Source organism: Sceloporus occidentalis, unplaced genomic scaffold (assembly GCF_023333645.1).
Source record: "Sceloporus occidentalis isolate IW3139 unplaced genomic scaffold, rSceOcc1.0.p SCAF_101, whole genome shotgun sequence".
In the NCBI taxonomy this organism is placed as follows: Eukaryota; Metazoa; Chordata; class Lepidosauria; order Squamata; family Phrynosomatidae; genus Sceloporus; species Sceloporus occidentalis.
Window position 1 is genome coordinate 169,637 of NW_028317081.1, and position 71,357 is coordinate 240,993.

Below are 71,357 nucleotides of genomic sequence, written 5' to 3' on the forward strand. Positions count from 1 at the left end.
CAAGGACACGTAAAAGAATCAATGTTGGAACTAGGCAATTAATATAGAAACTATAGTGTATGATAGTGTTTATACTGTCACATACCTGGCTGCCGGTGCCTCTGGGTCCTCAGACCGGCAGCCGCCGAGGAGAAGAGGGAGACCTCCCACCGTGCCGCGGCAGCCGCAACCACCGCGGAGAAGAGGGAGACCCCCGTCTTACCGCAGCAGCTGCAACCGCCGCGGAAAAGAGGAAGTCCAGGCATCAATTAACGAATTCCCGCCAAAAATTCAAAGTGCTGTTACGTCACTCCCGGTTCGCGGCCATCTTGGGATTGGCGAGATAGTAAAATCCTAAAAGGAGCAGTAGTACCGGCTGGCGCCACTAGGTGGCTTGCAGAGGACCGCGTGCACGCAGCAGGACCGGACCTGGCTCCAGCAGTGGACGGCTGACGTGTGGAGTTGCGAGGTCTTCTCCTTCCTCGCGGCGGAGGCTGTCTCGCAGAGGCGGGAGGTCTCCCTCTCCTCCTCGGCGGTTGCGGCTGCTGCGGTAAGGCGGGGGGTCTCCCTCTTCTGTGCAGTGGTTGCGGCTGCCGCGGCAAGGTGGGAGGTCTCCCTCTTCTCGGCGGCTGCCGGTCCGAGGACCCGGAGGCACCGGCCGCCAGGTATGTGACATATACCTAGGAAAAACATTTGTGCTGCATGAGACGTTTCTATCCATTCAGAATGTGGAGTCGTGTCTATAATTTCTGAAACTTGTTGCTCAAGAGGTGAAACATTTTACATCTTAATATTCACTTTGCATTAGGAAGGGTTAAACCTTACAGCTGCTACATTAAACTTAGTGAAACGCTCTATAGATTGTGCTTCTTTGTCATGTGTAATGTTATTGGAGATATTCAGTGTAAAAGTTCACCTGGCGGAAGCTGTGACAGGACAGGGATTATGCGATTCATTTCCAGTCCTGAAGTTCTATTCCAAGAAAAAGGTCGCCTGAACCAATAAAAACTCCATAGAGGAAAGGTAACGATATGGAGAGGAACAATAAATATAACACGCCTCGTAGCACCTGCGACTTTGAGGGCCCGATACCAGAAACATCAGTGTTCCTCGTCTAAGTAAACAAACGCTCCTAAGCAGCTTCTATTTAAAATACTAATCCTGTTTAACTCTCAGAGATGGTCCAGCCTTTTGGTTGCCATCATCTCCCCTTGAAGACTTTGACGATTCCTCTCTTCAGAGGACAAGATCCGGCCCTCGTTCAGGCCTTCTGACCAAGAAGGAAAGGAAAAGGCGTCTAGGAACTTATTATCCATCGCTGTTTGCCAAACGTAGACGCCAAGCACCGGACCGGAAGTAGAGTTTATCTTAAAGCTGGACTTTCATTAATCCATAAATACTGAATAGCTTCTGTACAGGCGCAAGACTTGATCTGAATAAATTATCTGCCACCTAGTTTTAGACGTATTGTTACAATAACCTTGTTCTTCCCCTGCTAGCCATCTCATGATACCGCAGAGACATCAACATGTTTGAATAAACAGTAAAATTCACATCTTACATGAAAATCCCAGAAGAGACACATTTGGTTTATTATATAAAAGACTTTCTGTATAATGAAATATCTAAAGCAAGGCGGAGCGCAGAGCCCTCCAGCAGTTGTTAAACCATCAATTTACAGGTGTGAGGGAAGGTTCAGGGTCGGGTGGTCTTGCACTAAATAAATCACCCCCCTCGCAGAGTTCATGCGCGTTTTTTGGCCAATCTCTGACGTTTGAATTTCTTGTCTTTCCTCTTAACGCTCGGTTTTGGCAGCGGTTGCTGCTCCTCTAGTATCTGAGGCTTCTCCTCGGCTGGCGTGCGAAAGACTTCCTCCGTGGGGTCCGTTGGTAAAACCGCTCGATCTTCTTCCTTTCTGGACTTCTGCAAAGCCTTCATTTGCTGCTTCTCTCGGACCTTGGCAGCCGTAGCCAGACGGATAATGCGTCGATGCTTCAACCAAACACAGAACTTATTAATAAAGAGACCGGACGACGTAAACAGAGCAGCAAAGTCATACACATAGTAACTCCGGGGCATCCAGTCACATCAGCGACATCTTCAAACCAATCACAGCCAATTAAAGCAACTTTGCAATCTACCTCCATCTCTTTTCTCTATACACATAGAATATATAATTTATATATAATATATAGTCTATACGTTACCATGTTAGGAGACTGATAATGAGGGTTCTCGTATAGCGTTGGTCCACCAAAGCTTCCCTGGAATATCTTTATGAGATTTAGGACAAATCGAGGTCCAATTTCCACGAGGGAGGCGTCTTCTTCTACAATCTTAAGAAAAAGAGGAAAAAATACATTTATATAAAAATAAAAAAGGGATTTTATATTTACACTGTAATTATGTTCCAAAAACAATGAAAAGCCTAAAAAAAAACTAATATATAATTTCACTAGGGTTGCCTGTTGTACATCTAGAAGCCAGGATCATTTATAAGAAAACCACAATGGATGGAGAAAAAACCCCCAAAAACGAATATTTATTTTAAATAGTCTGGCAGCGCAAGCATCCTTGGTTCTAAAAAAAGGTTAGCAAGCCAACGAAACGTAACCAACCTGATAATTTCTAAACCAAATCCTGTTGTCAGCTATGGAGAAGCTAAACACGTGATCAACGAAAGGCTGGCTCTTCGGGTGATATCTTGGGGTTCCAAAAATCTGAATCAAAAGGATAGTCGACAGACGTGTAAGAATTAAATGTAAACAAAACACACAAAAAAAATAAAGAAAAACTACTTGGAAATACCTGTATAAAGAGTTCTTTCAGCAAACTATAGTGCGCGTTCTGATCAAACACCTGGAATGAAGCACATGGGAAGACCTAAAATCAGCTTATATTCCATTACACAAGGAAAGCAGCGCAAGAGTCATACATTGACCGGCACTCCGGTAACGTCTCAAGAGCCAAAACAGCGAAGGTTCTTGTTGAATACAAACCGGGTCGAATGACAGAACGGGACGGGACCCCTTCAGACAGTTTCCAGTCATCTTCAGCTCTGCCAGCGTGTGAACTGCGAAAACAGGTAGATCTCAGAGCGCGATTCCGGGGTAACCGACCCGCACCGCTCTGTGACGTTCATATAACGAAATAAAAACTTACTGTTCTGGACAAGAAACTTTGCAGACGGACCTTGGGGAGAATTAGATAACCTAAAATAAAGAGCCTCATTAGAGCACAGATGGTATTTACACACAGCATTATCATCATTATTACTATGAGCAGTGCTAGGGCAAATAGTGAGAAGTGCAATCACCATAGTAACCAATGGAATGTTCCTGTTTGCACAATTTTTATATATTCATAATTTGTCTTTAGCCACAACCACGATCTTGTTACTTTTCACGGTCAATTCAGCCCACGATATGCCAAAACTGGACACTTATGGAACTAATCTAGTGAACAGCACTCTAAACGTCATAAACGGTGCAAATCAGGGCAGTAAAGGGGGATAGATCGGGAGATTTACTTGCCCCAGGAGCAGTATTTGCGTTGCGTATTAACTTGAACATCTGTCACCGTACGGTGCGGATAAGATCGAGAATAAGGTCTAATCGATTAAACATTTTCTTTTAACTGCCATCCAGTCCCGTGTTCTATAACACCGGCAGATGCCGTCACATATTTACTCACCACATATACAGATCCTGCTTCTTTTTGGCCTCGAAATAGATGCATTTGTTGCAGTTTTTCATTTCACAGACCTGGATAGCAAGAGAGGGTTCATTAGAACAAAGGGGTCTTATTACCCGACACCGACCGCATAATTACTGGGGGGTGACCAAATAAATGTTATTTCTCACACTTTCACGACTACCAACACACCAAGTCCTTCTGCTCCACGGACTCGGAGGCAGAAAACAGAGCTTACGTCACACTTTGCATTCTCTGCCAACACCTGGGTTCATCTACAGTCAGTAAGCAACACTGGCACCCCGACCTACTAAGAGGAGCAATTCTCCCAGCTACGTATAACGCAGGGCACAAGGAGACTGCGTGTAGGGAAAATCAAACGGCTTTAAACAGGATCATACAAGACACACCTGAACGCTGTCTGTAATGATATTTCTCCTGAACCGTCTCAACCTAAGCCATGTAATACAATGCCGGGGGTCTCGACAGTTTTCACCAGGATCAGAGAGGGAAGCGACAGTTAACTTTCTCTAAAAGAGAAATGGATATGCCCCCCCCCCCCGAGATGCCTAAAAACCCACCACATTCTGTTACACAGCTATCTTAAGACATCGGCCCTCCGCATTACAAAAGATAGACACAAGTATCCACTTACCTCATTTATAACAAACAGCTTGTCTTTACGATCCATTTTGGTATCTGTAAACAGGAAATAAACTTAAGTCTTAAAAAATAAAAAATAAAAACACCAAAATTTAGTTAACTAAAAGGAGCTGAAAAAGCAGCCATTAATCCAGTCTTAATTAAGTCTACTTGACCCGATTATCATTATTTATTTATTTTTATTTTTTTTTTAAAGGGCCATCCCAGCCATCAGATGACGTTAATGTGTCACCCTTTACATCTTCCCTTTGCAAATTCATGAAGGTATTCTGCGGACCCTCTGATATCCATCGTCCCCTCTCCCTGCCGCGCACAAGATGTAGTTTGCGACAGACCGCTTCAGCGCCCACTTGCGAACATTGCGGGCATGCGCGGCAAGCACTCCCATTTACTTCACACAGAGTACATTAATGTCCCGACACCAGAGACGTTAAATACATGTTAAACTCTTCTAAAAGACTAACAGATTTAGCTGGGAGAGGAGCAGCCGGGTAACTGCAGCATCTGAAACGTTACTTCATTTAAAATGTTACATCTAGAATGCTGATCTCACTTATAGTTTAATAAAGATATATAAAATATATATATTTTTTTTAACATCTGTCACAAAAATTACAAGTTTAAACATCATCTATTTCAGCTCCCAGCCGTTCCTACAATCCGTGTGGCAGGGCAGCAGCACCGTCAGCGTCTCCCTTGGCGAAGATCTCTCAGGGTGTTGAGGAACGTAAGCCAGTCAGACAGATCTCGCTGAACCAAAACGAGCCGATGGATACATTTATTTAAAAGAGGTACATTTATTCACGGTTAACCCCGTGAAGTCCTACCTGCTTTAGCGTGCGGCATCAACGTCCTCAAGTCTTGCATCAAATGTCTGGTGCGAAAATTGATGCCGCGGGAAGAAAAAATAAGCACCCTTTCCTTGTTCTTCCATTTCCCCTAAAAAACAAACGGCGGATATACGATGGATCGTTGTTTATCAGAACGGCTTTAATTAGGTTCAGTTGTGAGCATCATGGATGTAAAATATTGGCAAAGCCCAGCATAACATTTATATAGCGCTAGCCTATACCACAGCGCTGCTCGACATCCAAGCACAGCAAAACCGGCAGCAGGTTTCTCAAACAGGAATGTTGGTAGCTTTAAGAAAACAGCATTTTAATAAATAAAAAAAGTGACACCAAGACCGCTGTATGTTTCTTATTACAGTAATTGCCCCATAACAAGGCCCAGGGACTTCTCTCATAACTTGTAATGACAATCTACATTCTGTTCCCACAAGCATTCAATGGAAACGCTGCAGTAATCTTCACAACACCATAAGTTGGAAAGACCATAGTAAGTATAGTCAAAAACGTTGGTAGAGAAACGGAACAGCCTCCCATCAGAGGTGGTAGAGGATAATGTAGTGAGGGATTTTAAACATGCATGGGATAGACATATGGCTCCTGGACCACGGACACTCCCGCCATCCTACTCGTCACGTTATCCAAAGTTGGCATTAAATGGGAATATACTCGGCGCCCTGCATCTTTACGCATTTAACTTAATCGCAAAGCATGCTGCTCTCCAATAGACTGCCGTTTCCTGCCACCGCTGCGGCTCCCTTCAGAGTAGCTGCCGCACTCGCCCCTCGTACGGCCCTTTCCCCCACCGCTTACCTCAGACACGGGCGGCGGGATGGCAAACTCCTCGGGCTCTCGCTCCTGGCTGCTCTCTTTTGACTGAAGTTTCGGTTTTTTATTATTTATGCCGGTCTCAGGAGCTGAGCCACGTTTCCTACGGTAGGCCGCCATGTTGGTTTCCCAGCGGAAGTTACTAAAGAGACTTTCTATACTAGCCACCTCTATGGTAGCCGCGCAGTGTTACTTGGAGCAGGCGCCCTCTAGCGGACTACTTGGCGAACACCTAAAGCAAGTTCATAATACTCGGTGCTGCTTAATTACTTTCCCCCATGGGAGGGACAGGCGTTTGATTTTTTCCGATGTCTCAGGAGAGGGATAGACTTTAAAGAAACAGTCATGTCAGAGTTTATTGTTAAAATAAATAAAGGCTCCAGGCACTCAAGGGTTCCAGCTGAGGCAGATTTATTAAAGAAGACAGAAACAACGTTTCGACCTCACAATGAGGTCTTTAAAAAGTTTATTGTTAAGACTTTTTAGTAGTTGTTGGCGCTACCTTTTGGGCAGGGTAGGCATCCATGTTTAAAGTGAAAGGAACTGAAATGCAGTTATTATATAGGATGCAAAGAGTTGAAGGAGGAGGGTATCGTTTAACCCTCTATGTAGCAGAGACGAGAAACCCATCTCGATGCAGTAGTGTCGGGAACAACATTGCGGAACCTTTAGATTTTTTACCCTTTTAACATTAAATTTACAGATACAGATCGTCAGTCTGACATTGGGGTCTATTTACTAAAGAGTCCTGGGGCTGTAGCCCATTACTGTGCATCAAGGTAAAACACCAGTGAACTCGTCCCTCCAGCGAGAGGGGTAGAGCTGGATCCGTATAATGTATAGCTAAATCAGCGAGCAAAGATTTACAAAATCTCCTGTATTACCTATGCATTATGCAGGGCCAACTCAGACATTCTTGTCGGAAAAAGCCACAGGGACTGGTCTTTCATAAAGCACAATGACATCATTCTCCCTGATAGTGATCCCATTATATGACATGGTGGAGCCAGGGACACAACAGTACATATTTTTGGTTTCTTTTTATTTTACCCAAACAAACATACAAAAATGCTTTATTCATAACAGAGCTCAAAAAGGTCAGGCACTTTTTCAACCTTATTAAAGTCATTTAGGAACAGTTTCCCTGAATATCAGGAATATAAGATATTTATAAAAGGGTTAATCTCTTCTCCGGCGTAAGGAATAGAATTGATGGAATCACATTGAAAAATACTCTTCAATAATCAGAAATGGATCAGAGGCACCTTAGTTGAAATCTGCAATTTGGCTGTTGGAACCCGTCTCTACTGGCATCAGGTGAGCCTGGGGTGCCCACGAGACCCTCTGAGCTGCACCTGGGTCCATTCCACAGGAGGGAAAGAAGTGCCCCCCGATCAGAGAGGACATGAAGAACTGAAAATGAGATGTCCGACTAGAGCCTAGGATTCTGCTTCATCCATGTCTTCATCTGGGCAGCAGTAATATTCTACAAAGCAGATCTGTCCGTCTTCATTCCTGATCATGTACTGAAGGGATAGAAAGCCTCTGTTGTCTGTTCGGATGGATACTTTACAGGATAAAGCGAGAGCCTTTGTAGATGGCTTTAGCAGCGAGATTTTATACCTAAAAGGGGAAAAAAAGACAAGAACTGAAGTTACTCGCGTGAAGTAATACACTTGGGATGGGACAAGGAAGGCAGCCTAGTACTGAAATTACACACACAGCTTGCGAGCAGGTCCTTCTCTATCTAATGTATCCGTTTGTTTTAATCTGTCAATTCTAGTTGTCAGACCCCTTGAATATTTGTATTGTAAGAAGCACTGAGTAAATTATTGCAGCTATATAAATAAAAGATTTATATAAATCATGTTCTTTTGCCATAAACTGATGAGGGTAGATGCAGGGATGTCAGGATTGGTTCCACCATATCCCCAGATCTTTCATTTGTCCAGGCTCCTTCTACACTCTCACAATGCTCTGGTACGTGAAGCACATCACTGTTACCATAATGCTTAGACAGACAATAGATGCAATGAGCCAAAAGTGCTACATGATAAAACACAAATATGCAAATACGGTCTCTTTAAATTAAATGTTAGATGAACTTGTTTTTAAAATGAAGACAGTGACGAGTTTACACTCTTTGCTTTCTTTATTACCTGTTTGTCTGAGTCTGACTGCACTGGAAAGCCTCTATCAGATCTGAATCTTTGGGGTAGTCGAGATGAGCGCTGCCTGCGCTCCCAAACGTAGACAATCTATATGACGAAAACAGCGAGAGTTTAATTTACAACACGAAACTTTCCAGAAAGAAAACGAGCCACTGAAACTACTTAACAGAGATCAATATTCATCTGGTAGAACTTGAACATATAAAGCAAACCAAACAATAGTAGAATGTGTTTACTCTTGTTGGAGAGCCCTTTTTCTAGCATCATAATCCCACCACATGTTAAGGAACTTCTACAATGGTGAATAATTCCTTTGCATATTGGAACCGCATAGCAATATCTCCAAGAGAATACAATTATCTCCTTCCAGCAAATTACATCTGACGACTTTACGCAAAGCCGTAATTTCAATGAGTGGAGTTTCTAAGTGACGGAGGGGTTGTTTTTTCTAAGTGATATCACTTAAGCGAATTTTAATTACGGCCACCTATAGAAAAAGGTATAAGCTGCCTCTTTACATCTTTAAGAATCAATATTACTAATGAAATTGCAATAGTGGTATTTTTAACACTGTCTCCATATGCTGGTTAAGAGCAGTAAAGCACAATAACAACATAGTAAAACACACCTAAAGTACGGCTTGTCTGGTGACATAGTGATTTGTAGAAAGTCACTGGTCATGTCCAGTTCGGAAAATGCTTCTCTCAGCCCTTCTGACTGCAGAATGATTTTATTGACGACGTTCGTGCTGGAGAAGTCGAAATCCAGCGTCTCCTCGGGCTCCTGGGTCTGGATTTTACATACTGTTACCACTCCTCCTTCTTCTAGAAATAGGGTGAGCGGGTAGCCGTACCCCTTGTAGCACATCTTCAAGGCAGTTGAAATAGCTGCAAAAATTTTATTAAAAAAACAAAAAGAGCCAAAATGTTAATCCAAATCCCCCACGTTTCCCAGAGTCTTGAGGCAGCTGAGGGTCAGCTTTGTCAAGAAACTCTGTAAACCGAGTACAAATTGTTCAGGTCAGAAAATGTAACTACGCTTGCGCTTTCATCTAACAATATCTGCATATTCACACTGTGGCCAAGTCATACAAGCCCAGACTTCTCCCTGTTTGTGATTTTTAGTCGCTCTTTGTCTGTTTCCCATTACTCTCGGCTTCCTCCATTCTTGTACCGATAACTATGAGGTTAAGTCACTAAAGTATGCATTACCAAGAGCCAACACTGGTGAAGATCTCCAGCAAGATGAACTCAGTTGACCCCACATAATGAACAGTTAACATTGTGAGATTTATATAGGTTATGCATTATGCCTGGCCACCTCAGCCCTTCTTCCGGAGATGCTCACTGGAGGTAGTCCTTCATAATGCATAGTGAAGTCAATCAGTGGAGATGTCTGTCAAACCCATAAACTCCTGCTTTAGAGAATAAACCCCTTGTTCTTAGCTTCTTCCAATCTGTAGGTTATACGCATAACCCACAAGGTTTAACATGGTGGAAGTTATCGTTCAAGAACGACAAGAGTCACAACAACAATTCCCATGATGGTCAATCCAATTAAAAGGCACAAAATATTAAAATGACAAACACAAACCTTAACCTGCATACCTGGACCAGAGCTGGCGCCAAAAATGGTCAAACAGTCCAAGAGGACAGTGAGATTTATCCGAAACACTACAGACTCCTCATTTACGTTGAATTCTTGAAAGATCCCAGCCTGTTGTACAAAAAATAAACCACATAGTAATAAAGAACAATTTACTGTTTATCAGAGGCTATAGCCCCTTGTTTACGCTGGAATTTTGTGAACATGAGCTATGTTGTTTTTTTTTTGTTTGTTTGTTTTTTGTTTTTTTTAACATGCTTGCAGGGAGTTTACAGATGAGCTGCAGTTTCTCACTGACATTACGAAGGGCCAACCCTGGCGAGCTTCTGCACCAAAAATGGATGATGCTCTAATAAAACATTGAAGTCAGCTGGATTTTTCGAAAAGTTACTTCACTGACTCAACCATGCGTTAAACAGGGACGGCTCAGCCTGCCATCTCATTCAGTTAGCCAGGGCTGGCTCTTATAATGTGTGTGAATCCACAACTCTAGCATTAGTGAATAGACCCTCTTACACAAGGTAATGCATGTTGATGATCAAGTTGGACAACAATGCCACAAATCAACCCACTGCATAATAAACTGCAAGTCTTCTCATAATCTGCATAAACCAACTGAAAATACCTGAATAAAAGCATTGGCTTGAAGACACTTTGAATTTTCAACGGTGACCTTGAGTCCATTGCTGGTAGCAAAGCAGGCAGCATGGTCCTTGAAGTGAACGGCTTTCAGGATATTGGAGAGGTTGCGGACGTTGTCCAAGCTGCAGGTTAATATATACTGTTCATCGTCTGCATCTGGCTGACTCAGGAACGACATATTATGGACCTGCGCAGAAATAAAATATAAAACCGGTGCTTAGCTGTTTGGGATATTTTGAATATACACCGGCATTGACATCGGTGGATCGGCATCCTACGGCTATTCTCTGGCTAAGGATCACAGACGTCGTGCTTCATGGCAGATAGATCAGGACCGTTTTCAGAAAGGTATTGAAAAGACGCGATGATCCTCCCAACCCCTGGAAATGCCTTTGTCTTATAAGTACTTATATCGACTTATACAATGAGGTGTGTTAAAGGGACAACGCGTTTTATTACTACATAATATACGTTTCATGTGTTTTTCACCAAACGCCATTCCAAGGTTTTAAACGTACCGTTGCCCGAATATTTGTGAATATCTGTACACCTGTACCGAAGCAGCCGTGTATGTAAAGTAACACACAGATATTCCTAATTGGATCCAGGCCTTTAGTTTTTTTTATAGCAAACGCACTCAATTGCAGACTCGGTACCCAAAAAGAAACACTTCGTATTGAAGTAGATACATGAGGATTATCCACAAGGCCCCTCGAGGCGCTAGGATGACGTTATTACCGTATTTGCTTGAAAAATACCCCTCGTCTTCTAATCAGGGTCATCTTATAATCAGACCTCAAATAGAGGTCTGACTATGAGACTAAGATCCAGATCCCCCGCACCACTGGATCCTTCTGTCCCCCCCCCCACACACACACACACTTACCGGTGCTTCCAATTTCCTGCTGTATTGCCGGGGCAGCGGGTTGACGTCCACGCGATCCGCGTAGACAACTGACGCTGCAGCCGGAAGGAGGTGTGGCTAGCAGCGGGGGTTGTCTGCGTCCATCGCGCAGACCTTCCCCGACTGTCAGAGATCAGAGTTCCCCGCACCGGTGTGGGGTGGAGTGTTAAATGGGGGGGGAGACGGAAGGAAGACTGCTGCACCGGTATACAGCAGGAAATTGGAAGCCCCGGTAAGGGGGGGGGGGGAAGAGGAGGAGTGTTAAATAGGGGCATAGGGCATTTCTGGAGGCAGAGTGCTCTATGAAATGCCTTTTAACCCCCTGAACGCCACTCTGCCTCCTGAAATGCCTTATACCTCCCTATATGCCACTCTGCCCCATAATATGCCTTTTAACCCCCTAAATGCCAGAGTGGCATATAGGGGTATAAGGCATTTCTGGAGGCAGAGTGGCACATAGGGGGTTAAAAGGCATATCATGGGGCACAGTGGCATATAGAGGGTTAAAAGGTATATCATGGGCCACAGTGCCATATTGGAGTGGCAAGCCTGGGGGCAGATTGAAAAATACAAGGAAATAAAAACAAAAAAATATTTTACTCAATCATAGCTTTTATTAAAAAATGTAATAGTTTACATGAATTAACATTTACTGGTAAAACTTTTTTTCCTATAGGGTCATCTTATATTCAGGCTTTTTGATGTTTTTTTTCCTAAATTAATATTCAGATTTTGGGGGGTCGTCTTATAACCACGGTCGTCTTATAATCGAGCAAATACGGTATTATTATTAATATTCTCATCATCATCATCATATCAGTGCACTGCGACATCTGTATAGTGAAGTGCATGCCACATGCCAAGCACTGGGGTGGGGGACCTGGGACATTGAACCAACTTTATTTGGTTCTGCTTGGAGAGACAATGGTTATCTGAAGTTTGTCATAGGAACAGAGTGTGTAAAAGCTGTATTACCGTAGCAGACATTTGAAAGGGTCACTCCAGCCGTCATATGCCATTTAATGGATGTGATAACTTAGTGTCCCAATACATTTACATTATCACCCTCACACATGCATAGAGGGATTAACCATGTATTTGCCGCTCCCGCCCTACAGCGTCTCTGCCTGCATGGGGTGTGTTTGATGCTGGCCCATGTATCCCCCATGCTTATGAGGTAATATAATTATATATATATATATATATATATATATATATATATATATATATATATGGAACTGCCCCTTTAAGAAGACCGAGACACGCTACAGTGCTAAAAATGTCACAATGTTCCGAAACGAATACATAGTAAAACAATATTCCACAACATCTATTATATCACACGGCAACTAGAAAAGCTCCCAGAATAGCAATGGCTCCAAAAAACGTGTAACGCTTAATACGGACGGAGTTAAACTCCTCATCGCGCATTCACCAACCTGACACTTACTAGTTACTGCCTCTTCCAGTAACAACCGTAAAGCAAGCCCCACAACGATTTCATACAGCAGCTACGCGCGTCGTCTGCCCTGCACGACAGCGGAAGTGGCTCGCGGTGCGCTCTGGGAAATGTTGTGCCAGTTACATGAGGCCGAAGTCGGTGCTGGAACGCGCTGTAGTTTCCTAGGCAACCATGAGTCAGTGTGGGCAGGTGGGGGAGCTACGTCACTCCGAGCTCGCCTCCTGACGGCACTTCCGGCTCCGAGTCGCACGTGTGGTGGGTGATACCGGCTTCTGGGGATCTGCGATGAAGTGTCATTACGAAGTGCTCGGGGTCCGCAGGGACTGCACCGATGAGGACCTCAAGAAGGCCTACAGGAAGCTGGCCCTGAAATGGCACCCGGGTGAGACGTAGGGCCGGATTGAGTCTTTATGCGTGTGCATGCACCTCTGCGACTCCCATTGTGCTCGGCCAGCTGTGGCTTCCGCTCACGTCATACTAATTCATAGGTGTACTAGTTAACGTTAATTCTAATGTTTAATATTGGTGATAAAGAGCTGTCAGCCGAGCTTTGGGGGTAACAAGAACAATATAATTCGGGGTCTTTATGCACTGGGCTTTCCAATACAAAACCAGCCACTTGATTACCTTTATGGACGGATCTGCCAGAGCATCATGGGGGTTGTAGTCCCACTCACCTGGAGTAGCAGGGATATAAATTGACATAACCATCTTGTAGGCTCCATTAATGTAACCATGTCCTGTGGGTGCTGTATATGCTGCCTGTGCCGGGCTATCTGTTTATATTGTACATAAACATGTATGTTATAATACATGTTTCCAGGTATGTTTCATGTCCCGGTACAAACCAAGAGTATATGAAATGGAATTGCAGGGCATGTAAACGTGGGGGACATCCATGTTAACTGCCCCTGGAACCAAAATCAATGTCATAACCAAATGATGAAAATAATGGCGGACTCCTCTGCCGGCTGCCGGATCTATTCTTCTGAACAGCTTGCAGAGTGTGCCATCTTTTTATTACCGACCGTTATGGAAACTGATTGCCAATTAACTCTGGATTACTTTCCATAACAGCACCGTTAGAAATAAGATGTATTTTCACTTACTAAGCGCCAGATGGATACATCATTCTTTTTATATAGAGTAGTTTATATTGATTATTATTACTCTTTGGCTTCGCTATACGTTAAGGTCCAACCCAAGTGATCCTCCTCTGCGGGAAGAGCCTGGCCTGCCTTGTATTATACGCTGTTAAATGAGTGAGTCGCTTCCACCCGCCGAGTTATACATTATACAGGGTCAGCTTTGCCCCTCGCGCAGGAGAAGCTTTACTTTCTGCAGAACCCCACTTTATTGAATACTTCCTGATGGGTCAGTAAAGATCAGTAAGGATTCCAAGATTATACGAGGCCCAGGATGGTCTTTAACCGTACAGTTTAATATTTTAATGATAAATATTTATTTCTGTAAAAGAACCGTATAACCAGGTAACCGGTAAAGAATTATGATGTCATTCAATGAACGTTGGAATACCAATTCATGGCTTCCTTGGGATGTGCCGTTCTTTGTAAGCTTGCGAGCAGGGCCATGTCTACCTAACGGCCATTCTAGTTTTGTCAGACCCCTTGAATATATTATGAATAATCATGATATTGATATAATTGTCTCTATATAAATAAAATTATAATATTATTTCAGGTTGTTAGCATAGGTGCCGTGTGTAATACTGTGCAATGATTGCATGCCCTCGCCTGGATATAATACCAAGTAAACTATGATTTAAAGTGAACCCGGGGAAAATCAGGCCGGTGGCACGTGGAGCGCGTTACTACATAAAGGCTGGAGTTGTCGGTCGCTGCTGAGATACTGGAGAGCACAAGAATACTAATCTGTTACCAAATACATGTGTTTTCTGTGCGCTGCTATGGTTGGTTTCCTTAATAATGTGGCTTCATGGTATTTATTTTACAGATAAGAACCTGGATAATTCAGAAGAAGCCGCCGAGCAGTTTAAGTTAATCCAAGCAGCCTATGATGTAATCAGTGACCCCCAAGAAAGAGCCTGGTGGGTACCAGCTGTTACCTTGTTGGTTCGTTTGGGATAGATCTAATTAGTCTGTGTTCTCCGAGACTTGCAGTTCTCGGTTCTGAGATCTTTTCACATAAGAACAGATGGATTGAGGAACGCTCTGACAGATCCGTCTGCGCGGATGCAATTACTCTCCTAAAACAACCCCGTGAATTAGTCATAAACGGTTCCATGGACAGGGTGACGATACTTCATTGAATATATAATGGACGATCCAGTATGGGGGAGAGAATGGTTTAAAAGAAGGGAAAGTGTCACACTATTGGAATAATATGTGTCACCTCCATTTAACCACAAAAAAGCAAGCAATCCAGAAAATGCAATTTAAAGGCACTAATTTAAGGCGTAAATATTGGCGATTCCGTCACACTATATGGCCATATACAGCCCGACCACTACGGCAAAGTCCCCCAGTTCCGGCAAGTCCTACCTCGTTTTAAATGGTTGTATTTCTCAGCGTGGAGCTGAATCAGTGGCGCGGCGTTTTAACCCCCTAAGTCTGAAACGAATTTTTATGCTACTGATATTCTCAATGCCACACGCTTAAAACCCTTAAATGGTTTACCCGCTTTAATCGTTCTTTGCATGCCTATAGGTGACACTTATGCACCCGGCTGAGCTTGGCTGCGTATTCGTGTTATTTTGTAGCGATCGTCATGATAAGTGCCATCGTTTCTTAAAAAAATATCTTAGTTTTTGCCCAACTAAAATTAAATCTGTTCTTTGTCACTGGCATCTTACTTACATCAGTGTGTTGGGAATATTTCTGTGTAGAGTATCACTGATGTGTGTCTGCGCAGGTATGATAACCACAGGGATGCCCTGCTAAAAGGAGGGGTGGATGGGGAGTACCAGGATGACAGCCTGGATCTGGTGCAGTACTTCACCGTCACCTGCTACTCGGGCTATGGGGATGATGAGAAGGTAACAGCTGGCTTTTCTTCTTATACTTTCATTGTAGTGCATTATGTTTCGCGTTTAGCGTTATTGTAATTATTCATTACTTTGCCCATCTATAAATGGGAAATGTGGTGGGAGAGCGTGCACACGTTCTCTGTGTATTAAACCAACGCTAGACGGGCACCTACTGAACAGCATTTCACGGTAAATCACACCGAAAAAGGTAAAAGGGGAAAATGATTGGCGTCGCTACCCCTTTAGGGCATTGGTTCTGAACATTGGGCAGGAGAGAAACTCCACAAGGGTGCAAAAAAAACCCCTAGTGCCCTTCCTTGCATGTTCACGTGTGAAGAGCCGGTGGAAGGTGGGCTGCGATGCTCCTTGTTCTTGAGTGGGTTCACTTCCTGCGGCGATGCGGAATTATATGGGTATCCCCAGTATAATAACTGATACAACGGAAAAGTAACTGGTTAGGCTATATGCCTTGACGTGGCGGGTGAGCTTAATTATGCTTTGGCCAATTCATATAACCAAAACCTCTCATTTATATTATGTTTATATATTTGTTGCCAACTTTATTAGGGTGAGAAGCGCAGACAGTATTTTGTTTTTTGTATACATTGTGCAGCCAGCACACTGTATTTGCAGCATGCTCACACTGTTTGGTAGGCCTCATATTATACATTTGTATTATTTGAGCCTGAGACTAGCTTAGCGCACCGACATTTTTTCTTTTCCCTGTTAGGCTATATTAAGGGCAAGGCTCGTTTTTTTTGGAGTGCGGTTTTTAGCGTGGTAGAATGTCAATATATGTATATATATTTTCTTCTAGAAATACATGTAACGATTGTAATTGTGTTACAGGGGTTTTACGCTGTGTACAGACACGTCTTTGAACTGATTGTGAAAGAAGAAATGGAGAGTAAAGTTGACGGCACTTCCGAGGAATACCCATCTTTTGGAGACTTGCAGAGCAACTATGACACGGTACTCTAAACGACCCAGTGTATCGCTTTTAATATATGGATTGTATGAGTGCTGCATACGTTTACGTAAACTACATCATTTTATTTCCTCTCGTTTTCTCTTCTCCAAAATGATAACATTATTTGCATAAATTCTTTTTCATGGAAAGCTCGTCATGCGTAGTAGAAGCAAATAGAAACTGCCACAGAAACAAAGTATCTTATTTTATTTTGACACTGCCCCATGACCAATTGTGTCCAACCTGTGGCCCTCCGGCTGCTGCAGGACTACATCTCCTATACTCCATAATGCTGAATGAGCATCATGGGAGATGTAGTCCTACAGCAGCTGAAAGGCCACAGGTTGGACACCCCTCCCATAGACTTTATAACTGACTTCTTTTAAAGAGTTAAAGAAGTTCTTCTTGCACTGCCTCCTAAGCATTGCAAAACCAACTTTTACTTTAGAAGATAGCTGCTACCTTCCCGGGGTAGAAGGCACTGTTTGCCCGCAGGCAATGATCTGGTCGCTGACTAACTGGCTCCTGCAGTGGTGATGCAGCTTTCCAAAGATCGATAGAAGGTATCTTAACAAAGGTAGCAAAGGTCTCTAGATGATTGGGATGTACAGTATGTGCGGTTATATTATATGCATGCATCTGCCGCCTGTCAGCTGGTCATTGCAGGAAGCGAGGTGTAGATAGATACTCCTTGGGGTTTATTCCCTTCACAAAGGGAGAGTTGTGGTCTGAACTCTCTCACTTCACTCTTCATCATGAAGGACAGGCACTCCTGGGAAAAAAAAAAACTTTTCATAAGAATTCAGCTGGCCCTGTATAATGCATAACTTAATGGGTGAGGAGACTTTGAAGACACCTCACTGTTTTAACTATACATTATACAGGGTCATTCCTACAGCAGAAGACCCATGGGGCTGGGCCTTCATAATGTATTACTCTCCCTTTAGTGAGTACCAGCAATGAAAATCATGCAGGGAAGCTTAAGTTGCCTAAAATATGAGAATGATGACTTTTTTGCAAGCAGAACGGCACCTTTTAACACAGGTTTTTGTTTTCCTCTTTTGTCCTTCTTACAGGTGGTCCATCCCTTCTACGCTTACTGGCAGAGCTTCTGTACTTCAAAGAACTTTGCGTGGAAAGAAGAGTACGACACCAGGCAGGCATCTAACCGATGGGAAAAGCGAGCTATGGAGAAGGAGAATAAGAAAACCCGTGAAAAAGCACGCAAGGAAAGAAATGAACTTGTCCGCCAGCTGGTGGCCTTCATCAGGAAGAGAGACAAGCGTGTGCAAGCCCATCGGAAACTGGTGGAAGAGCAGAACGCAGAGAAAGCCAAGAAGGTGGAAGAACTTCGCAGACAACAGAAGTTACAGCAGGCTAAGTATGTGTTGGCGGAACATGTATGATGATTGCCTAGTCCTGCTTCTTTCTGCTGTATACCATGGCATTGTGATTTGTTTTAGATGGAAGGAGCCCCTTGTTCGTTCTCAATATTGTACGAACCATACATTTGTTTTTTCTAACTTATTGCAATGAACATACAAGCAGTATGACATATAAGTGAAGAGTGTCGCTGTGTTTGAGATAGATACCTGAAGTAATAGCGTATAAACAACAAAAAGAGAACATAGAAATGAGTTAGGCTTTCACATTGCCACCATAACCCTTTGATTAGTTTGCGTGACGTTTCCTACGTGCCCTTATGATGCTCTACAAGTTATTTAACAGCAGACATAGATGGGATGTGTGGGGACTTCCATTTTTTAGCTATTGGGAGTTTAGTGTCAAAGAAGATGTGAATAGAGAGCTTTCGAAGTTCGAGGATTATTAGGAAACACATGTAATATTGCCACTTCCGGAAGAAAGGGTAGCTGTGCTGTAAACAGGGACCGAATTGCCCAAAATACTGTGGTCCATGTAGTGGTCAGCAAAGGGCAACTCCACCAAACATATGCAGCCATGGTACCTACCAAAAATCAAGCAACTGATAGTATTATTTACGTGATGTACATTGCAGATCTGTTACGTTTTGTAAATTTATAAACTGATGATCTTGCTGTTTTCGGCCGCTTATAGCAAGTAAATGACTTTGTGTTTGTGTGGAAGGCTGGCAGAGCAGTATAAGGAGCAAAGCTGGATGGCCATGTCTGACCTGGAGAAAGAGCTGCAGCAGATGGAAGCTCAGTACGACAAGCAGTTTGGGGACCAATCAGATGACTACGAGGAGGACGTAATGAAAGCTCCAAAAGAAGGTTAGAACGTTTATGTACTGGATACAAGCGTCACCTGATGCACTTTTTGTGTGTGTGCTCTGATACCCTCTGATTATAATGTATATGTAACATGTGATGGTGCCATTGACATTGAGGGTAGCTGTTGATGGAATGTTAGCATTGGAGGTAGGTATGATAAGTTCAATTTTTGGGAAATTAGGCAACGTCGTAGGTGTCGGGCTAATGTCATCTGCCGGTGTTGGAAACATAGGCCTCTTGGAGAGCAAGTCGTAGTTGGGGCTACATCCTCGAGAGCAGATGTGAGGATGGAGTTAGAGGGAGGTAGCAAGGTTAGGACGTGAGATAAGAGGAGAGGGAGTAAGTTGGTTGAGAATTTCTGAAGTTTGAGAGCTAAGGTCTCTGGTTAGGCGAGGTTGTTGGGAGGAAAGGGAATGAGTAGAAATTAAGGTGAGAGCATTTCAGAGATGGGGAAAGGGGAGCTGGAGAAGTTGGTGAGAGAGAGCACGTGGTAAAAAAAACTAATGTCCACCGTGTGACTTCTCAAAACAGGTGGCAACGAAGCTGAAGAAGATGACTTTTATGATGACCTGTACTGTCCTGCGTGTGATAAAGTGTGCCAGACAGAGAAAGCGTGAGTGCTATTAATTATTATTCATACTCTTATCAGGCTATGGCGTAATTCAATTTTAGGGCACATGCATTGTGAGCGAAGGCGTTTGAAACTTTCAAGAAGCGAGGGTCTGAGTTATCTGTATGATGAAAAGAATACAGGAGAAACGGGACCATTTGCTGAGGCTGGACAAATTGCTGAAGTTCCTGCTGGAACCCCAATAGTCGTGCTTTATCCTGATCTCTGGATATATCACATGCCGGCTCTTAAACTCAACTGTCAGGACCCCAAGTTCTGTATTTTAATAATTTCTGCATTTTTAGTATTCCGTACATTGTTTCCAACCCTGTTGTGGTGGTAATAAAGTCCCGTTCATGCTTACAGAGCTAGTGGGGTGCATGAAGAGTTCAGATGTGATACTTTTATACTGTTATAAGCAAAATATACCGTAGCATGTGCAAACACAAATATCATGCGGTTTATTTAAAAGAAAGCTTTGGATTTGGACAAAAGTAGTAATACTGGAAAGTCCCTAAACCACGACTTTTGTTATAGATGCCATCACCCTTACTATAGCTATATAAAATATTTCATTGTTACTTATTTTGTTTTAAGATTTTAGGTTCGGCTTTGCAATTAAATGATTCCCCCCCCCCCCCCCCCCGTTCTCTCAAATAGAATGCGAAACCATGAGAAGTCCAAGAAGCATCGGGAAATGGTAGCTTTGTTACGGCAGCAACTGGAGGAGGAGGAGGAAGAGTTCAATACTCCTGTAGCTGAGGAAAATGGTGTCCAAGATGAAGAAGGCTTATCTGATGAGGAAGAAGTGGAGGAGACGCAAAAGCCAAAGTAAATTTTTTTTACTACAACATAACCCCCCCCCCCCCCAAAAAAAAGAGGTCTGTGGTCCTTAGAGGTATTAGGACACATTCAGAAAGAGCTGTTCTGGGCCAAAGTTCCGAATGTGGAACAATCGCCATGGAAACTGGTGGAATGGTACAGGAATTTTTTTGACCTGTAGCTTTTTCGGGTTAACTGGGCATGTAGAAAAATGTAGGCATCAACCTGGGCTGAAGTCAGGACAAGTAATAATCTTCTGAAGTGTATTTATTTGCAGAGAGTATATATGTGGACTAACCATCTGGAGGAAACCATAGCTATTAACATGCATTACGGCATAGGGATCCCCTGAGTAAAGGATACGGGCCGCATACGGTCGTTTACAGTCTTTACGGCATGAAAACTGAGTAGATCGGAGGGCTTGGATGGTGCTTATCTGCTGTTAGCATCTATTCTAGCAAAAAAAACCCATACAGATTTGATGTCCTGTATTTTTAGCACCTTTTAGTATGGTTTTTTGTTCAGTTATAGTGTATAATTTTTTGTTTTGTTTTTTTTTTCTCTCTTTAGGCTTTCCAAAAAACAAAAAAAGAGAAAAAAGCAAAAATCTCCAAAGGTATGTATGTGGCGAACTGTTGGGGGGGGGTGGTGGTGGTGGTGGGGGGGGGATTATTGGTTGTAAAAAAGTTAAAGGGAGTTTGGGTCAAAACCTATAGTTTTACAGATTTCAAAATACAACAAAAACGTATCTAGTATTTGCTGGAGATGTGAAAAGGAAGAGGGTACTATTTACTACATGTGGTGGGAGTGTGAAGAGGTAGGGAAAAAAATAGCCACTCTTTTTAAAGTAATTAACGATATATTGAAATATCGCCTCAAATATTTATCTTTCATATAGAGCTTTCTAAATTAAATAAAGTACAAAAAAATTTGATAGTCCAATTACTATTAGCCTGTAAGTTAATTTATAGCGAGAAATTGGAAGAAACTTGGAAGAATATCTGGGGAAGAGCTATTTGGACAAATCCAGTTTTTAATGTAAAATGCAGGGCTATTGTGCAAGCAAAGCTAAATATAAGAAATATTTGGATATAAGGTCTCCATGGATGACCTTTGCAGATTCCAGAGAAAAAAGTATAGGAATAAATAAATAACACAGAAAATCTCCGACGATACCTAAGTTATTAAATTTGAGATGAATGGTAACTTAATGTAGGTGTGAATGAATACTAATGAATGTATAACTTAGTAAATTAAATTCCATATAGATTAAAATCATAATAGGAATTAAGTTATAACGAACATATAGCTGAAATAAGGATTCTTTTATAAACATAATGTACTGTATACTATATATGTCTTATTTATGTACGTATTTATAAATAATAATAAAAAAACCTATAGTTTGAATGTTTGGTATTCTTCATATATACGGTAGTGTTTATTATTATTATTATTTTTATTCACATATAAAATACTATTTGAGATTGATCAGATAAGAGCCTCACTGCTCGGCGACACATGGAAATGATAGCCTTTTGTGGGGAATTAAATCTGCGTAATTCAGAACGTTGTGATTCTTGTTGGTAGGTGCTTGATGAAAGCTTGGAGAAAGAGACTCCTCGAGATCCGAATGCCGAAGTCCAGGAGGATCTGGAGAAACTGACATCTAGCTCTCCCGCGGTGGACGAGGAAACCGTCCTTCCAGAACCCACAGCGTCGTCTAACCCCAACGAGGCAGAACCGCAAGCTACCGAGGAGAAAGCGTGAGTGGCTATAAATTAACAGTCTACTCTCCAACATATATTTATTTGTAATGCATGGCGGGTCCGTTTGTGCATGCACATTGATGCAAGCATTCTTTAGTTTATTGGAGTTTTATAACACTAGATTTCTATCTCGTTTCGCTCCTCCTCTGGGTGTCCTGAAAACAGACTGGATAAGCAGGCAGCATATGTTCTTCACATGCTTAGTAGCGCTTACATTGGAGTGACGGCAATCGTATGTATGATGTTCTGCTAATGTATGTAGTGATTGGCTGCCGCTATTCCCATTCATGGTGCGTTGATTATACTGGGGTATGCTTCCTGCGTTCAGTAGTCGCGGCTAGGGAGGGGTTAAATAATTCAGAAGTCTTGTTCTGTATCTCCATCAATAACTAAAGAATGCCTGCACCGATTTACATGCAGTAAAATGCACTGGCGTCAATTCAATGTGCCCTTTGACCACCCATTTTTCCCCTTTTCAGTTGGTATTTTTTTTTGTAGAGTGCCAAAAGTGACGGGAAAGAAAACCAAAAATGCGAAAAAAGCATCAAAACAGGTGGCAGAACCGGACGATAAAGCGGAGGTATTTTGAACTCTTCTTTTGTCTGTATGTTGTACTTCACATTGCTGCCGGTTTGCTTCTGTTGGATTACCTTTCATGCTTTCTGCAAACATGTTTTATTACAGAACGATGCTCCCTTGCGCTGTAACACTTGTGCATCCGAATTTTCAACTCGGAATAAACTCTTTAACCATCTGAAAACATCGGGACATTCATTGGCAATAAACAGCTCCGCCAACAGCAGCAAAACCAAAAAGGAGAAAAGAAAAAACCGATAACTGTCGAGGGAACCGGCCAAAGACCTCTCCGGAGCGTTAAACCGCTGCTAACCGTACGCTCTCCGCAGAGCAACGGGCGCCGCGTGCGAACCTTGGTGCTGACGTCCGATTATTAAAAAGAACATATTGCACAGATCGCTCGTGGAGATTATTCCACAAATACAACCTGGAGATATAACTCTTCGTGTTTGCTCTTTGCCGCCGGCTTTCCAATATATAGATGGTGGGGACAGACGCCCCCCGTCACCCAGAAAGCGCGTCTGCGTGCTCTTACTTCAAGTGTCTTTTAATAGCTGATTTTTTTCCCCCTTTTCGTGACAAAACTAGTGTAAATGTGGATAGTAAATCATTTATTGTGTCTAATTTATTTAGCTGGAGGAATCATACTCCACACAGTTATTATTCACTAAAGTGGGAGTAGTGCTTAAGCTCCCCTAACTGGTGCGTAATGAAGGGCCGACCCTGGGAAGCCTTTCCTGCAGCATGGAATAACGCATAATGCCCTGCTTAATGCATAATTCAGTCAGTCCGGTGTCTTTGAGGAAATTTTCGTACGTTGTGCATTGTACAGGTCCTGCCAAGCGCTTCATGTAATGGAAGCTCACCGGGTCTGGCGCTTCGTCATGTATCGTGAAGCGGAAAAACACAAACTCCAGTGAATAAACCCCAATGTGAATGAAATGCCTCGTTATTTAACTTGTTTTGTTTCCAACTTTCGGTTACAGACGTTTGATCTCTTGTTTTATTAGACTCGCGCCATGTGAGGTTTTTCTTTTATCCACCAATGGCTTCATAACTTTATGATGTTCTGCTAGGGAAAGCAAAAAAAATTTAACTGCCCCCTCTAATGGTAGGTAATGGCTTTTCAATTCTTATATTGATAAATTGCGACTGCCAATGCCGAAAACACTGGAGCAAACCTAACAGTTCTGCTTTGATGCAATTTAATACAGACCGGGTACCGTCACCATACCGGTAGTGATAGAATGACCATCCGAGTGTCTCCCCACCATTTCCGCAATGTATGCTCTGGGGTACATCGTTCTTTTTTTGTTTTTGTTTTTTTTTGTGTTGCTTGTATACATATATACATTGCTTCTAATGTTTATGATAGTTCTCCTTTAATCAGATTGGTGGAAACAAGGTTGTGTTGGCTTTAGGATATAGTGATATATATATATATATATATATATATATATATATATATATATATATATATATATATATATATATATATATATATATATATATATATATATATATATATAGCGTCCTATGAGACTTCTTGCTGAAGAGGGACAAAGGACCAGCTGAGTGCCCTATTTAAATCACTCCCCCCTTAATGCAAAGGCGTTCACAGATTCATTATATATGTATTATATATTTTTATATATGCTGTTGCCGTAACTGCTTGTTGCTTCGTTTTCCTGTTTATTTATCCACATGAAGTCTTCCACCGCTTTGGCAGAAATGATGGGCCGTAGAACTGCTTCTAACGTACCATTCAGGATAGCTGCAGCATTAAAACACAAAATTCTCCGCATCTGGCAAAGCCTAGTTGAATGCCAGGAAAGTTCTGGTTAAGTAACATTTCTTCATTTTGCTCACCCGTTTTCTTGTTGCTTGCTTTCGCGGTTCTGTGCCTGCGTTGTGCGTGTGTTATTGCTTTGTTTACGGCTGTTTTATATGATTGCAATAAACACCTGATCTGAATACTTGGTCAGTGTGGTGACAAAATGATAGCTGTGTATATTAACCCATTAAGGACAATGGGCGGCCCCTAAACCCATTGTAAACAATGCATTTTGAGCCTGTACATGTACGGGCTTTGTCATTAAGGGGTTAATATTCCGTGACAAACATGAAGGCTTTTTAATCTCTATCTCCGTCATTTATAGGGGAAACCCACACCAATTTTAGTGTCGGACTACATTTTTTTTGGGGTGGAGTGGTAGTATTCTGCTATTTCCTTTAAAATAAATAAATAAAAAAACCATAGGGAAACGCTTTTGTGTTTTTTGAGGCGTAGTTATAGAAACGTAAAATAACCAAAAAAAACCCTTACTGTGCGATTAGTTAAGGGTATTTTGCCTACTCTGCTGTATTTACCTGATAATAACTTCTGCTACACCTAAATGCCCAAACCCTTCCCAGACATAATTCGGCTGAGTTTTCCGGCAATGTTTAATTGTTGTTTGTCACCGATCGGTTGTTTCCATGGAAACTGAGAAAGCTTCCGAAAAGTTTGAGATTAAACCAAGGCATCTTTGGCGCTGCGTTAGCCTGACGACTTCTTTAACCTGACGAACGGGGTCAAAAATGTTTTTTCTTTTTTAAAGTGCCGAAAAGAACCTGCACTAAATAATAATGCAACAATAGTGTACTGCGTGTTGAAGTTTGTCTCCTCTAATGTTTCTGTTCCGGAACCATAACTATACCGTCCTATTGCATCTGCTGAATTTGTAGATAATTTATTAAATTATGTAAAATGACTACTCTTGTCGTCTGTGCTCATTTCTGCTAGAGCATCTCCAAAATATTGCAATGATGCATCTGCACCTATCTCACTGCCTGAAAAATCTCATTTAAGGGAAGAAATCTGGTTCTCTGGTTATCTTCTGTCTACTGATGGTGCTAAGGATCAGATTGGAAGACCCTTTGGGTTCAGCGGCCTAATCCTATTTACAAACCGTCTAACCTAGAAAGCCAGTTGAGTTGGTCTACAAAATACAGACCGGGACGCACTTACTCCCCTACCTCATTCTGATACAAAAGTCCGTTTGTAATTTTGGGTAATTTTTTTTTTTTTTTATGACAATGGATTTTTTTTCCAACCTTTTTTTTCCCCCCTGTACGACTGTAATAAAGCATAACTTGGTCGTCACGGTTCTAAAGGCATCTTCGTGTTTTCAGCAGCTCGGTTTCTAACAACGAAACAAAATAGGAATCTCTCCGGTGGCTTCACGTTGACGATCTTTCCACGTGTTTGGCTAACGCTGTCTGGAAAACGGCTACGCCAAAGTCCACGTCTTCCTTTGTGATACACATCGGTGGCTTGACACGGAATGTCTAACAACACAAAGAAGGAAAAGCGATCGAATGTTTTTTCACAAATTAAGCATTTGAACAAGTGGTTTTAGGAAACACGTTTAGGGCGCGCGATTAGCATTCTGTTTACGAAGCTAGAAATGTATATTTAGGTTGCTGATTTGGTCCCCGACCAGAAGGTGCACATCGTCTATGTTGACCACTTTGCACCAAAATCACTTTCTTTTTACCTAACCCCTAATTAAACAAGATGGGGAGGGCACTACTTAAGTGGGCAGGGAGATAGATGAAGTAAATGTCCGATAGCGAAATGATTAAGTTCTCTGAATGAACAAATATGAATGACCGTGTATGTAGGAGAATGATGTAGGTGTAAGAAGTGTGACAGAATGAGTGTTTTAATCACTGATCATATCTCACGGGGTCATGAAGATACTTCCGTACCTGACTGTATAGTCCACCCTTTCCGAGGAGAACCCCCATATCTCTGCAGTCTTCCCAGATGAGGTTCATTTCTTCTGCAGGGAGAGGCTGAAGGGCTTTCTTAATTAAATGTACAAAGAACAAGTGTCCGTTAGTAAAATATTGGGGAAGTGAAGGAATGTTCCTTGCATTGTCTAATCTAAAGAGCCTGACGTTTACACCAATAGACCAAACGCAAGGTGACCCTGCAAACAGTGAAAGAAAGCTCATGTGGGTGAGCATGGATGTGTATCTGTTTATGTATAATCGTTGTCATTTGGGCTGGAAAACATGTATATTATACATATACAAACACAGAATGGAGTCAGAGCCATCTTTTAAAAACATAAATATGATTTGTTTTATATTGGGAAAAAAATCCCATCTGTACCATTAAGTGATGTGATGCACAGTTTATAAGACTCTATACATGTATAAAAAGACCTATCTGTACTTGGAATAAAGCAATATGTAGTTTGGGTGGTTACACTAAAAATGAAAAAAAGTGGAATCATGGTTGAACATGCATATGGTAAAAATGCAACAACAAAAAAGCTTTAGGGAACGCTATAACCTTTGTAAAGAAGGGGTTAAACTGCCAGAATAACCCACAAGTCATCGTTGGCAGGATCGCAACTGAGAACCTATAGCCCAAATCATGTTATTTCTCATTATCTCAAACCTTATCCTATACGTAAGGCGATTGGTGTCTTCTGCACAGAGAAGTAGAATGTTATGCATTATTCCCTCCTTACCTTATCCTTCACCATTTCTATTCCAATCATGAGTCCCTTGCCACGAACATCTCCAACGATTTCGAACCTATCCCTAAGTTTTTCCAGCTGTTTGAGGAAATAAGTTCCGACAACCTCGCAGTTATTTTGTAAACCATCTTCTTCAATGACCTGAATGGAAAAATAGGTTTAAAAAATAAACTTTTTGTGAAAATATGAAATAACGTGGTTTTATGAGTCCCACCACTCGAACACTTGTATATCTGAAAATAAGTGAGCTACAGGGAAATATTCTTGGTGTCCTTGGTGGACAAAATGTCACTTTTGAGGATTGAAGAAAGGAATTTCCACAATTAGATTAAACGATAGAATTTACGTTCCGGATAAGTCATGCTTAAAAGTAGTTTAAGAAAAGAGGCTACCAGACTTTAGGCAACGTTGTATCCCACCAGACCTGGTTGAGTGAGGGGTCTTAAAAACCTTGTGCAGGACAGACATGTTGAAGATCTGGTGATGCCAGGGGCCAACCGAAGTCTTACGGTAGACTAGACGGAGCCATTGTAGGCTCTTTAAAGCTCAACAAAGAGAACCTGCAATGAACTTGTGCCATTTATAGTCTTAGTGAATCAGTTCCATGGCTGTGAGTGATAGTCAATGACGTTTTCTCCTGAGAATGTGTTGATTACTCTTGAGTTTTGCTTGAGGAAACTGCCCAGCATGGACCTCTTTTTTTTTTGTTTGTATAGAAACATTTATTACTCACCCTTTGTAAGCTAAGCCAAGCTAGCAATTACCCATAGCATCCTTTCCGGTGTGATACTCGGTTTGGCTCATGCTCCATTAATCTATTCACCTTTTTCTATGGAGTGTCGGGGGGGGGGGGTTCACATGATCTTTGGTATGTATCAGGAGATACTCATCTAATTATTGGCTGGAATTCTATTTAGACATTTTATAGACCATGTCTATTGGTATGCACCGTATCCTTACGTCGAGTACGGCCGAGCCCACGCTGGAAGCGACGGGATTCCCTCCAAACGTGTTAAAGTGCTGGGACTTGGCAATTGATTTTGCAATTTCTGAAAGCGGGAAGGAAAACAGTTCAGTAACATCCGGCAATCGCTGTAACTGTGTCCGAGGCATTCAGATTAAACGTCGACAAAGGCCGCCTGATCCCTGTCCCCACAATAGGGAAATATAACTTAATGAAGAGGAATAATCATGCAGGTCTTCTAAAAGGTGATCCTACGGTAAAAACAAAAAGACGCATGGTCTCCGCGGGAGACGCATCAAGGGTGGTAGATAACTATAAATGTCTCCCAGCAGAGGTGGTAGAGACGAATAGCGTGAGGGAATTTAAACATGCATGGGATAAAACTATCCTGAATCTAAGACAAGATTTTTTGATGGAAGTCTTCTTGTTTTACCGATACCTTTACTTGGCAGCCATATAGTTTAATATACATTTATAAGTTATTGATTTCAAGTCTTTGGTTTAGTATCCATGCCTGCTACCCTTTCAAAGTGTGAGTGCCACAGATCTGTGGTTTTGTAAATATTGAACACATTTGTAATGGAAAAACTTGTTTCACTTCCATGGAATACCAACAGAGGTCCCTCGATGTCTAGAAAATAAAATGAATACGTATGTTAGGCACATTTTCTTACTTACCTGGAGTTGTTACTACTGCTCCCATTGGAAAACCGTTGCCAATTCCTTTTGCCATTGTTACGATATCTGGCATGACATCATGTGTCTGAAATCCCCAAAAATGACTTCCCGTTCTCCCAAAACCAGTTTGAACCTAGAAATACAACCGTGATGGTTTTTATGTCTTCTGTGATCTGTCACTTACATTATTACCATTGCCATCCGCTTGGGCTTTTGGGTCATCACAATTTTATGCATATAAAGACAGATTAAAGAAAAGGGTCAGAAAGCATTCTGGAACTTCGCATAGTTATACAGATTTCATCCATAATATCAAAATGTGACTGTACGGCCTCAGCCTGGTCACCCGGCCACGTTGTAACTTCTTGCTAATCACACCTGGGGTTCCTCATCATGGCAGATAGGATTACATCCATTAACCAAAAGACAGTACTGAAAACTCGAGTTAAGAAAGGAACTTTTCACCTAATCCCTTTATACACTCTGCTTTATGATTGCGAACAACGAACATACTACACACAGCACTTACTTCATCTGCAATGCATAATCCTCCTCTCTCTCGGATGAGCTCATATGCTTCTTTTAAGTAGCCTTTGGGGTATTGAACAGCTCCTCCAACACCCTAAAAAGAGAATAGATCATAACTAAAGAGACAACTTATAGACTCATAGCATTTTTTAGTTTAACCATGATCACTGACATCATACACAAGTTCTAAGCCCATGGGGTCTTTTCAGTGACTGATGATACAACAACATAAAGAATTTGATGGCACATAAGAGCCGTTTGGTCCATCTGCTCTAGGACGTCAAACCTTACTTGGTTCTTGTCTTGAAGGCCGTGCTAGGGATCACTTGGTGGCCCTGGCATTTTAAGGCAAGTGGCTGCCAAATAATGTACATGGAGCCATAGGCTAGATACATGGGGACCCGATGGAGTGGCGATATCGGAAAATATGTGGTCCTAACAGCCACTGTCCATATGGTCAGTCCAGGCCCGCTTGGAACTGTCAGATTTTCATGATAGCTGTATGAGTGCTTACCTTCCTTCTCTGTATTAATCATTACCACGAGAAAGAAGATGATCAATACCAAAACCAGCTTATGACAACCATACAATAAAAGAAGGCAAACTGTCTATTTACCATATGCCTCCCAAAGGCTCCAATGACTTTCACAAGCCTTGTCAAGGGCATTGGTGTCCTTCTGCATCTGCCTACCCCCAACTTGCTTGAATTTTCACAAATAAAAGACACCAATATTTCTCTTCTCAAAAACATAGAGCCCCCTGGGCCGCACAGGCAATAAGGTCCTGGGCCCTCTAAAAGAGGGTAATGGCTTTTAAAGTTACCTGGATTGGTTCGGCAATAAAAGCTGCTACTCTCTTTGGTGTGCTGGTACTCAGGGTTTCCTTTAGTTGGGTGATGTATTTGTCTTTAGCTTCACAGAAACCTGGAGAAAAACACATTCAATTATATAACATGAAATGACACCCCGCTCAGACTTTATTACCTCACATCCTATTGTGTCATCTGCAAAAACTGAGACATTGCTTCCAGTACCTCCGTCCAAATCATTGATAAATAGCTTAAAAAGAATCGGCCCAAGGACAGAACCTTGAGGCACTCCAGCTGGAAATCATGCCGTTTAGAATCACCCTCTGTAATTTATCTTTCAACCAGCTCCTTATCCAAGCACAAATATTTTTGAGCGATAAGTTACGTCATTGAAATAGGGGTTTAATTCTTCTAAAAGGAAACTTGTGACAGCAAGAGATGACATCAGAGTCAGACTGAGAGGCCTTATACTCATGCATACTTCTGCCCATGGGTCCTGTATGGTGTCTGGATTCCTAACCGATAAAGTAGGACCAAAAAAGAATGTACTGTATGTGAGTGAACTTTACATTTTCCGAGAAACAGAATAAGCAGCGTTACCAAATGGACCTTTCAGAAAATGGCGCCAATAAAAGGCTGTGAGAAGCATGCATACACGCCAGTATGAGATATATGTACACGTTAGGACCATATGTAGCACCTAGTGACTATTGTACAAGTTCTTAATAGCAATCAGTGTCAGAGGAGCCTAACATGGAACTATGCGGGATAATGGAGGTAGATTTGAAACCCCTAATCATATGGAAAATACATGATGAATCTTTGGAAAGTTTGACAACAAATTTCAAGTAATGTGCAAAATTGTGAGACGCATATTTAATAAAAACGCTGCTTAGCCAGGCAGATTATTCCTAGCATTATATGAGAAAATTATAAAAAATGATTAAAGTATAAATGTACAAAAATGTGTGCTTTTAATTTTTTATTCCTTTAGTAATATTTTTTATATACTAAATGATATGTTATAGATATAGTCATGAAGGGTTAACATACCACGGTGCAATCACTCCTTTGTGGAATAACATCGTTACCTCCTGAACTGATTTCAGCTGTGTGGCAATTATCTCGGACTGCATTGATCACTCTCACCCAAGGTGTGAACATCAATACACCCAGAGATATACCTGTCAGCGCTGCGCACCACGGACAGAAACATGTCTGCTGAGATCCAAGCCCGGTCTGTCTGCCACCGTGTGTGAATCTGAGGTTTGTCACAGTGAGCAATAACAATCCTGAAACACCCTGCCTGTCAAAGGATACACTGTGTGTATATATATATATATATATATATATATATATATGCGCAGGGCAAGGATGGAGGGAGAACGACACAGGATCAGGTTCATGCCTCTCCGAAAAGGAGGGGGTGGGAAGAAGTGGCATTTATCCATAGCCTTTTTTTTAATTCACTTTAAGCCTTCCATCCCATTGAGCATGTGGTTGGGTGGTGTAAACTAGGGATCTATATACTCCCAGGGCAAATGTTATTACCACTTGCTCCACCACATATGGGGTGGGAAAAACATCTATTCAACTCACATACTCTCACCTGAAACTTGCAAAATGTAATTCTGGAAATCCTCACATGCACTTGTGAACAACTCTACCCAAGACGTCCAAACCACGTTCCCCACAAGAGTCTGTGTTACCTTTGATGTGTATGTGTCTGAAATGTGGTCTTATCACCATAGCAACCAACAGAATGTGCCAGCTAATTGGGACATTCAGTAGTTTTCTTTCAGACTTTGTGCCAGAATGGGGTTTTTTTTATAACGCTCAACAGATTCAATCATTGTGGATATGTAAAAAAATCAGTCTGCATAATATATGTGCAGAATAACTCCAAAATAAGTGGCCAAAGTTCAAAGCATATAAAAATGTATATTTATGATAGTTAGGATCTCACCCGTCTCATTTTCAAGAGTGTATTCTTTACCGTGCTGTTAAGAATTTTAGACTTACCAGGAGAACAACTGCATTTCCTTATGGTCTGCACCGGGGAATCTTTACAATGGCTTCCTCCCCATATACCACGAAAAACATCAGGACACATTGTCTAGAAGGCAACCACAGAGACAGAACTGATAAAGACTCCAAGAACGGCAGGGATACATATAAAAACAAACACCAATCGTATCGTTCAATGACATTTTCATTCTTCTTTCGTTCAGAGTTTAGCATAAATTAAGAAATGATGCCCAACGCAAAATGTGTTTTCCATTATTTGTATGTAATTAATAACTGTGCATAGTTAAATGTTGTCTTGACTGCTGACCAGCTTGTGTATGGTCCTGAAAGTCTGTATTTGGACATATCTGTTTAGGTTAATAGATGTTACGCAATAGGAGTTATAGAGCATGTGTTCCCCCCTCCTGGCGGCTTTTCGGTAGCAATTCATAGTCGGTGAATATTACCGCGTGGCAGCCAAAGCCATTGGGGAATGCCCCTTTATAAGCCGATAACGACGTCACTCCAAGAGTGTATGGACTTGCACCGTGGTAACCAGTTCTGCAAAAGAGAGCAGATATTAATTGCTACAAATTCTGTGTAAAGTAAGCTACATCGATAGGAAGAACGGGTCAGAGGAAGTATTGGGTCAAAGAGAGGAGGGAAATGGATGGGTTGGGAGGAAGGGAACGAACCAAGGAAGAGGAGGAAAGAGAATGGGCCAAGGTTTTATAAAGTTATAAAGAGATCTCCTAATCTTGAGAAAAAAATCAAATCTGTTAAAATATAGGAGAATCACTTAATTTTTATGTTGAATGCTAAGAGACTTGCAAATGAAAAAACAGTCTTGAGAGCAACGAAGGAAAATGGCAAAAGCTCAGGCAAGATTACTGAATTCTGACAGCCGCCATGTTACCTTGTGGATCAGCGCCGGTGAATCAGTACTATTAAAAGTGCTGTTCGATGCGTTGCACCAGCCGTTGCTAAGTTTACCTGGGTATTTTTCCATGTGTTTACCTGAGGCCAATTATATCAAAATTGCCAGTGTGTATTCTCGCCATCATCAATGCCAGATCATTTGCTTCCGAGCCACTGTTGGTCAAGTAGAGCACCTAAAAAATATTCCAAAGTTACAGCTTTATTTGTTGAAGCCACTGCTGTCCCTATACACTCTCTTTAAATGATATTTATAAGGTTACCAAGGATGGCAGCTGTTCTGTACAGAATTTCTAAGCACAGGTCAGTGATTTTTCTCCATTTATTGCTATTTTGTCCAGCGATACTACAAATATAGGCACGTTGGGGGGTAATTATAAAGAGCCACTATAATGGTAAGCGTAGAATACAAATGTAGATACAATAAAGGTTATGGCAGAAGCTCTCAAATCTTCTACTCTATAAGTATTCTAGATGACAGTTGCCACCCTTGCTAAACCTTGATGGGTCAAAGATTTACCGAGTTCTAGGACCTCCATTGTAATGTAATAACAGATTTTATGTGTCCTGGATTCGAGTGTCTGCTAAGACACAAGTCTTCGGAGTCTGATCCACGATGGAAACTTAAATACAGCATGTATCATTTTCTAGCAGAACTGCGAGACGCTTTAAGAGACTACGGCGAGACAAGATAAGGCGGACTCCAGAACATAATAAACATTTATAATAACCTTAAGGTTCCCAGGGAGAAGACTGGTCAGCTTCTCTGCATATTCATGGATTGGGGGATGTAGGTAGATGTTGGTTGTGTGCCAGAGACAGCCAAGCTGTTTCTGAGCTGCTTCTGTCACCTTCCTAAAAAAAATATCATATTATTGTTTTATATAGCGCCATCATATTCTGCAGCGCTGTACAATGGATAAACAGGGCATAACAAGTCGTATATAACTCAACAATTTGTTCAAATTTGCTCAAACCAGCTTACAATCCTTCTAAGGTTTAGTGTTAATTGTGGAAAACTTGGTTAGGAAAACCGCTTGTACATTGGTTATCAACTACTACAATTCCCATAATCCTCAGATGAATGTCAGCACATACCAGCCCTTTCTTGATGACAAACCATATTTACACATTTTCAAATTAAAAAAGGTTATTCTAAGATTTCTGAGTAAAAAAGGGGTCATATTATGACATATTTGGCACCTTTTTTATTTGGTGGACTTATTCTGTACGCAGCGGGCAGTGACATCATAAAATACTTACGGGTGGCAATGACCGACACTGACGGTAACGATTCCTGCGAAGAGGTCAAGGTAGCGACGGCCATCGGAGTCAAACACCCATTGCATGTGACCTTGATGTAAGAGGATGGGCTTCTTATAATACGTGACTAATGCCGGAGACAGTAAATTTTTCCGTATATCTAGAACACGTTCATATGGAAGTGACTGGGAATATACAAAAATAAAACAATGTCTTAAGATGTAATTTACACGTAAATCCTTCTTTACATGTTATAATAATGACAATGGTGAACACCCATTCACACGTACTTTCACTGCAGATGGTGTTGAGGCCTATCAAACAAGCTTAGTTTATGACTTTGGCAAGATAGGACAAAGCCGAGGTATATATAGAGTTTCTTGGTGCACATGGGTTTATTTTAAGTCAGCCATTGGTATTTTGAGAGTTTCCATTATAAGTGCCGTTTTTGGAAAGCCATTGAGTTTTGTATCTTACCTGATACTCTTGTGGCTTAAAATCACAGGGAGGCATTTGTGGAATCCCATCGCTTGACAGTTTCCTGCAAGAAACTAAGAGACATCTCAGCGTCAATGTGCGTCTTATAAGAATATCCGTTACAAACAAAAGAATGTAGAAGATGCAACAAGGTGGCTTCTCTGAGTCTAGAAAACCCTTTGCCTGGAGCCATCCCGATTAAGGATTTGGGAAGCGATCCCACTGACACCGGTGGTCGTTCACGCTCAGGTTGCATGCGAATCTAGTCCCACATGCAGGAAAACTCCATGGGTGGAGGGGAAGTGAGGGAGGAGTGGCTCCCGCCATCCAGAGTCTCTCTATGGTGTCCCGGAGAAGAAGAGCTTCACCCAGAGTCTCCAGGCAAAACCCAGAGAGTGCCCATGTATGCCCTTTACACATCTAAAGTCTAAACATCTTTCTAAATATCTGGGCAAAGACAGGAACGCTGGCCCTCTACTTGCTCTGTGTAACGTCTAGTGTTACATATACTGCTGGTTAAATATTAAATATACTGGTAATAGGCTTATGTGTAAAACGATTCTGGTGCAGAGTTGAAAAGTAGTATTTTCGATATCGGGGGAATGTACCGGTGGATTTAGTCCATTCCATGTGTTACTATCGTGTGAATTTTTTTTTTTAACTTTGCCCCAGATTGACTGAGTACATAACCCACAAGGTCTCAAACATACAACCATTGGGAGAAAGAAAGTTCACTAACGTTGAATAATAGTATGGGAGATGCACCAGATTCAGGAACGGGGCTGATATATCCATAGCGTAGAATACTCTTATCTTAGGAGTCTTGTTTTCTTTTAACCCTGAAGTAAAAGGTCAATGTCCTCACACAATATGTTATCTATTAACATGTCCTTCAAAATTACAACTATTTTACAAAATGCCTGGTGATTCCTGACAAATGCATACTTAGTAAATGTTTTTTGTAATTCTCAGAAATAGCTAAACTTTCCTGGTTATGACTAGTAATATTTCCATAATATAGATTTATTTTATTTGTGGCTGCCTTCTCCTGTACTATATGAGTAATGGGATAATATATGAGTAATGGGATACTATAGCAGTAATGGTATAATATATGAGTAATGGGATACTATATGAGTAATGGGATACTATATGAGTAATGGGATAATATATGAGTAATGGGATACTATATGAGTAATGGGATACTATATGAGTAATGGGATAATATATGAGTAATGGGATACTATAGGAGTAATGGGATAATATATGAGTAATGGGATACTATATGAGTAATGGTATAATATATGAGTAATGGGATACTATAGGAGTAATGGGATAATATATGAGTAATGAGATACTATAGGAGTAATGGTATAATATATGAGTAATGGGATACTATAGGAGTAATGATATTCTATAGGACTAGTGGCATGCTATAGGAGTAGTGACACGCTATAGGAGTAATGGTATAATATAAGAGTAATGGTATGCTATAGGGGTAATGATATGCTATAGAAGTAATGGTATACTATAAAAGTGATGTTGTGCTGTAGGAGTAATGGTACATTATAGGAGTAATGGTACAATATAGGATTAATGGCACACTATAGGATTAATAGTACACTATAGGAGTAATGGTACACTATAGGAGTAACGGTATACAATAGGAGTAATGATATACTATAGGAGTAGCGGTATGTTATAGGAGTAATGGTATGCTATAAGAAAAATGTATGCTATAGAAGTAATGGTTATACTATAGGAGGATTAGTATACTATAGGAGAAATGGTACGCTATAGAAGTTATGGTACGCTATAAGAGTAATGGTATACTATAGGATGATATGAAGTTATCAGCTAGAATTTTAGACAATAAACAACTAAAAATATGTATTTATTATAGTCATATACTCCTTTGACACAGAGAGACAGGAGTGTTAAGAAGTATGAATGGCTAACCTGCCTCTCCATCCCACATTCACCCCCCTCTAACTTAACATTCTTACTTAGAATGTCCTATTAACCCCTTAAGTACAGGAAGTATTTGTTTATTACCTTAACCCTAATTTCTCTCTACATATTGTTTTTTTTTGTTTTACCCTGTACAATACATTTCTGTTTATTGTTTTTATTAAATTATTTATTATTCTTTTATTATTTCTACTTAGGGGTACAGATTTTTTTTCTTTACTTTTTAAATTTTTTTAAAAACATTTTATTGTGTCAAGTAACATGCTGTTCTCATGGTGGTGAAGCATCAGGTTATGATGTCATACCCTGTCACTCTGCAATAAGGATGGTGGCCGCAGAAGTGAGTGCAGCCGGGGCTCTATCCTAGATCAGACCTAGAGCATGCCAAGGATGAATGCGTTTTTGATATTTTTATATTAAAAAAAAAAACTTTTATGGAATGAGCCTGCAAAGGTTTAGACTATTCGAGATTGACTGGGATTATATTACAATAAATAATAATTGTTTTTTTGTAAATAAAAATCAAATTTTTTAATATTACTGACATTGTTTCAGTAATAAAGTAAAACAATTAATAAAGCTTTTTTAAAAGCTTTTTACTGAATAATTATATATAAAAGACTTTTGTAAGCGTCAATTATTGCGGGAATACCTATAAACTGCTTCTACTGTAAGAAAAAAAAGTATTTTTTTTTTTAAAAGCAGTTTATTTACCTTTGTATGAGTATTCCTAGTGTTTGCACATGCAGTCACTCACTGTTACAGTTGGGACACCTCCAGGGTAACCCTGGGGTTATGTGTGTATCGCCTGCAGCTTATCACTGGGCATATAAGGTCATTTTTTTTTATAAAATGTGCCTTAAAATAAAAAAACGTGCATATATTTATACAATACTTTCTATATTAACACTTTCTAGGTTTGCAAATCTAATGTATAGCTTGTTGTATAAATCACTTGTTAATGTATCAATAAAGTTGCAAAATAAAAATAGGGCAAAACATCGAGAAGCGGGGATGGTGACTCATAGACAGTACAGCAGCTTCTTCAAGCACTTACCTCCAGTGAGCCCCCCTGCCTGCTGCCATTTAAATAGCCTATAGGACCCACATGTTAAAGATCTCTTCATGGTGCCAGGAAAACTTATTCCAGATTGCGGAGGGGAATGTGTGACTGGAGTGAAGCTCCGATGCTTTGAATTGAGTACATGGCTGGGATTGGGAAGGAGGAGGAGCGCATGGGCAGCTTTCCAGCAAACACGCCTCTCGGTTAGGAAATAAGGAATTCTATTATGTAGCACTTGGCATTAATCTGTGCGGCTTCCCGAGACACACTGTGCATATTTAGGAACCTTTGTAACGTTAGTCAGCGTTAGGGTGACCACAACAGCCATTTTTTTTCAGGACGCGCATACATTTCGCATGCCACTGGCAAGCCCGTATCAGTAACAGTATGCCCTGCAGTATGTGGAATGTACAACCGAGTAACCGATTCCCTTCTGTGAGCCTATACATTGCACATACTTGGGCTTGGGATATTTTGGTTTTCATTCTCAAAATAAAACAGTCTGCCAGTTACGGTGGGGGTCTCAAGCTACGTCTACGCACACACACTACTACACACACAGTAATAATCGTGACATAGTCATTTAGGGGAAAAAAGACCATCAAGTTCAACCCTTCTGACTATCCAGAAAAAAGACAAAAAACCCCAATAAGGCAATTTTTCCCATTTTGTTACTTTGGGGAACTTCACTTAGGTGACAGCTCTTCTGATCCCCGGCGGTCTTCAAATGCTACCTACGGCTGACCGCCGGGAAATGACATCATATCCCGGCACCCAGTGTGCGGGGACTTAGGGAGCACGGTTTAATATACATTTAAAATATAGGACAAAAGAGGCAATATTCCCCAGTGAATCAAAACGTATTTATATCTATGGATGATGGAAGTAGATGGACATAGAAAAGTATCGATATATCATACGAGTTAAATGCGGCATTTGTTTTTAACACTTTTGTCCATCTGATTTTGCTAGAAAACCTTTTGGGGCATAGATACAGTTAATGTTTATTTTTAAAGTAGTTCAACGGCTCGTTTTTTGCCTTTTACCTGCATATTCCAGGGATGTCAGTGACCTACAGTGGAAGCAAAGAAATCAATGCGACTATCTGGTCGACATTATGAGGGACAAATTAGAACCTTGAATCCAATGTACAGTCAGCACAAGAAGAGAGGTTAGTGTAGACTGAAGTCAACATCTCTCTGGTCCTTGTGTGTTATTTCCATATTCAGCTCTGATATTTCCAGGGATCGAGGCAGCAGACATAAGGTTTGCTTATAGTAAATGCCTTACTAATTTTCATTAATAGCTATTAACAGAAAGTCTTCTTAAAGACATGTACCCCAACTCAATCAAACTAAATGATTGGGGAGTCTGCTTCTCTTGGCTTCCATATTGAGAATACGATGGAGACCTCAAAGCCAAAACACCCAGGAATTTAGGCAAGAATTATCACGAGAGCCGGCTATTTGCTTGGTGGGTTCTCTCTAGAGCTATGTACCGGATCTATAGGTGGTCTTATAGTGTCTATGCATTGTTTTATACACTGTCCAAATGTCATTGTCTCTTTAACGAGGCTTCTGTCAAACATTGTCATATCTTCTGGGAAGTATTATATATACCGGTGCCGTGTAATTCACTGACTCAGCAAACTGCTTCTGTGTTCTGTAAAACATTTACTGACCTGTACTTTCCATGCCGTAACATGAATACTATGCAAACGTCCACTAAATAAATAAGAACAATGAACAGTAATACAGAAGAGGATATTTTATTGTAAAAGACGTACAATACTTGTTTTTTTTACTTTGCTGAAGGATAATGTTGGAGACGAATACCTTGCATTAGACTGCAGGCCTTGGCTCAGGGCAAAACTTGGTATGATGAAAGTAACATTCTAAGAAATAACTTAATTCATTTAAACCTCTCATATTGCGCCTTGGATAATTTTTTTATTATTATTTCTTTTTTAACCCATTTACATCATATTTTACCCTGTTTCTATGGTGGAAGAAGCAGTAATTTGGTTAAATATGATATTACTTAGTGAATGTAAACTACGTAATATTTTTTTTTAATTAACATGTTCTGGCACTGTGCAAATTCTGTGTTACTATGATCAAATATATCAAACTATAGAATATTTAGTTTGTAGAGCATTTTGTTATGTTAAAGAATCCTGGCCCCTCAAATAATAATAATACTAGCATGAAGGAATTTGCAGTCCCTTGCTTTATGTTGCTTTGTATGATATGTTGCTTTGTAGCAAAATGTCCGCTGACACACACTTACACACACATGCTCTCACATACGCATTCATTCTCGCACACATTTGCACATCTCTGCTCACACACACTTACACATACACAGTATGAGAGCGAAAGCATCAAATTTAACACACCTGCTCCCCATTCACACCTGAGACCGTGTAACACTAACAAGTCACATGACACCGTGGCGGGGAAATAGCTAATTGGGCCCAATTTGGACATTTCCACTTAGGGGGTGTACTCACTTTTGTTGCCAAGGTTTAGACATTAATGGCTGTGTGTTGAGTTATTATGTAAGGGGGGGGGGGGCAACATTTTCTGTTCTTGCCTCGGCTCAAAAGGAGCGAGCCATGGCTCGGAACTGTTTATTTTAGAAGTGTAGCCTTGATGATTTCCTAAAGGTTTTCAATTTGGGTTTAAATCAGGCCAATTCCAAGAAGCATATATACCTTCATCTCTTGGATAAAGCTCTCAACTTTTCATAAAGTGTCTCATGGCACAAGGTTGTGTTGATATAGCTAGACGGAGGTGCATTCAAAAGAAGAAAAATATATACCATATGAATCACTATATACAAATTTATTTTCTACTATGGAATGCATCAGAATGGAACGCATAACGGTATGTCGGGCTCCAATATGGCGGCCACCATGGTATCGGGATACATCTTTCTATCATTCTCTTGATGGATGCAAGTCGTTGAAGCCCACTGCTTTTATTTATTGTAGCCTTAACTGAAAAATGAGCGTCCACATAAAAATTACCTTTCTCCCATGTTTAGCTCTTTCATTATATGTTTTGTGTACAGTTAAAATATGTTTTCTGTTTTCTTTCTCGAGACCTGATTAATCAACATGAACTCGTCCAGCTGCTTGACCCGTCTGAAGATCTTTGCTTGTTTTCTGGGCATTAATTTATTTTTTTTATTATGGTACATCATTGTCATTTATGTGTTTCGGTATTATCCTATTTTATTTTATATAGTTTAAATAAAATATGCAGCGAAGAAGCTGTGACCTTTTATCTGGCAAAGATATTAAGGGATTTCTTGCAAATATTGGATATGAGTGGAAGGATGATGACGTGCGTGTATGTGGATCATTTAACGCAGATGCATAACATGGAAGTTTGTTTTCCGTCTTGATATTACGTCCTGGATGGTGGATCCTTTTGCAGAGAAGTCCACCGACTATGACATTAGATTGCAAGAAGCGCTCATTGAACTACAGAGTGCTATACACGTTTTACACAAGACAAACATTTACTTTTTTTCTCTGGGTAAACAGTGCAGTTTCGAAAAAATATTTTGGGATTTCCCTGGCATTTCCCATGTCCGTAGAACCAGATTTGAGTCAGGTGAGTTATTTGTCAACCGCACGGACATAGTAAACAGAGGCGATCTTCGCTTATTTACTGCAACGGAACCCAACATAAAAAAAAGAAAAACAAAAGAAAAATGTTTTTGGATAGCGAGAGACTTAAAATGTTTTAATATCTTTTATTTCATTGGCAAGTGAAAGTTTATTACAGCAAATAAATGTATATAATGTTTCTTCAAACGAAAAAATACAGCGATGCATGTATTGGCTACTCATCGATAGCTGCTGATAATATACTCTGTTACGAATACTTTTACAGTATATATTAAGTGTCCAGACCTTTGGAAATTATATACACAGTCCCTGCTGCAGTGTCACACATCATGGGCACATAATATACACAACGGCGAGTACTCTATCAGCAAAAATGGTATTAAAAAAACCAAAAAAAAACAACCTCTGAAAAGCATATTTTATAACATAATACAGTCATAGTATGTGGAATGCATTCATTTGAAATAATTTGGGTTATATCTCTGGTTTTACTGGAGTCATGAAATTCTTTCTACGTAAAAGTTGGGGAAAAAAAGTGATAAATAAAAGCATTAATTGCATGCCGTGGCCCCCATCAGGCCCTTGAGTTGTACCCAGTCTGGTGGCTCCATACTGTAACCAAGGTTCCTTTGGGAATAATTTGCCTACATAGCATTAAAACAAAGAAAAAAAAAAACTATAGTTTTTGGAGACAGTCCAGCTATCATATGCGCTTTAATGCATATGATAGACGTGGTCCCTTTACATTTTTGTGTGGTCCATGTCGCAAACACATTATGGGGTATTCTGCAGCATTTGGCCCTTTCCCTACCCCCGCTAAACACCTTGCAGTAGATGCATTCAGCTGCATGCGGATTTCATTTATTTCAATAGACCTTTTTCTGATTAGCTGCACAGGCTGTCAATCAGTGACAGGGAAATGCTCCCATTTATTTCAATGGAAGTACTTCACTCGCATTGATTGATAGCTTTAAGCAGCCAATCAGTGGCCAGAAATGTCAATGACAATTTTGGAAGTTCTATATATGACGTAAGTGCTTTATGTTTATTTAAATTTTTGAAGAATGCATATTCAAAGTACCCACAGAGGGATGAGGTTACTTGGGTACTTTAACAGGAGTGTCAGGTCGTCCCTTAAAGAAGGGACAGGTTAACATCCCTAACCCCATGCCCACATCCAGGCTGGGAAAGAATTACTTTTTCTTAACCCTATATGGCTACTTCCATAAACCGTATTAAATAATAGTGGTGCTGTACACGGAATATAAGTGCTTTTTCGAGAGATATTGAAGAGCTTAGCGATAACATTTTAAAGTTAAGGACTTGCTACAGAGTTGTATGGTCGACGTTGGCTGTAAAACATTATGTCCCATTTCCTAAACAACTCAAAGTCCATCAGGCCGCCTTCCCGTCCTGCGCAGACAATCAGCAACGCATCATTTTCTGCTAATAAAATTTAACAGGAGTTGTCGGCATTCCACCGATCTGCAGTCTGGAACCGAACGCAATTACCGAAGCACAGGGTTCTCTTTTTGGCAAGCTGTTTATGCTACCCTTTCTAAGGCTAGGCAATGTGTGAACATGTATATATGTCATTTTATATAAATATATATATTTTAATACAGATTAAGCATTAAACAATAGTGTGCACAAAGAGTACAAAGATATTCCTTTTCTATAAAACGGTCAGACGTATAAAAGATTCAAATATTCAGTTCCAGCAGCGGATTCTTGGCTCAGAAACCAGATTTTCTGCAGCTCGTGTTTTAAACAGGCGATCCTAGCAACCGGAAAAGCCACGCGGTACAGCCGGCCACGAGACCGGTCTCCAGGTCAACTAATCCTATAAAGTTTCACACTTCCACAGTTTATCCCATAACTGACCCAAATTACAGATTGAATTCCGCTCACAAGTCCCTGCCCTTTGCCTCGTGACGACAAAAGATCTCTTTAGCTTACCGACAATATATTAGCAACACATAAAAATATTCATCTCTGCTGCCTCGCGTGGGACACTTTACTTCAGAGTATTATAGATCTACTGAAAAAAAACAGCATATGATATGGCGCACTGCCGTAAATTCTAAAAATCCACTGTAAAACATCACCCTCATAAAACTGAAGGAAGCATATATCAAACTTTATGGAGAGAGGAAGAGGGAAAACAAAAAAAACAACAAAAAAAACAACAAAACAAAACTTTGCCCAAAATCAACCTTTAAAATGAGCCATGTGGAAATCTAAAACATGGTTATATCATGGAGTTTTTATTTAACATAAGGTCAGACTTTTTTTTTTTTACACATTCCCTTGTTTTTAAAATGCGATTTTAACAGAGGAACAAAGTTTTAGAAATAAGGTTTCCAAAAATGGCTTATTAGCAAATATAAATTTTTTTAAACTATATTTCTAATATATGCAGAATTTATAACCTGTACTGTATATACACAATAAACAGTTTTTATTACAAAATATAAGGTCTGGTTTGTGACTTTATAGCAGTTTTAAAGTGTCAAAGTGAGATAACCAAAAAATCCGGATTCGTATCCTCTAATATAAAAAAAATAAATATAAAAAAAAATTTTTAAGGCTAAAACATGCAGACAAAATATGACCAACCATTTTCTGCCTAACCTAAAAATATTTTTATCACAGCTTAATCATCATCATTTATATATGTATTTACAGAGATTATTGCCTCCCCTGGTAATCATAGTAGCCAAATGTATCGATTAGTAAAAGGCTTCCAATTAGTAGCCTCATATATTTACTTTATTTCCCTGACATGGATCTATAACCCCCCCCCTCCCCACCGCCATGAAAAATACATAAATCAGCCGTCTCTGTAAACTAAGCGCTATTTTTAAAGATGCTTAAAAATAAACTGGTCTGTTATAGAAAAATAGTCCTGATAACCCAGGGATGTTAATGCTTCGGTAATTACAATAAGGCATTATTTCGGATAGTACCTGGCAGTGGTCGGATGACGATATTGTATCATCATTTAGTGTCTCAGAACAGATACCTTGAAAATAGTGTTTATCATTGTGCGGGTGTGATGAAGGACCACATCACTTCATCAGATTTTGGCCATTTGGCCTAAATCTGCTTTAAAGGCTATGAAGAATTAGACCTAACATTATAGCAGGCATTCCACGTTACTTTAGAGAATATAATAAAATTATTCTATAATAAAAATGCCATATACTATATTGTATAGATGACAGATGTGTACATTTAAATAAATTTGACATGCTCTCATAATCTTTGTATAAATATATATGTAATTTTACTTTTATTCAGTTTTCTGTGGGTAAATAGACGGTTCACAGACATTCGAGGTCTGCTATACATTCAAATATTATCGTATTTTTTTATGTAGGTACTAATGATTAAGCTATAATGATAGCTCTCATAGCGGGTATAGCATTCTAGTGCCTGATAAACGTTTTAGTTGTTAGAAACAGGGGAACATAAATAACAGGAAGCATATAGAATGTGGACATCACTGGCTATAGTTTTAGGACGGTTTCGAAGAAACGGTTATGAAGAAAAAAAAGAGGATATGGGTCACCATGCAAAGTATGTATATCTTATGCAATTTATTAGACAAACAAACAAACAAACAAACAAAAAAAAAATGGACTTCATAGGCATGGACTTCCTCAGTAGCTACAGTATATATTTTTCTGCGTCTGAATATCAGATAATTTTAGCCACATCAAAAAACAAAAAAACAAAAACAAAAAAAAAAAAAAACAACCCAGCAATCAGGAGTGTTCTAGACAATAATTGGTCCTGATCTGCATCTATCTTAAACGGTTTCCTCCGACTGTCACATCAAGCATGATAATATAGTATTTATTCATTTGTTTTTCATTTGTGCACGGTGAGAAAACTTTCTGGCTGCAATTTAAGGATTCACTAGAAATCATGCATAGGAATATTCTGGTTTAAGATAAAACAAACAAACAAAAAATATACTTATATATCCTTGTTCGGTGGAATAGTAATTTGTTCACTTCATAAAAGCAGGAGGACCTTAGGATAGCATAGCAACCGAAAACCATATTATCTGCTCTATAAAGAAATAAATTATATATATATATATATATATATATATATATATATAACTTGATAATGGTAGTGATTAATAGTTATATAAGCCATAGGGCTTCTTTCTATAGATAGAAAAATATAGAGAAACTTCATTTTCCATAGTTTTTTCACACTCTAAAATATCCTGAAATTTGCATAATGTGATTTAGGCATTGAACAAACAATTAGACAGTTATAAGTAATTTGATTGCACAAGTTTAGATGGACCCCGGATCATCCACCGATCATTTACATTCACAAACTCGCACCCTTACATTGTCATCTTGAATGGAGTTTGGGTCAATTGCAACAATCCCTTTTCATATACATAAACCGAAAGTATTTTTTTTTTTTTTTTTTTTTAGACATAAAGTGACAACAGCCAAGCAACTCAAAAAAGGCAAGAAAAGAAAAAACAAAAACCAAAAAAACAAAAATGAAAAACACAACATTAAATACATTTGATCTACCTTGACCATAAATAAGATAGAAAAATTATAAAGCGAAGATGTCTGATCAAATAAGAAAAGAAAATATATATATCATTATTAGTAAAGAGGGAAATTAACTTTTCTTGCCTTTGTAATATTGTGCAACATTATAGAAAGAAGCAAAAATTTTAAACTAGGATAAGAAGCTTGAAGGATCCATGTAACCCGTCCCAGATCCAGTCTGAAAAGTGCCTTCATGCCGAGCCTGTGGGATAATGCCCTTCTGTTTCCAGGCATGGCTCTGTTGAGCCTTTTGACATAATTCCTTTGTGGATTCAATATTCAAAGTATTGTCCCGAACGTCTAGATCCGGCATTAACACCAGAACATTGTTATCTTCCACCCGATCGACCTTTGAATATTCCCGGCTGGGGGCCACGACAGTATACTGGTCAGTTCTGAGGCTGTTCTCTTGCTGTTTTGGTATTAGTGCTAGTGCATTATTTTGGTTGACTGTGTGGACCTCCACATAGTCCATAGCTTTAGCAGACGCGAAAGGTGGCTTTTCATTAGGCAGCAAGTGCATCTTGTCTGGGTCTGTACTTGTGGAATGGACTTCCTCCAAGTCACTCTGCGTATTATTATTTTCTTCATTAATGGTGTCTATGGTTCTAAAGTATCTGGGCTGACCTTTGTCTTCAAAAGGTATTAAAAATGCAGATACGTTGGCATTCATGGCACCGATAGCCATCTTACATACATCAGTGACATTATGATACACCGACATTGGCGTCTGGTGACCAGAGGATGACCCTTCTGGCCACACATAAGCCTTATCGCTGAAATTTGAAAAAGGCATTTCAGTTGCCGTATTCTGAGACGTCCAAGGATTTTTTCTGGTAGAAGCGACAATGTCCCCCATGACCAAACTTTCGAAGCCTGATGAAAGGGTTCTCAGCTCCTTACAACCATCAGAAAGACCAAAGGGACTATCACAGCTTCCTCTTCCGGAGTCGTTGTCCGTGTCCACAGGGCTGACTTTTATATGTTGACTCTGGGGACTTCTATCCTGGCTCGTAATGAGATGTTCTTTGCTCTCGTCAACCTCTACGAATTCCACCAAGAGATCTTCACAGTCTGAGGTCGGAGGGAAACCTTGACAGCCAAGAGCACTCAGGAAGTCTTCGGATTTCCCGTTCTGTATGACAAATATGAGAACAAAAAATGCTATTTAATATTTTATATTCATAGCAAAAGATAATAAACTAAATCAGATCATTACTGCAGTTACCTTAAGGAGTTGGGTATCAAATCCCATTATTTTAGGTCCCGGAACAGGTGGGAAAACGCAGGACATCAAACTATAAAAATGTAATAAAGGAGATGGTAAAACAAATATTATAATGATCCAGACGATAAAAACTTTAGTTTCCCCTTTGTGAAATCATGTCCTCAACCCCCATTACCAAAGTTACTACAGCCAATTAGCTGTCATCAAAAAGGAGTTTCGGTAACTTTAAGAAAAGAGAGGGGAACCCCCCCCCCAAAAAAAAAACCCGACAAAGCTGGAGAACCGGACGTTAAAATGACTGTTCTAATGAAGTATACACGTATGGTAGAAGAAAGCCACAGGCTATATGGATGCAGCGCCCCATTTGTCAGAAAGCAAACAGGATAATATTTTCAGTCCTGTATTTGGTCATAAAACCAGCAGTGCCAGTGGAACAGCCCCTTCAATACACAAACCTAAAGAAGGCTTTGATGGATCAGATGCATACATCCCTTTTGTGCAATCATGAAAGCGGAAAGATGATGATGCGTTTACCTGCAGCCTTTTAAAGCCATTGTCCAGATTATCGTCAAACAAATGACAGCTGACAACACCCCGAACGATATCCACAACGTCAAGTCTCTATATTTTGGTTCTGGAACAGAGAAAGAAATGGCCATTATAGCACAGATCCACACAAAAAAAAAAAAAAAAAGGGATAGACTATAACAAGGCAGCAGCCGAGAGCGCGAGTTTAACCCTTTTCCCACGCAATGCATTGCAAGTCTCTGTAACGGAACTAGTTTAACAGATAATCAATAGTAAATAAGACAAATACTACTAGCATTTCCATCTGCAAAAGGTTCAATATCATTTAAAAGGCAGCCCCACCAATGAGACATACACATTAAAGTACATTGTGCAGAAGAGTGCCGGCACAAGCCAAAAAGCCGGGCGGCAGGGAAAAAAAAAAACAAAAAAACGACCAGTCATAAATTCCAGGGAATGTTAAATATTAGTTTAAAGGGGGCGTTCAGTTACCACGTGATCGCTGGAGTGCCTCTTTAAGGAATTATCTCTCCACTAAAAAACCCTCAGCTTCAATACTTTGTAGTTATGTACAACCGAAAAGCAATGCCATTCCAGTTAACCCTAATCAATCGCTCTCAAGGAAGCACAAGTCAAAAGGAAAGGCAGCGCGTTCCTTTCAAGCGCTTTGTAACCATACATTGGCTACATTTAGTTACTAGAGGGAGACATTGCAGGAGATTCGTTTTAAGCCTCTCGTATACATTGTGAAGGGCCCTCACTCGTAACTCCAGCAAGAATGACCACGGCGGCCCTGTAATTATGCAATCAATCAAATGAATGAAGAACCTTTACGGAATTAACTATACATCGTATAGGTCCAGCCAAGCTCTTCCAGCTCACTAAAGCTGGTTCTTCATAACGTAACCAAATTCTCCGGCAAACTCTCTATAGTGAATAGACCCCGTCGTCAAATCACCGATAAGAACATACGGCCCTGATAAGTAATTGAATTCCTAATGAACGCCGAGTTCACTCACTGCCTGGCATTTCGATGTACATCTCCGAACTCCATTCGCTCCATAAGCCAGAATCCGGTCTGCATCGAACGCGGACAACGTAAGTTTCTCCGGGAGTTAAACCGAACACCTTATGCTTAGTCTGCTTATCAACGACGTGGCTCTAAAGCGAGAGATAAATTATTGTCCTAATCAATAAAAATGTAAGATCTGGATCCTAAGGAACAGTTATTTAGGAAAACAATCTTTTCCCCAAATTACACATATTTTGGAGCATTAATGAATGCGATAAATATCGAAAAGTGAGACATATCAAGTCCTCCGCTTACCTCCCACTCGAGTTCTTTCTCGGTTTTCAGCTGAACTTCATAGTGAAGGGTTAACCAACCAGATTTCACGTCGGCCTTTTCTGGTGGAAGCCACTTGACCAATAGGTTTGGAAAATCGTCATCGGCAACGAGCGTCACGTTTTGAGGGGGAAAAGTCTGCACTGTAGGGGGGAGAAGAAAAAGATATATATTATTGTTTGTTACAAGTAATCAGGGGGCACATTGAGGTGGGTGCTACAGATCTCAATCCAACCGGCTCACACCCCAGCAGAATTTGGGGTGTAGGGATGTATGTATATATACACACCCTAAGTTGTAAACATATACATACACCCTTCTCTTAAAATAAAGATTTGCTATAATAGTAATATGGGCAGGGTTTCCCTTGTAACCCCATCCACCACCGAGGGCAACCCTCAAAACAAAAATGGCGCACCCAGGTATAGGCGCCTGCCTTCAAGAAGCTTTCTTAGAGCGCAAACATGGACAGCTTCCTAGCCTCACATCAAGCCTTAAACTCCTCCATAGTTTCCTAAAACGAATGAACCCCCCTGTAGTTGTTTTAAACACCGAACACGTGTTTTGTATAATTAAATCCACCAGTACAGGGCTGACAACAACGCGATCACGTCTGATGCATTCCTTATTGTTTGCATCATTAAATCTAATCGGTCTCTTGCAGTCCAAAAAAAAAAAAAAGTCGTTATAAATGATACTAAAATTATTTATAGTTCTTCATCAATTACAGAATAGATCATTCCAATAAAACACATCTATCGGCTGACTTAACCCCCCCCGAGGGCTGAACCTTTAAAAAGCTTGGGCGATATGGGATTATAAATAATAGGAGATAAAGCTATTAATATATACAGACAAAAATATCTTTTGTGCTCCCGTCACAGGCTGTAGTAAAGATCTTAAGCAGATCACATGCCATCGTTTTCATGCATACACTTATGTAACACAAGCGGAGGGACAGATGCTTCATCCAGTAGACCAGGTCAGGTTTCCAAAAAGGTGACATTTTAAAAACGCAGCGACACGACGAGGCATTTAACCTGTGACGCTCCAGGATCCAAGAGCCCAAAATCATTTAAAGGAAGAGTTTCTGTTTCACGTAAAGGTTTCATACAGAGTATGGAAGAGAGAAGTGGGGGGAAGAGCCACTCTTTTGTAGATCGTGCTTGGGTCTCCAGCTATGGGTGGTATGGGGTCCTGGCCAAGTTGGCCAAAACGTTCCCCAGTACAAGTGGGGATTGGGGCACAATACTTCCCATTTGGTGATGCCAGACCCATTTATGGGAGTTGGAATAAGGTTTTTTTTGTCCCCCCCCCCCCCTTTTCTTTTTTTAATTAAAAAGTTCTTGAAATTCAACCAAATGTGCCCTACTAGGCATGTTTCTCCCAGGATTATCTGCTTCTGGCAGGTTCTGAAAGGACAACAATTCTACCCCCATGGTACATATCATTGAAATATTCACAATATACAGGGCGGGCAGTGTACAAATAACACTGTACCAGCTTTATATACAGTGACACTGCTTGCGATAACCTGTGCCAAGTTTATACGACAGACGACTTTTGCAACGTTCTTACCGATGGAAATTGTATCCACGTAATGCGGCTGGGACACGTTACTTCCGAGGGCATTCGTTGCCTTTACGTACACGGTGTAAATGACCCAGAAGGAGGTATGTGCTTTGTCGAAGAAGCAGGAGTTGGGTCCCGATGTCTGATAGTCCGGGCATTCAAATTCCTTGACATCACTGGTGACAGGAAAAAGAACGGAATACATGAACAAAAAACTAACACTTTGCTGTGATTATTCCTCCAATAAACAAGCGATCCCCATTATTTTACCAAGCCGATCTGTACGTACACACACCTGTTCAAAGGTTTGGGGGTCACTGTTTTTATAGAAAACAAGGGAATTTCTAGCTGTAACAAAACTGCAAAAGGGATTTCTAGCCATCAATTAGCCTTTTAAACTTAAACTTGGATCAGTGAGCACAACGAGCCATTAGAACACAGGAGTGATAAAGGGCCATTGGGACGCAGGAGTGATGGGAGTGATAAAGGCCTCTGTACACCTCTGAAGATATTCCATTACAGATCAGCCGTTCCCAGCTGCAATAGTCATTTACAACATTAACCCCGTCTGCGCTGGGTTTCTGATCCATTTCATGTTATTTTAACTTGCTTTTCTCGCAGTAACATTTCTATGGGACCATCTTGCTGTAACCACTTGCATGCACTCAATTTTAAAACAAAAGTGATCAAGACAAAAACAAAAACAACTCATTTATTTTGCGGTAATGTTTTATTTTTTTTTTGTTTGGGGGAGGGGGGTTCTTATAGCAACACATGGAAAAGATCAATGAGCAGAAACAATTACAGCGATAATACCTCAAACCGATGCCAGGGACCTCCTAAATGTCTATATCATGGGACAGTCCCATACAACCCCTCTCCAAAAGAATGAAAAGGTATTTTCTTATTAAATAAAAAAAAGATTTATGAGATTATGTGCATGCAGGTGCCGGGGGTGGGGTGGTTGATTCTAACGCTTCTTACTAATCATTTAGAAAAATATTTAAAGGCGATATGCATTAAATTGTAAATGGCAGCTGACATGTTTAAGCCAATATTTTCTCTCTGTATTAACATCTACCACCTCTCCTGGAAGGCTACTCCGTTTATGCAGCGCAAGAGTACATGTGAGAAATATTTGGATACGTTAATTAACCGCTGTCTGGGTAACCTCCGCGTCCCCTTTCTGCTCCGAGCCCAGTCTTTGCCGTACGAGTCGGAATAAGCCTGTAGCATAAAGCTCACACACATACTGCAGAGCGGCTTATTCCTCCGAGGGTTCTTGCCTCTTCCACGCAGGAAACGCGCCAGGAACGTGCAGCTTAGTATAACACCAGAGAGGCCACTCAGCCGACGCGCGAAGTTACAGAAACCGCAAACCAACGGCCGCCGCGATTAAACCCAAAAGAGTTAGACAGAAAACGTATAGCTCTCCACCGTCAAGAGATCCTGAAACCTTTGATGCTGTTCACCAGACTTTGGAGGGCTTTGTTTCCCCCCCCCCCCCCCGTCTGTAGACACATAATATGCTATATTTTGAGAGAACACTTAAAGACATGTTTGTGCGATAGTAGGTGGCCGAGGATGATGGGAGTTTTAATTCACTCTAGCGAGAGTGTTAGACAGCTGGTGGGCAACAGAAGTGATGGAGACGGTGGACAGCAGCTTGAGGGTAGGTGGCCCATCTCCAAAGAGAGAGGTCGTGGGGCTTTAGAATTAAATAAAACAGATTAAACATCCCAATCCTGTGCTTTAAGAGATAAAACTAGTCTTAACACATATTAGAAAATTGTACCGACCACGCCATGTGTCGCATTCACTAGTACTTGTCCGTTCCCACCAACACTTGTTTTAATCGAGACCCGGACCGTGGGATTGAGCCCAAATTACCTCTCTTTTTTGTATATCAGGGTGTAGTTTGTTGGAAGTCCTCCGTCAGAAGCCGGTCTCCACCAACACGAGAACGTTTCTTTCTCGTAAGACCGGCATTTTATTATTTCGGGTTGGCCTGGTGGAGATTGAGCTGTGGGAAACATCGGGAAAGGACATCAGCAGAGAAATTGCATTTAGAATCAAATACAAATAGGCTTCAGACAGAATGAAAGCGGTCGTTGGAGTCCTACACGTGCTGTCGGATGATGAAAACTATCCGGGGGCCGATCAATAAAGTTGTCAAAACCTTACAAGGGCAACCATTCCCGTTCCCCCAATGTCTGAGGATCCACGGAACAAACATTGAAAAACATTTCTGAGCCTTACTACAGAGCAAATCCAGAAACACAATATTATATACATATATAATATTTTATTTATCTCATTTCATCTCAAAAGCAGCAAGCGAGTCAATTCCCTGAACTCTGTATATAAAAAGACCGCTAGTTAAGAGCTTTACATGGATTTGGGAGTTTCGCTTTCATCTCTCCTACAGAAGACAACAAAAAAATATACCCCAACACCCCTATCATATACAGGTGCTTGAGGTCTGCCTCACCTCCCCAAAGTATAAAGGAGTGGTAGCAGTGCCACTCAAGGTTATAATATAGGGAAACCCACAAGTTTATTAGATATACCCTAACGTCATATGAAATTAAGCTTTTTTCCTTTAGTTTTCCCCCCAATTTTATGCTTTGTTCTAGAACCCGTCTGCTTGAAGGAACTACTTCCCGTTCTCAATATATACAGCGCTACTCCAGACTAATCCATATAAAACCTCTACTGAACAAAACAAAAAAGTTAAGTATCAAAAAAACAGTATCACAAGGACGGACTTGGGCATCGACAAAGATGGTGCGGCCCCCATTGCACCTCCCTTCTCCCCACTCCGACTTTACAAGAGCTGCCCGAACTAAACAGGTTAATGGGGAGGAATAGTCACACAGATCTCAAAAAGATGGCCGCTTTCCCTTTTATGGAAGTACACCAAAAAGCCAAAATAACGCAGATGGTTTTGTGGAACCTGCTCCTCCAGTCGGTTCCGCGAGCCCTGGTTTGTGGAACTTCCACCGATGAGACTTTTTCTCCCCTTTTGCCTTTTTAAGGAATACGTTTTTTTGTTTTTTCTTCTTCTTGCAGTCACTGTTTACAAGTGACCGGGACAACTATTAGTATCTACAGAACTTGTTTCTTGTGTCCCACAGAGATTAAGTCTGGTTGTATAATCAAGATTAATCCTCAGCGTGTTAAAAATTATATATGTATTTAAAGTTTCAAAAACACACAACACAGACACATTGTTCCGAATCGGTCACCAGGATTAGCGTTTGGCCGCCTGGTAACATTTTGACATTCGGGGCCCATCGAAGTTTAAAGTTTAACTCATAATAACACAAAAACAGGTTGTTAAGTTCTAGCTTACTATTCCTGCCGCTGGCAATAACAGATCATTCTCTCAGCATCTAATTACAGAACGACTGGGCTACAAGGAACCAAAGTTCCGCACGCTCAAAGTCAGAGCATCGAGCAATGATAAAGACGGACAGTTGTGCACCTAATGGGTTTCAACACAATAGTTGAAGTACATCAATAACATTTAGTATAAAATCTCTCTGCAAACGACAAGTGCTTGTAACAAAAGAACACCAAGAGCCACCACCAAGAACAGCCTACAGACATCAGAAGTCATCCACTGGGTCACATCCCACTTATAAATATCGGCGATGGTGGTTGGGAACACTTACCGTTCAATCCATGCGTGTTAACAAACACGAGGAGGAGAAGCGATGTCAAAATGACCCGTTTTTGACCCATGCTGAGCGACTATTTCCACTCCGAAAGCAATTGGAAGGATCAAAGGTTCGCTGAAAGACAGAAAACGTAGTTGTATGTTTGGCTACAAACACAAAAAGTTGTTAGCAGGTGTCTAGTCTAATACTCTACATCCAACAGCGAAACACTTGCATTCTCTGGAAGAACATTGGGTAAAGTCAGTACACACTTTATGGCCAAATGTGTTTAATGAATCATTCTTTAAAGTCGGCAGACCTGGGGATACATGCAGTACTAAAGGGCTTCAGAACAACTGTGGATGTAGAATTTTGTATAAATTGCATCTTCTAAGCCATAAAATTAATGAAAATATGTATTGTAAAAAAAAAAAAAAGAGAAAACAAGTCTGACACTTTATTGCCAAAGTACAAAGCCAGTTGGATTCAGCTACAGATTTCCAATAATAGAGAATGTCTAGAAACACATCCAAGTGCTTCTTAGAGAACTTCCCTTACACAAACATTCTATATAATTATTAAATGGCGATATATGTCGAGTCTGACACATACAGAAACAACGGTTGGAATCCAGCACTCGGTGGTATCCTGGCTCTTGCACCATCTCACAACCAAGTCCTCCACCAAGGCTTGAGAAAGACCCGTGTGTCGAAACGTTGCCCGTGTGAAATAAACTCACCTCACCATTTGAGTGCAGAGCCTCTGCTTCTTTATTTTGGAGTCTGACAGAGACGTTATGGTTAGAGAAATAAATTGAGTTGTGTTCCCTACACAAGGTCCCGATCCCCAGTTCGTTTTACAGGAGGTCCTCTGGCATACATTGCTTACAAATCTAATTATATCTGTGGTGCGCTGACCTGTGCTATAAAGAGTTATCCAAAGACCAAGGGACGATCCACGGCCATTTCAGACTGTTAAGTGTACTGACCGAGGACGCGTCGCTCTACATCAGAACTCTGCGACAGGCCTGGGTGGGTTACAGGCAGACTTGGGAACTTGCCAGCTGTCACCTCCATGTTAACGTCTTTGATCTCCGATCGCAGGAAGGTGTGTTTTGCCTTCTCCTGCCCCTCTAACTGGGGTTAGACTCACCCCTATCACAAACACAAAGCCTTCCTGGTCTTCTACAAAGAGCATGAGAAAACAAGTTGCGAGCGACCAACCCTGGGAAGCTCACATGCATGGACACAGGTCCAAAGGGGGAGAATCTGGTCATGAAACGAGAACTTAGACGCCATTTTCTTTTTCACCATGAGTAACCTCTGAAATAAATACACCACAGCGAAGACCAAAGCAGACCAATTAATCGCCTGCCTGAAGAAACTATCTTTATTCTCCCCATACACTTACAAAAGACAACTTAAACAGGAAGTAGCCATGCGGATCCCCATAACAGGAAGTTAAGACAGCCATTACCGCCGTGCGTCCATTAGGAGGTTTCTCTTACAGATACTGTATATTTTGCAGATTTTAGCCAACTTCGTTATATTCGTTTGTTAATCGCATGGACTTTAGAACATGTTATTCGGGAGAAGCGACAGATCAGGGTATACGATCCTATTACTTGAGTTGCGTTTTAAATGACAGTCAACAACATTTGTTTGGAACGCAGAGAGCCCGGAGGATCCGTCTATAGCACACGACGCACGATGACTTTATTTTCAACGACCGGACTTACTATCCTCCAAAGTCTTTCATAGAAGAAATACGCAGATCAACACAAACCTAACGTGCTATTTAATAATTTACAAAAAAACCAAACACACCATAATCTGTTCAAATACACTGAGACATTTCCCCCACAAATATATATATTTTTTTACAATAGTCTGGCAGCTACAGATACGTTTTTTGCTTGTTTAAAATCGAAGGGATGAAACTAGCCGTTTTTAGTAGTCTCCAGGAGAAACTTTTACAACGATATTTAAAGTACCGTACCTTTAGCATGTTCTTTTTATTTATGAAGGAGCGTAACCTTATTTCAAGACGCCAACGCTACCATACTGAATCTTGGATCTCTTCTACCCATCCTTACAAGGTTTCCTGAACCAATCAGCAACAATCAGTAACTTAAAGCGACAGCGAGGCTGGACCAACCCAGATGCCAGATCGTCATGGAAGCTATAAATCACTTCCAGGCGCCAGAGGTGGGAGAGAGGCAGCAGCGCGTGTGCGCAGTAATATATAAGATGATCACACACACATATATATTATAGCTAGTGCTATAATATATATATATATATATATATATATATATTATTATAGCACTAGCATTCAGCTGCACAGTATAGGAGCGAGTTTGAACAAGTCCAGGTACATTCCGCAACAAATCATATATATTAGCGTGAATATGGTTTTATATGAAGCCTTGAAAGACTATTTTTGGCAGGTAAAAAAAAAAAAAAAAAAAAAGTAGTTAAAGATATAAACTACTGGAAGAACATTGGGTAAAGTCAGTACACACTTTATGTCCAAATGTGTTTAATGAATCATTCTTTAAAGTCGGCAGACCTGGGGATACATGCAGTTGGATTCAGCTACAGTGAGTTTTTAATGGTGTAAAATACACCTTGTCATGAAGAGGTTAACCACGGTACTGTACAAAGCGGTGGAGCATTTAAAATAAAAAGGCGGTGTTTTATGTTGTATTACCCCAATGAAACATCCTTTAACTGCAGATCAGGGGGTAGTATATGACAATAAAAACACGATGATTGGAGAAAATAAACAAAATTTAAAAACCTAAAAAAAAAAAAAAAATTAAAAGAAAAAGCTGGCTCAAGTTTTTTGGCTGGGTCAAAATGTCAATCCCTAGTCTATTGCCCCCAACACTCCCTACTATAGAAGAACGCGTATTTAAGGTACTCTTCATCTAGCTCTTACCCGACAAGGTTCCTGCTGTGCTGCAGCAGCAGGCCTCCTCCACGATGCCGACCTGGAATTGATTGGCAGCTTCAAGCATCCAATCAGTGCATGTGGCAGACGGAGTCGCTCTTTAATACAGCAGCGGGGAGGAATAATCATGTTGATCCTGAGAGCAGGACATTTAGGTGACCGCTCCCACCGAGCGGATAAACAGTAGAAATGGTCGGTTATAGCGAAAGCCTGCTGTGTTGCATAAATTATGCAGTGGATTTTTCCATAAATATATGTTTCCGTTCTCTGCTGTAAAGCCCTACGAGATCCGTGCTACCTTCTTGACCTGCTAATAATCCCAGCCTAGGTGTCAGTAAAAGGCTTATAGGGGTACTCCCCCCCCCCTTTTCTCAAGGGGTTGATTAATTTTACCGCGTTGTGCAAATTAAAAGAGCGGAAAAGAAGTGAAGCCTGAAGGTTTTGTGCGTTCACAGCTGTCTGCAACAGGCAAACCAAGCATTTGTCAAATTCCAAACCGCGTCTTAACGAAGATCCCGGAAAAATAAATCCAGAGGTGCACAGTCTGGATCCCACTCAATACGAATTCTATATATAAATTCTATATGGACGGAGCCCTCCCAATTAGTCAATATTAGAGATATAGAACTTAAGTTTTTTTTTTGTTTTTTTTTTTTAACAGAATATTGATTCTTCCACAATAATAAGCATATCAAAAACAGTTTCTGAACCATTCTTTCGTATTGTAAAGCATTGCAAAATCCATTGGGACATTCTGCAGCGCTGTACAACAGGCTACATAAACTACTACCGATAATATGTATCCGTTTGTCTCAGTCTGTCAATTCTCGACTTGTCATACCACTTGAACATATGTATTGTATTAAGCACTGCGTAAATTGTTGGCGCTTTATATATAATAAATAAATCCCCTGTTAATAGGTGTTCTTATTGGCTGTGGGGTGATCCGAGATGATCAAATCTTGAAATCTTATGTCACTTTTCCCAGAAGCAAGCAAGGTACTACTAAAATAAAACCATGCTTACTTCCCATTGAGTACGATTAACTTGCATCACAGAAAGATATCTGGTTTGGCTTTTATACGCACGCTGCTGCTGCTTGTGATCCCCTAAGTGGCAAAAATTGCATTTATTCGAAGAAGGTGGCAGAGATGTAAATGTACACCAGGGGGCGCTGTGGTTCCACATTACACTAAGCAGAGAATAGCAGAAGTGACAACTTTGTTCCTAAACTTTAACTCTATTGACACGCACAGGTGAAAGCGGATAGAGCTGTACAAAGGCCGACACGTCATTTAAAAGGACAAACACCGCAATATTGTCTGACAGCATTTAATATGTACCTGTTAAAAATATTGAAAGATATTTAAACTGCTATACTGAAATAAGTTAGAATAAAGACGATGTTTAACGTTATCCAATGCAGAACAGAAATAGGTTTTCATCTCGATTAAAATAAAATAATGTAATGCATAATTAAAAATCAGAAAAGAATATCCCCACTTTTTTATTTATTTTTTTATTTTTTTAACATAGGTTATTCGATCCCAGCGGGCACCCCCCTCCCTTATGCATCTCACTGTATAAGTTAAGTTTGAAATTGGAATACAGTTCTCAAACCTTTAGATCAAAGTCAGCGACCACGTCTGTGTCAGCTGTATCATTACAACTCCCAGTGTCCTCAGCCAGGGCTATTGGGGGGGAAAAAAACCAAAAAAAAAACAAAAACAAAAACCATTGCTCAGCTCAAAACCTGTAATGCCTTTAGAAACTGATAGCTCATTTGCTTTTTATGTATAGAAAGTGATGGAAATGGTCTTTTTACCATAGCAACTGATGAAATGTTCGCTTTTCCTTATAATAAAAAAAATGCATAAGAACATATTGTGTATGCATTTTAGATTGTAAGCTCTGGAGCGCCCTCCCAAAAGCCCGCTATTCTTGCCAGGAACATTGTATGGAAAGTCCAATAAGCCTTGAAGGCGAGATCACAGGCTGAGAGCTCAGCTTCATGTATCTGGTAGCCAGCCCATCTCTATACTGGACAGCGCTGCGTAATATATTAGCGCTTCATAAGGGATAATAATAATAAACATATCAAACACGCAAGACAAACATATTCGTAAATCAGACAGCATTCCTACTAAGACAGCCGTGTGACAAGACTGACAACTGCCAGGGGGCTTTCAGGGGTCCGACACCTCCTGCTTAGAGATCTTACAATCCCCCCGAAATTAGCTAGAACAGAAGCAACTTGACCCGACGTTCTGACAGCAGATGAAATCCCATTAACTGATCTAAAGCACCGGCTCCTTCGCGTCTGTTATTCCTTTTAGCAGCGCATTACCCGTCTCCTGGACTCGTTTAACGTCTTTAGAGCGTTTCTTCTGTTACCGGATCCATCATTCTTTCCATTCAACGAGAATTATTCGAGGCTCTTTGGCCCTCGTTGGCTTTTTCTTCATAGCGCAGAAGGCTTTGCTCAGGTGAACGACTCAAGAACACGAGTCTCGCCTTTACCCCAAAACGAATGTTTTAGAATAAGAACCCTTAAAACGTTATACCCCAAAGGCTGGGAGGACATTCTCACCCAACAAGTCCCATAAGTCACAGCACCGTGTTAGACCTCTTGGTCACGTTGATATTTAAGGGGTTAAAACTACATGCCAAAACGAAAATAGAAACCCTACAGGGTCATCCAGCAGAGCTGGCACCCGACTATAAGCCGCAAAGAACAGCTGAATGGAACTCAGCGCTAAATTCCCAAAGCTCGGAATTACGGGAGTCCTGGTACCGGACACACGCAGAAAACGTCAACTTAAAGACGTCGGGAGGAAGGGAGAGCTGCACGCCGACGCTACAGATGGGACAATATTGAGCTTCTGGTGAAAGAGATAACCCCCCAAAAATAATAATAAATACACTATGCCAAAGCACTGCCATATAGTGTGTGGCAGCAGCTTATAGACTCAACACTCCCAGCCAGCTATCAGAGACAGAACTTGACAGTAGATAACTATCAGCCCATATGCCTATTCCCTCACTCTATTAGCCTCTATCACCTCTGCTGGGAAGCTGTTCCACTTATCTACCACCCTCTCAGTAACGTAAAAACTTCCTTATGGTACATCCGAGCCTCTAACTCTCCCGTGCATGTTTAAATTGGCATCAGGTGAGCCAACTCTGCCGCAGGTGGGGACAGAAAGAGCTGGGATGGAATTTTCCCAACAGTCCTCTACACATTACATTATGTTACCTAAAATGATTCAACGTTCATAAAAGTAAGGCAACGCAAGAGGCAAAACAACTCATTATGTATTTAAATAACAAAAACAAAACGATCATCCCCCATAAAGCTTTAGAAAACATCTCCATAACAAAAATACAGCATAGGTAGGGTCAGAACTCTCAGCCAAACCATCCACATATATGCCCGTAATATATAAAATTAGTAAATAATGTTCTGTGCATCGCAAGACAAGCCCTCATACTCACATATCTTCCACATGCTTATCACAGCCCTATATGTTAATATATATCTTATTATATACCCCGCCGGGCTCGGGCAGGACATCGCGTTCCGGGCTGATTACTGGGCGGATCGTCATCTTCTCAAAATAGAGATTTCCTTCGCTTATAATTATACGATGCGCCGTCCCTGCCAGTGTACTCCATCGCACACCTCTTCCTCTAATAACCCCATTCATTAACAACACCGCCCGACGGCAAGTAACCACAGCAATCAGACGCACCGACGTACAACGCTACGGAATATGATGGCGCTATATAAAACAATAATAAATCACATATATCGCACTGAGAATATGGATTTTTATGTACGGCGGAGACCGAAAGAGCCGGCAGTCAATCAGAACCTCGTTGCCCGAAGACGAGGCATCTTCCTTAAGAAATCGGAGCGGACGGCGGGTCATTCCGTGCGCGGCTGGGACGCCCGAGCGGACGGCACGATAGATCTCACGGGCAGCTTTCCCTTTAAAGTAAATGTTTTGTGATGTGATCACGCAGCGGATTCCCGGGCAGGTAAAGAGGTTTATGCAATCGGGCCCGAGCTTCCTTCCTTAACCCCATAAAGCCCGCAGAGATCTCTTTCCTGTTCCCTCCGAGGAGAGATCACCCAGCAAGCTTTCCGTCTAGCCATTACACAACACATAGAAACTGCGAATCAGATCCATACGGCCCCGGCTGGCAGATCTTACCGATTCCTCGGGTCTTAGATTCGGGATCCATATGCTCATCCCATACATGCTTAAATTCCTTTACTGTACCAACCTCTACCACTTCTGCAGGGAGGCTGCTCCACTTATCTACCACCCTCTCAGTAAAGTAAACCATCTTTCCATTACATCTAAGCCTCTGACCCTCTAGTTTTAGATGATGACCTCTTGCTGGGGGGGGGGGGTAATATTTATAATTACCTGCCCAGGGCTGTAACATGCACGGCTTTCTTCTCGCAGTAAGATAATCCAGGGCTGTTTCCATTCTTGATCTGCCGGGACTGTAGAGGGCAGAGGCCGGGTGGGTGAGGGCTCCAGACGGCGGGCTGGGGGTAACTCTATCTGGCCCCCTGCTCCGAGGCTGCACTCCCAGCTCCTTCGGGCAGCCTGAGGTTTAAAACCCTGAAAGTCCTCATCCTCGCTGGGTCCCCGCCCCTCGCTGACGTCACGGCCCGAAGCTGCCTGCAAAATGTGGGCTGGTCTCACGCACTCTGGGAGTGGAAAGTCACTGGCATGGCAGGGTGGTGATTGGCTGAGTGTACCCAGGCTTGGCCCCCCCCTATTGCACCAAGCAGGGGCATCTAGAGGTGCACCTTTAACCTGTTAAGTGCCAGATGACTGGTAGTGCATATAGATTTTGTTCTGGGGGAGGGTAAAGGCTGCAGAGCAGGACAGTAATGGGGGTCCCTGGTTAAAGGGAGTATGTGGGTTTATTCTATAGTTCATTGCTTTTCCTGGTACTGGAGGGGTTAATAGATGTGTTGGAATGTTATGTAACACCCAGCATTCAGGCGGTGAAGAAAACTGTGTGTTTGGTTCAGAGATCTCCCCCCTTGAGTTTCTTTTCCGCTACGTACATCTCTATACTATAGTAATGTAAGGAAGTTTTACATTACTGAGGGGTAGTAGATCAGTGGAACCTCCTCTCGGCAGCTGCGGTAGAGGTTAATACAGTGAGGGAATTTAAGCATGCCTGGGACAGCGATTAAGCTTTCCTTATGAGACTTGCTCGCTTACCCGTTAAGTGCTACTCAGAAGGCGGCAAGAACCTTAAAGCCGCGGCTCCCTGTTCTATGTGCGGAGACGGAGGAGGTCAGGTAGTATTTATTTGCACTACAACTCCCATCACCCTCGGACAGCTAACCCACTTACTTGCGTCCTAAGGCAGTGGATTTTGCAACTGCAACTCTGATCACTCTCAGACCAATACTTCCCCAGATTTCTGATATAAATATGCGTTGGATTTAGGATGCGGGGCTTTATTGTGCTGGGGGGGTAGGACAATGTGACATCCCCAGGATTGGGAAGGTGAGGAGTGCTCTGTTGCGCTTGGCCTGCGTGGTGAGAAGCAGCCTGGCCTGGAGTAGAAAGAGTTATGCGGCCGTGGTACTGGTGCAGGACTCAGATAAGTTGGTGAGGTCAGAGGTGCAGCACTCGAGGCAGACCGCTGCTCCAGAGGGACAGGTTCATGTCTGGGATCGCTCGGGGTGCGACACGGAGCGTCAGGGTCTTCGCCCCAATCTCAGGTCACACAATGACTCTCAGTTGGTGCTTATGCTACCAGTATGTTAATGCTGATATCCCTGCTTAAACACAGGTGACTGGATTAAGTGTTTCGTTAGGTAATGACAAGTCAGGGTTTCCGTGAGAACCGGAATTAGAGTTAATTGGTGAACGAATTTGGTGGCTCCCTGCGTAGAAGTTTCACGAAGTGGCCGGAGGGCCACGGCACTAGAATGACAAACCGAGCTGGGAAAGGCCGGGTTTGGGGGCGAAATCAGAGAGAAGTCCGAACAACACAGAGCCGACAGGCAAAGTCTGCTTCGGCAGCACTTTACCTGTGCCGGTCATCAATATGTATAACTTATAGGTGTCCTGGAAAACATGGCCGATGCGGTCACCCTATCGGAGACGCTGGTGCTCCTGCCACGTAGAGCAGAGGGCCGGTGTGGGACCGGTGGGCTGTTCGGAGCCGGCGGTGGGTAACAGGGGCACCTGAGGCCGGTTTTGGCCGTGACATCGAGTGACAGACAATCTTCGTGGCTCCGGTATTCTTTGGAACCCCTTAGAAGGTGGCATAACCACGTCGGGCAGGCTGGGTGACGGAACTTCAAGTACAGCGAATGAAGATGGGGGGGGGCTTTATTTTAATTAAAATGACGAGAATAAACGGGCCACTGATTATATACATTTTGGTTGCCGGTTTTGTGCTTAGTCCCGTGGCAAAGAGAAGGTTAATGCCCCCCCCCCTGCTATCAGCTGCAGAAGAACAAGATGCAGAAGATCAAGGCCATGTGTGTCAAGGCAGAAAGGGCATTTCTGGAGCTAAAACATCCTTGTGCTGTGTTTGCAGATAAAGCTCTCATTCCCTCGCCCGGATCGCGGTCAGAATTCTGCTAGAGAGTTTAGGAAATGAATGTAGAGGAGCAGTCAGGAAATTAATTCATTTCACTATTAGGTTGCGGACCCCCCATCCTTTGGAGAGATAATCTTATAAAAACCTAAAGTAGAGAAATAACCCGTCGATAAATGGAACTCTCGCTTCATTTAAACTACCTATATTGTGGCGACTCTGGGAGGGAGCAGCAGCAGCGGTCTTAGCTTCCTGATCTATGTGATTTATTCCTCCCCACTGTGTTAGCTCGGGCAGCCTTTGTGTGTGTGTGTGTGTGTGTGGGGGGGTTAGAAGGGAAATAAGTTCTGGACAGGAAATTGATTACATGTGCTAGTTTACTACTGCTAAAAGGTTAGCAAATGTATAGATCAAAAGAGCCATACATTTTGTCTTCATACCCACTCATTAATGTCATGTACAGATCCGCATTGGCTGCAACTGGGCTCAGAGGCAAATAGCTGTGTGCGTTTGGCCATACATGTTTTAATCACTGACACTCAATGTCAGAGGGGTCCAATGTGGCCCTCCACCCTGTGCCAATGCCCAGAAAGCATTGATTCCAGCTCTGCATCTGCAGCTTCGCCTTAATGATTTTTATTTACTTTTATTCAACTTTTTCATGTTTAGTGTAACCACATAAATGATTGTTTTTTCAAGGACAGGTAAGGCTTTCTCTAAGTACCACTTTTTTGTGTAGTCTCTCATTTATTATGAATAATATGCCAAAAAACCAGTAGAAAGCTCTGACCCCCCCCCCCTTTTTACTTCCATGAATTATGTCCCACTGATAACAAAAACCCTGAGCAGGAAAGTTCCCCACATGCATGTTTTGGTTTTTTTGTTTAACTTTCTTAAGGGAGCATTTTCTTTTTTTTTTTGAACTTTGTAAATTTCTAGTGGGAGGGGCACATTTGTATTATTGTACATTCTTTACGCTTTTTTGACTGAAGATCCCTTTGAAGCCTTTAAAGACCCCAGAGATCTCTTGGAACTGGACGGTACCCCTTATTATGTCATATTGACATCACTGAAGTCTGTTTATTTTTTTTTTATGTTTCAAATATTTTTAGATACATTTTTTTGACTATCAAGCAGGGTTCCATTGCCCTTCATTGCTGATCACAGTAGCTGTGACTTTCTTTCTTACTCTGATGTAATCTGCGCTCTGGGAAATGGCCTCACTGGTGCAAAAATCATAGGACATACTATTATGTCCTTGGTCATCTAGACTATATTTTTAGATTGTAACAGTATGTCCCTTGTTCTGAAAGGGTTAATAAGCATTCTTCTTTGGTTTAAGTTCAATTCTTAAACCCCCAAACAGGGATTTAACCTGTAATATACCATGGACAAGTGAGTAATGCCGTGGAATCCTAAATATTGAAATTAAAACCCTAAGGCCCAAGGGCTTACATTCAATTGTACCTGTAGTACAAGTGGTAGAACCTATTATCTTTTGATCTATACATTTTATAGCATTGGCCTACATAGCATAGTAGATACTAGACTTGGGCACCGGTAAAGTCTTTGTGTTCTGACTAGGAAGATAGCCCGTTCTCCTGTTCATTTCGGGTGAATATTCGTATACGTTCTTCATATTCATTTTTCCAGTCTTCTTCTGTCACTTAGAAAAAGCCCCTGGCTTGAAATATGGAGCCCCTTTCTATGCTCTTTTGCAGCGTGTAGCCACAGTCTGCAGGTTAGCACCGATGTCCGTGCTCCTGTCTCCTTTCCTGCAGCTCCGCTTCTTCTGTCTTCTTCCGCTTCTCCATGAACCCAGTCTCCTGGTGCACTTCTGCAAAAGGCAGAGCTTCTGTACACACCCTCTCCCCTAATTGGAGGAACCGAAGCTCCACCCTTTTGCAGAAGTGCACCAGGAGACCAGGTTCACAGAGAGATGAAAGAAGACACAGGGAGCAGCAGATGAAGAAAGAAGACCGTGGGGCGGCAAATTTATTATTAAAATGATTACCGAGCAGCACAGACCTTAATGCCTTGAACTGGGGAGTAAAATCACGTAGAAGCAGCCCCTGGCTTGAAATCTGCAAGCATTTAGCCACACGCTAACGGATCTGCACCAATACCGATATACGGTAGGCTCTCTGGGGCGTTTGCCAGATGGACAAGCATCATCTAGGGTCAGGGGGTACGTGTAGGGTAGGGTCTACATTAAGCCTATGAGAAGGCCAGATTCAAAATATCTATTAACAAAAATATTAATGCCCTTAGTCACTTACATTTTTTTAACATAAATGCGTACAAAAGAAGCTCAGCTAAAGCCTTTTTCTGCACTAAGTTACACAATTGGCCTTTGTGTGATTGTTTATTTAACACTATGTTCAGAACAAATGTACATCTATGAGTTTAAAAGGATACCATGCAAGAGACTGAGAGGCTCACAGAATGTACCTATATTAAGAGCTAATTGTCACAAATTTCACGGTTACATTCATTATTTCTGTGTGTTACTACAGCAAAGGTTAGTCGCTTTACCGTTTAAACTATACATCAAGAAGGGCCAACTTATTCAGGTATAAACGTGACGTGTTGTGTTTTTATAATGCGTAGTGCAGTTGGTGAGATGAAATGTTTTATTTCTCCTCAAGTCATCTGCAAACTACCCATGTGGGTAATAAACCCCAGAGACTACCCCTACACCTTAAAGCTGAAAGTGTTATCAAGACCTCCCGGCTGACTCAACAAACACTCTACCCAGGGGACAGCTGGTGCTTCTAACCCGGGGATGGGGGGCAATTAAAGCTGAGTGCCCTCCTCTGTAACTAACACACGCTTACCTTGCCTGTAAAAGCTTCTGGGCTATTATTGCCGGGTCTTATGTAAAGAATTTGGACAGACCTGCCCCTGACTTCACCTAGCATCCCGACTCCCCCGTTACACAGGCTTATCCTGTAATTAGGATTGGAAAAGTGAAAATCTGTTTTTGTTAAAGCAAGCAAAATGAGGTTGATAAAAAGCACCCATTTGAAGTGCAAATTTACAAAACATATTCAGGTATCAGTGACCCACAGTAATACCAGCACCTGACAGGTAAGGTAATCATTTATTACAATTACAGGTGGCTCAGGCTTTTGGAATGAGAAGTTCTAATACTTCAGTTCCTGTAACGCTTTTGTGGCATGGAACGTACTCATTGATTCTGTTGTAAAGGTTCAACTAGGTACCTGGAAAGAAAAAAACATTCAGATTATCTGGGAAATTTACATCAGTGATATTCTGGGTATAACCTATAATGCAATTCAATTTTATATATAATTCTAGTTCATTATAATTTTGTACCAGTTCATAAAAAAAAAAAACAACAACAAAAAAAAACGCCACCACTGATGGAACTGGAAAAGGTTCAGAGACGGGTAACAAAAAAAAAAGGAATAGAAAATCAACGAAGACAAACTTTCCAAATTGGGCTACGGAGTAAATGATTACTGGACAGAAGTACAGGACGTCCTCTATGGATAGAAGAAAGAAAATTATTTTTTAAGCAAAAGGAAGTTTATCGTTACAGTCATGGCAGTTAAGCTGTGGAATTCGCTGCAACGTGAATTGTTTTGGGTGAACTCTGTTACATATACAGTTTAGTAATACTGATTTTTTTTACCCCTTTGGGATTGGATGCAAGTCTAATTTTAGGATTCTTTAGCACTCTTCTGGACCAACAGATACGGGTACTTGAAAGGGCTGAACTTGATGGACTGTATGTCTGTTTTCAACCTACTTAACTATGTAACTATGTCTTCGTTGTACAGCGCTGCAGAATATGATGGTGCCATCAATAATAATAAGAATACATAATGTAACTTTACATGGATTAATGGCTGGTTTGCAAATGCATCCTGTAGCCAAACTAAAAATCACAGCGCTCTAGGCAAGTATATAGCTGGTGCTACCATGTAAGCAACTTAAGCAGCTGCTGAAGTATCCCCTTAAAGCGTATGAATGAAAGTTTTCATAAAGTCATACGACTACAATGTGCCTTAAAAGGTTGATCCTTAGTTTTGTTTATGGGATACTTCCCAAGTGTTCCTCTTTGGGACCCAAAGCTATCTGTCCACCTTCCTTCCTGGATGCCACTTCTTTTCTAGACTTGCGTGTTTGTTTTCGTACGAATGGGTTTTCCTAGCAAATTTTGTCGTTTCATTCATTTGTCCGTATAACGAATGAACAAACGCAACGACGAAAGAAACTGAAAAAGAATACGATAACACAATACGAAAACCTTCGTCCATTCGTTCTTTTGTTCGTCGCCGCGGCCGCCATTTTACCTACACTAAGAAGAGGAGAATCTCGTAATTTTAATTCAACGTCTTCTACACGTTTGTTTCTTGTTTTCATGACAACCCGGACAGAATATCCAAAGACAAACTGTTGGACAAATTTAGTCTGAAAATAAGACGGAGACGGACGAAGTTCGTTGAATATGAATAATTTTTTAACCCCCGAAAAACTAACTACTCGTTTCTATGAGATCTGAATATTTGCTGGCTATCATAGTGTTCTACAGCCCTAAAAGTGGTAATATATTGTATAACTTGTGTACAATTATACTAAAAACCCCAGCTCTGGACTGATCATCTGCTCCAGCGGCAGATCAGGTGTTACAGGGTATAGATAGCGGATAGACATGCGCGGCCGCACAGCATAAACACGTAGCGTGTGACTCGCGTATCCTTGCATCAGCTGTCATCAGGTGGCCGCTGGCCTTAAAGTACCAGGACCCCACCTGTCATCGCCATAATGAATTGGCTTTTCAAAAAACATTTAGTGTCCCCCCCCCGCCTGTTGAAATTGATGAGTAACATTCATGTGGACTGGTTCCTTGCAATGTGCTGAGCTGGAGATCACCGGAATTTAATTATAATAACAACTTAATTAAATAATTAGGACTGGCTACTGCTCTGTATTTTTAGAACTTCCAGCTAAGAGTTTGAGCGTAAAATATGTAATTTACTGTAATGACATTTTTTTTAATGAAATATAGTTTTCATTTGTAACAATGAAGCGACGTTGGCAAAGAGTATAGAACATTCATCTCTCCTGTGTCCTGAGAGGAAATGTAATATTTTTTCTCTTAGTAGCGGTAATTAATATTTTGGCAGCCAGGCAAACCATCTGGGTGTGTAGTACTATCGCCCTCGGGGGGTACAGCCAGTACCACAGTACATGGGGCAATCTGGGCGAGGAGGGGGTTCGCTGTAACATTGAGGGCACCTTGGGAGAGTAACATGACGGTACTTACAGAATTGGGGCCTGGGCCTGAATGTTTCGTATGCCATGGGCCATGGTAATGGTGCCTATAAGCGCACAAGTACTTTATATAGTCGATATTAATGTTAATACGTTATGTGGAAAAATAAAATCTTTATATATCGGAAAAACTCTTTATCTTTAGCGTTTGGGTAAAAAAAATCCACATTACTCAATTTATCTCAGATCACTTGGTGGCCCCGCTCCCTGACAGTACATGCGCCGTCAGCGTCCGTGCAGACCGCCAGATCCTCACTTCCAACCATGCGTACGGACTCTGTCCGAAAGACCAGGCAGTAGGAGGTAATCTGCGGTAAAGGTAAGTTATGTGGCTTTTAAACAGGGTTACCAAATGTCCCTATTTTTAGGGGACAGTCCCTTGATGCTTCTCTCTGTATCCACAAAAGCCATCTCAAAGTTTTTAAGGGCTCAAGTTCTATTTCCGAGAAAATGTTTCTTGGCTTAAATGCCATTAAAGGTGTTTACCAAAGTCAGTGTGGTTTATAACACCAAAAGACAACAAAAGTTACATTTCGCACAGACCCTCTGAAGTTATCACTGCTACCAACTTCTGCTCTGGAACGTCACTGGTTCCAGACCCCTCATCCCGACCTAGCTTTTTCCCAATGCTCTACCTTTGTAGGGTGCCGTCTTTTCTGCAAGAGACACTTTGTACAGGTTTGCCTATAAGCGCAGCGCTGAAAAGGCCCGGGCCTTATACAATTCTGCAGGGTTTACACGTGAAATAAAAAATTCTGCAGGGTAGGGGGAGCTGGTGTTGGTTTGTTAGATCGCATTGCCATTTAAATACAACATATCGACCCGGCAGTAATAGGGAAGCCGCACAGAGGGAGGGAGAGATCAATGGTTTGTACTGTGCTGATGGTAAGAGATGAGAGAGAGAGAGAGAGAGAGAAAGAGAGTGGGAATGTGTGTATGTAGATATATATATATATATTACATGTATGCTATTATTGTGAGCGTGTGCTACTGTATGACACAGTGTGTGTTAGTGTATGGAGGTAGTATGTGTGTAAGGTGTTAGTATGAGTATATGGTACTGTGTTAAAGTGTGCATATGTTTGTGTATGGTGTTGGCATGTGTGTGCGCATATTAGTGTATGGTGTTAGCATGAGAGTGGGTGTCAGCATATTGTGCGTGGAGTATGGCATTTTTTTTGTATATTAGTGTGTAGTCTTAGCATGGGCGTGTGTGTGTTAGTATTTGTTTCTGTGTATATATGTGTGTGTGTTAGTGTACAGGATAGTGTTAGCGGGAGTGTGTGTCGGTTTACAGAGTTTCAGGGTTAAGTCTGGTGTTAGCGGTGTGAAGGAGAGCAGCGTGTCTGTCTAATAGATCGGGCTAAGCTAGCAGAACTAGAACACATAATTATGGCTAATATGCAGCTGTCTGAAAACATTGTGCAAAAACAAGAACTGTTTTTAAAAAGAAAACGGCGCAATATTTTTGAAAACTGATACAAGTGCTAAAAAAAAGTTATGGGAGAGTTTTTGACATGGTGCAAAACCATCATTATTTGCTATTAATGAACAGATTGCTGATGTGATATGGCTTATTAAAGTTTTTGCCCAAACTTGACTTTGCTTGGCATTGCCTGTCGGTTTACACAACCTTATCATAACTTACTATTTTAAATAAGAGAACGTATCCAAATAACGTGCATGTGGCTCTGTCCCCTAACAACCCAACAGAAACATAGAATATAACACCAGGTAAGACCCCTTCGGCCATCTATGATGTGGAGACTCAGACCTTAATCAGTCTTTGGTCTTGTTTTAGATTCAGGATAGCTTTATCCCCATCCCATGCATGTTTAAACTCCCTTAATGTATTAGCCTCTACCGCTTCTGATAGCGGTTCCATTAATCTACATTTTCTTTATATATGAAT

General features: G+C 41.2%; 5 protein-coding genes across 5 annotated transcripts; 1 reads left to right on the forward strand and 4 right to left on the reverse strand.

Moving 5' to 3' along the window:
* Window positions 1–1,722: 1,722 nt before the first annotated feature.
* On the reverse strand, window positions 1,723–6,131 carry LOC149283758 (ribosome biogenesis protein BRX1 homolog). The gene is made up of 10 exons (XM_089497280.1): window positions 5,997–6,131; window positions 5,163–5,274; window positions 4,328–4,371; window positions 3,673–3,743; window positions 3,142–3,191; window positions 2,979–3,052; window positions 2,788–2,838; window positions 2,598–2,699; window positions 2,187–2,315; window positions 1,723–1,971 (listed from the first exon to the last, which is right to left on the reverse strand). Exons 1-10 carry the CDS (start codon window positions 6,129–6,131, stop codon window positions 1,723–1,725), a joined length of 1,017 nt encoding a protein of 338 aa, XP_089353406.1.
* A 1,319-nt stretch (window positions 6,132–7,450) lies between these two features.
* On the reverse strand, window positions 7,451–10,607 carry LOC149283759 (cell cycle checkpoint protein RAD1-like). Its single transcript, XM_089497333.1, has 5 exons — window positions 10,413–10,607; window positions 9,790–9,898; window positions 8,811–9,069; window positions 8,171–8,269; window positions 7,451–7,634 (listed from the first exon to the last, which is right to left on the reverse strand). The coding sequence occupies exons 1-5, from the start codon at window positions 10,605–10,607 to the stop codon at window positions 7,451–7,453; spliced, it is 846 nt and encodes a 281-aa protein (XP_089353459.1).
* Window positions 10,608–13,080: 2,473 nt separating this feature from the next.
* LOC149283760 (dnaJ homolog subfamily C member 21-like) lies at window positions 13,081–23,721 on the forward strand. The gene is made up of 11 exons (XM_089497281.1): window positions 13,081–13,177; window positions 14,770–14,863; window positions 15,688–15,811; window positions 16,652–16,774; window positions 17,849–18,153; window positions 18,879–19,024; window positions 19,556–19,637; window positions 20,295–20,465; window positions 21,027–21,072; window positions 22,047–22,222; window positions 23,634–23,721. Exons 1-11 carry the CDS (start codon window positions 13,081–13,083, stop codon window positions 23,719–23,721), a joined length of 1,452 nt encoding a protein of 483 aa, XP_089353407.1.
* Window positions 23,722–26,023: 2,302 nt separating this feature from the next.
* On the reverse strand, window positions 26,024–35,033 carry LOC149283761 (alanine--glyoxylate aminotransferase 2, mitochondrial-like). The gene is made up of 13 exons (XM_089497274.1): window positions 34,998–35,033; window positions 34,521–34,705; window positions 33,989–34,112; window positions 33,339–33,433; window positions 32,789–32,882; window positions 32,337–32,430; window positions 30,329–30,429; window positions 29,508–29,600; window positions 28,979–29,111; window positions 28,297–28,385; window positions 27,328–27,477; window positions 26,555–26,653; window positions 26,024–26,131 (listed from the first exon to the last, which is right to left on the reverse strand). The coding sequence occupies exons 1-13, from the start codon at window positions 35,031–35,033 to the stop codon at window positions 26,024–26,026; spliced, it is 1,401 nt and encodes a 466-aa protein (XP_089353400.1).
* An 11,360-nt stretch (window positions 35,034–46,393) lies between these two features.
* Window positions 46,394–54,683, reverse strand: LOC149283762 (prolactin receptor-like). Its single transcript, XM_089497282.1, has 8 exons — window positions 54,614–54,683; window positions 52,827–52,959; window positions 50,943–51,112; window positions 49,347–49,507; window positions 49,039–49,180; window positions 48,026–48,125; window positions 47,492–47,561; window positions 46,394–47,398 (listed from the first exon to the last, which is right to left on the reverse strand). The coding sequence occupies exons 1-8, from the start codon at window positions 54,681–54,683 to the stop codon at window positions 46,394–46,396; spliced, it is 1,851 nt and encodes a 616-aa protein (XP_089353408.1).
* Between the last annotated feature and the right edge of the window lie 16,674 nt (window positions 54,684–71,357).

Coding starts and splice junctions, on each gene's coding strand:
- LOC149283762 (XM_089497282.1), bottom strand. CDS start 54,683: ATGGGTCAAAAACGGGTCATTTTGACATCGCTTCTCCTCCTCGTGTTT. Junction 51,113..52,826: donor CTGATATACAAAAAAGAGAG/GTAATTTGGGCT, acceptor TCCTGTCACCAG/TGATGTCAAGGAATTTGAAT. Junction 47,562..48,025: donor ATGGCTTTAAAAGGCTGCAG/GTAAACGCATCA, acceptor ACATTTTTATAG/TTTGATGTCCTGCGTTTTCC.
- LOC149283761 (XM_089497274.1), bottom strand. CDS start 35,033: ATGCCTCCCTGTGATTTTAAGCCACAAGAGTATCAG. Junction 32,883..33,338: donor TTTGATATAATTGGCCTCAG/GTAAACACATGG, acceptor TCTCTTTTGCAG/AACTGGTTACCACGGTGCAA. Junction 29,112..29,507: donor GATTATGCATTGCAGATGAA/GTAAGTGCTGTG, acceptor TTGTATTTCTAG/GTTCAAACTGGTTTTGGGAG.
- LOC149283758 (XM_089497280.1), bottom strand. CDS start 6,131: ATGGCGGCCTACCGTAGGAAACGTGGCTCAGCTCCTGAGACCGGCATA. Junction 4,372..5,162: donor GATGCCGCACGCTAAAGCAG/GTAGGACTTCAC, acceptor TCCTGTTTACAG/ATACCAAAATGGATCGTAAA. Junction 1,972..2,186: donor ATTATCAGTCTCCTAACATG/GTAACGTATAGA, acceptor GTTTGGTTGAAG/CATCGACGCATTATCCGTCT.
- LOC149283760 (XM_089497281.1), top strand. CDS start 13,081: ATGAAGTGTCATTACGAAGTGCTCGGGGTCCGCAGGGACTGCACCGAT. Junction 14,864..15,687: donor GACCCCCAAGAAAGAGCCTG/GTGGGTACCAGC, acceptor GTGTCTGCGCAG/GTATGATAACCACAGGGATG. Junction 20,466..21,026: donor GAGGAGACGCAAAAGCCAAA/GTAAATTTTTTT, acceptor TTCTCTCTTTAG/GCTTTCCAAAAAACAAAAAA.
- LOC149283759 (XM_089497333.1), bottom strand. CDS start 10,607: ATGTCGTTCCTGAGTCAGCCAGATGCAGACGATGAACAGTATATATTA. Junction 8,270..8,810: donor CCAGACAAGCCGTACTTTAG/GTGTGTTTTACT, acceptor TTCGTCATATAG/ATTGTCTACGTTTGGGAGCG. Junction 7,635..8,170: donor AGTCAGACTCAGACAAACAG/GTAATAAAGAAA, acceptor TTCCCCTTTTAG/GTATAAAATCTCGCTGCTAA.